The sequence below is a fragment of the Triturus cristatus genome, chromosome 5_2 (genome assembly GCF_964204655.1).
Source record: "Triturus cristatus chromosome 5_2, aTriCri1.1, whole genome shotgun sequence".
NCBI classification, from domain to species: Eukaryota; Metazoa; Chordata; class Amphibia; order Caudata; family Salamandridae; genus Triturus; species Triturus cristatus.
Genome location: NC_140588.1, coordinates 374669657 through 374737033, shown reverse-complemented (window position 1 = coordinate 374737033; position 67377 = coordinate 374669657). Strand labels below are relative to the sequence as shown.

The following is a 67377-nucleotide window of genomic DNA, read 5'->3' as shown; positions in this document are numbered from 1 at the left end:
ACAAGCAAACCCTCAAAACTAGAAAAAATGCTCTAAAGAAAGAAGCATGGGATGCTTTATGTGATGCTTCGCTGACCAAAGACTCTGCTCTATTTTGCTCTATTAAGTTGTCAATGCCCCTTTTTTAAATCATAGTACTATAGACCCATTAGATGTGGCAATAACAGAGAGTGAGTGGGTTGAACACTTTGTAAAATTGTATTCCAATGTACAAGATAAGAGGGAATGTGTTAATGAGAATATTCAAATGGGAGCATGTACTTACTCTAGTAGCACTTTTGTTCCTGAAATTACAGTAACAGAAGTGCACAAATGTATTGATGCCTGCCTGGGGGGGAAAGCACCCGACCCTGATGGGGTCCCGGTTGATTTATTTAAAAATAATAGGGAACTGTGGGCCCTTATTCTCACACGCCTTTTTAATGCCACTTTACACAAAGGTTTTCTCCCTTCGTGGTGTGAATCCCTGATAGTCCCTATTTTTAAAAAGGGTGACCGAGAAAATTGTCAGTGTTACCGCCCAATATCACTCCTGGATTCCACTGTCAAAATCCTAGGAAGAGTAATTTTAAATAGACTTCATGTATGGGCAGAAGAAACTAAAATTTTAATTGATCTGCAGTATGGTTTTAGGAAAGGGCTTGGAACAATTGAACAATGTTTGAACCTGCATATTTTAATTGAAAAATATACTAAAGCCAAAGAAGGTCGAATGTTTTTAACCTTTATTGATCTTACTTCTACATTCGACTCTGTAGTACATAGCAAACTTTGGCAAGTTATGAGAAACATGGGAGTAGACCAACCAGTTATTAATTTTCTCAGAGAGCTCTATGCAGGAGCTTCGGCCAAAGTCAGATATGGAAAAAGTGGTGAATGTACTAAATCTTTTGCAATTAAAAGGGGTGTGCGCCAGGGCTGTGTCCTGGCACCGTTCCTTTTTACACTCTATATTAACAATGTGGAAAAAACTTTGATAGCTGAGTGTATGGACGTGCCGATGGTGGGAGAAAGACCAATCCCAACTTTGCTCTACGCAGACGACGCGGTCCTGATGGCCAGAACACCGCATGCCAGGCAGAGACTAGTTACCTCCTTTTCTGACTTTATGAAACAGCTTGATTTGAGTATAAATTGCTCTAAGACATTTTCCATGCATTGTGGGTCGGGTACACAGAGAAGGAAAAAAGTAATTTATATTGGTTCTACCCCAGTAGAGGCTACCTTAACATTTCCCTATTTAGGGGTTTTAATCGATAGTACAGGCCTATGGAACACTGCAATCAAGACCAGGAAATTGTTTTACTGTAAATCTATTATGGCATTGAAAAACTTTAGCCGTAAAATAGGGAGGAAACCAATTAAAGATATGTTGACTGTATACAAAGCGACTTGTGTAGCTATTGTCACATATGGGGCAGGCCTGTGGGGCTACGCTAATGTAAGTGCTCTGCAAGTGGTTGAAAATAATTTTATGAAATATCTCTTAGCTGTTCCACAAAGTGTTTCGACATATGTCTGCCATGTGGAACTTGGGGAGCCATATTTGGAAGACACAATAAAAACAGCCCCAGTTCTACTTTGGCATAGAATATGGACTGTGGATGAGTCTGGACTAAATCGATTGATTATGGAAAATGCGATGGGATTAGAGAAGTGTGGAAAAATTAGATGGTTGAATTATATTAAGAATTTTCTCACGCTATTAGGCATGGGGAATTATTATCTAGAACCATCCTCCCTATGCAATATCTCTAGAAAATGTTTAAAAGAAAAATGTATGACCTACTTGCATGAGAATAGAACTAGAAATGAAATTAAGAAAACCACGGTGGCAGCTCATGAGCAAATCGTTTTTTGCAAGAATATACAGCCGTATCTTAAGTTATTGATGAGTGATCATGAAAGGTTTCTGTTAACACGTTTTAGATTTAATTTATTATTTAGATCACTCAGCTTTCCAGCCATGAATGACTGGTAAAATTTTTTGATTAAATGCCCCTGTGATGATTTATCAGTTCAAAATGATATGCATATACTTTTCTTTTGCAAATTTTATATTAGACCTAGACGAATGTATGTTGTTCCATTGCTAAAGATCATGGAAATCAATCGTTGTCGCCCTGCCTTTTTAGCTGTACAGAAACTGGATAGTATTTTAACTGTTGTATTTATTTCCTCATTTCTTAAAAATGTTTTTAAATTACGAAAAACAATTGTGATCTGAACCTATGTGGAAATTTCTCTGCGTGGCTTTAATGATAAAAACCCTCTTTTTGTGATTTTTAACTGTATTTTCTTGTACTTTTATGGTTATCTTGTTACAATAACCGAATAAAGTTTATTTGAATTTGAATTTTGAGTCCCATTGTTGCTATTTCATATTTCTAATTTTATTCTGAACTTCACACCATTATATGACAAATCACCAACTGACTCCCAGTAATTTATTTTGCTTTCTGTGATGTCTTTAATTTTCCAATAAACTTTCATGGTTTTCATTATAATACTTGTAAGTCTTAATTGTGAAGCCTAGTGTGCTTTACATTTAATTTTGAAATGTTATTTGGTATTTCAAGTACTTGTTGACCAAGCCCAGTTATTGAACAACAAAATCCTTAGGGGATTAACAGGGCTCCCGGTTTATCAGCAGTGATTTAGTTTAAAAACAGTGAAAAAGCACATCACCACCTATATGCCAATGCTCCCTATAAGTTATTTCAGCCTCTCCCTCTTAAAATTGTCTCCATTCCAGTGCAAGTTAAAGTTTTTTTCCTCTAAATCTGCCCTTAAAATTCTATTTTGTATTGGTAAGGGTGATAATATTAACAAACCAGTATCATAAGAAGCGATGGTAGAAATTGTCTACTGTGGTTAACAAAGATGAATGGCGTCACAATTCCGGGAAACAGCCATTAAAACGCGGTCATAACCATGCGTAACCGTTACCACAAAGCTAATACCAAGTATATTACCATGCATGCATTTAGTAGGCATGCCTTTACCACGCATTCCTTTACAACGATAAAGATATAAGCATGGTAAAGGTTTAGGCATATGCGTAGTAAAGTGTTTACAAATAAGTAGGTAATAATAACATTTAAAAACCTTCAGACACTCAAATGTATGTGGCAGCTTCTGTTTGCTATTAACTTTACCTTAGTCTTGAGCAACAATAAATGGAATTGTTTCCACAGTCTGGCATTTCACACACTACACCTATAACCCTGGGCTGTAGCACAAGGTTGACAATGCTGATATAAGAGAAGAAATCTTAAGATCCTAAGATGTACGCCCGCCAGTAATCTAGTCACTCCCATGTGGCTGCAAGAGAATGCAGAGAGAGGGAAAGGATTTTTATGCACAGGACACAGGCTCTTTACTGCTGCCGCTGCTTGCGTCTAATATGCAAGTTTTACCTGGGCCCAGGGGAGTAACACAGGCCCCCGCAGCCCCCGCGATGCGGGGCGGCCCCTGCGTTCCAGGGGCCCCTCACTTACTTCATCATGAATTGAATGGTGGTGCACGGTGCGCAGTGCACACGGCACCTTTAATAAATGAAATGGTGCGCAAGTGCGGCCTGCACACAATTAAATAAGAAAAGCGCTACTGTGCATCCATCAGTTTGATTTAGCTGCCTTGGAGATCACAGGTGAAGGTGATGGTTTTAGGGGATTTGAAGTGTGTCTTTGACACATTGTGTTAGAAATGGCAACCAGATATAAAAGACCAAACTGCCTTGTTGAGGACCGACCTCAGCCTGTAGGACAAGTGGATCCGGTGCATTCTCACCTGGAGGCGGAGACAGAATCTGCTCTGCGCAGGCCGGGCCCAGCTCACGTGGATTTCGCGCTACTTTCTGTTTTCCTACACCAGGCGCCAACTCCTGTTGATTGAAGCAGGATGATTTCATTACAGATTCCTAGTGCAGCCAGCCTGAGTCACAAGGAATTGCTGCTGCCACCGGAGTAAATAAAGTAGGGAACATCCGTGACCTTCTTGATGTGCTGCCCTCTCCTGCTCTTGAAGGGTTGCTGGGGGCTATGCCAGTCACGGTCAGTGACTCCACAGACTACAGCTACATCGACCATCCCGAGGCAGCAGGCATTATTTACCCACCGCTGTCAGTGACTCCTTGGTAAGTCAAAGATAACGTGGTGATTAATGTTCCTGCTGCAGAGGGATCAGAGTTTTTTTTAGTGCAAGTTTTAACTCACCATTAGCACAGGGGATTAACATGTATGCTGCAAAGAAAGTGTATTTTGCATATGACAAAACTGTATTTTATGTGAATAGTTCAGTGGGTTAGTGCTTTTGACACAGATACCCTTTGGTAACTTGCAATTCATAATTACAATCGTAATCCACACAGTGGTCTAATAACTGTTGTTAGTTAGTTTGGGTAGAAATGCATTCTTATTAGTAAAGACAACCCAAATTACTGTGGCAGATTTTAAATCCTGAGTGCTTTTCCAGACCACTTTTTCAATATAAGGCGTACCAGTATGGATGACGTGATCTACACCTTGTAATACTTATTGTTTATTTAAAATTTCCTAGGGTGATTCATTGTCTCTGTTCAATTTGTCTGTGGTATAAAGTGCTCTGACACCCTGCACTGGTATGAGCAGCACTCTATGAACAAGTGAAATGTTTGTGAGAGAGGAACTATGGAGAGATAAGGGGCACAGTTGGAGAGTGGTAGTAAGGGAATCCATGGAGAAGGAGGTCATTGGAGGGGTGGGGGGGCACCAAATGGTTTGTTGCATTGGGCATCACATGTGCTAATACCAGCTCTGAAAGAGTCCATGATGTCTGTCACTGTGCTGTTCATCAGTTAGTTTTGTCTAGTTGTGAAAGTGTTGTACTTCGTCATTCAGTGGAGAAAGTAGGTAGAGCTGGGGGAAGTGGGTGTCTCCTCCTAAAAATATTTTTGAGCACCTGCACTATTTTACAACTTAAGCACTGGTGCAAGGCATGCATGCCTGGGCCCCCGCCGGGAGGTGGGCCTCAGAAGCTAATCTCTAATTGAATGGTGCATGCGCAGAGGCTTGCCCCGGTCTGCGTGAATTAAATGGTGCGCAACAACAATTGCTGCACACACGCGGCCCCGGCCGGGGCCTCTGAGGCTCTTAATAAATGGTGACCGGCCCCGGCCGGGGCCCCTGAGGCTCTTAATAAATGGTGCCCGGCCAGGGCCTCTGAGGCTCTTTATATTAAATGGTGGGTCAGGGAGGGTGCGCGCCTCGCACAGTTGCTTCCGGGACGTGTATGCGCGTTCTTCAGGGTGGGGCAGAGCTGGTGACCAATGCTCTGATTTGAATTTGTCCTGACATGCGCATTGAGCGCGCGCAATTAAAAGTGCGCGTGAGACTGAGTTGTGGCATCCATTCCCTAGAAGACCCAGCCACGCTCCTACGCAGGACTCACTGTCCGAATTCGGTCACTGGGCCATAATTTAAATTAATGTATTACTAGCCCCCCGGCCCCTGCCTGGCTAGCCTTGCCCTGCCTGCCCCTGCCTTCTGCTGCCTGCCCGTCCCGCTCGCGCCTAACTCTGAAGCTGCAGGCCAGGCCCAGCCCACAGGTCAGGGGAGTCTGCATCTGAGGCCGAGCCTAGTAGCAGCAGGGGCGTGTGGCGAGGACCATTGGAGTCTCAGTGGGTGGCGGGGTGGTAATCAGAATTATCAGATAATTTGGATTGGAATCAGGGAGGGCATCATGGTGGGGCCCAGCCAGCAATAAAAGTAAAACAAACATAGTGTGTCTTATGCTGCTCAGCCTCACCTCCGGGTCTGTTTTTTGGCTTCTTAGCCGCCCTCTATCACCTCATCATTCGACTGCTACCAGAAGGCTCCAGCCTTTGCAGCTATTTGTCTCCGTGTGGGAGAGTGCAGTGTGTGCTGCTGTGCCCGTGACACGCGCACAGTCGAGAAAGGTTCTCAGAAAAGAACCACTTCTCTAAGGTAACTTTCAAAACTGAAATATTGCAGGGCAGTACATGCTGTCCATGGGTTCCACATCGAAAGTAAACTAATTTGGGCCTTAAGTATATTTCACACATTTAATAAGTGAAAGGAGGAGTACTCGTGACAACGACTTCGTCGATGCAGCCAGCGCAACAGGGCACGCTCAACATTTATTCAAAGACCACTTAGGGTAGAGGGGCACAATGTTTAAACTGGCGGGTCCGTCACAGTTAATGATGCTTCTCAAGAGCAGGGTGTACCGTGGGCTCAGCCAGGGCGTGGGGTGAAAGGGTAGACACTGAATCCGCCGCTTCTGGACAGGTGGCATGGATGCCGTGGGGGGTCAGTGGTGATGGTGAAGCTCTTTGCTTCAGAACCGAGGGCCCCTCACACACAGCAGTATGTGGGGATCTGGCCCTGTCTGCTCTGGCTGTAGAGCCAAGGAGAGGTGGGCAGACTCTGGATGGGCTCCATTGCAGCAGGGCAGTGGCTGCGTTCGCTGCAGAGCCAAGGAGAGGTGGGCACACTCTGGGTGGGCTCCATTGCAGCAGGGCAGGTGGGCAGTGGCTGCGTTCGCTGCAGAGCCATGGAGAGGTGGTCAGACTCTGGGTGGGCTCCATTGCAGCAAGGCAGGTGGGCAGTGTCTGTGCTGGGTGCAGAGCCTCAGGGGAGGTGGGCAGTGTCTGTGTTGCCTGCAGAGCCCCAAGGGAGGTGGGCAGTGTCTGTGCTGGGTGCAGAGCCCCAGGGGAGGTCGGCAGTGTCCGTGTTGGGTGCAGAGCCTCAGGGGAGGTGGGCAGTGTCTGTGTTGCCTGCAGAGCCCCAGGGGAGGTGGGCAGTGTCTGTGCTGGGTGCAGAGCCTCAGGCGAGGTGGGCAGTGTCTGCGTTGCCTGCAGAGCCCTATGGGAGTTGGACAGTGACTGTGTTGCCTGCAGAGCCCCAGGGGAGGTGGGCAGTGTCTGTGTTGCCTGCAGAGCCCCAGGGGAGGTGGGCAGTGTTGTGTTGCCTGCAGAGCCTCAGGGGAGGTGGGCAGTGTCTGTGCTGGGTGCAGAGCCCCAGGGGAGGTGGGCAGTGTCTGTGTTGCCTGCAGAGCCCCAGGGAAGGTGGGCAGTGTCTGTGTTGCCTGCAGAGCCCATGGGGAGGGGGGCAGTGTCTGTGTTGCCTGCAGAGCCCCAGGGAAGGTGGGCAGTGTTGTGTTGCCTGCAGAGCCCCAGGGGAGGTGGGCAGTGTCTGTGCTGGGTGCAGAGCCCCAGTGGGCGGTACAATATACTAAGCACAGATTTTTAGCTTAGGCGTTTTTAGCCACGTCCGTAATTACATCGAACACACGCTTTGGAGAGACCCCCAATATTTTTCATCCCACTTAAAGCCCCAGAAACAACACCATGTCACTGTCACTGTCACCTCACGGCCTGGCACTGTTTATCATGCATGACTCATGACAAGTTTCCAGATTGCCTATGTGCAGAGGCATAGTGAACCCTCCCCCACCGAACCCCACCCCTTGCTTTAGGAACTACGGCGAAGTCCTTGATGGGCCTCTTCTGTCTGCAACTCTGCAGACAAAGGCTCTGCTCATAATTAATATGAAAAGGTGGGCAAGTGAGTAGGTGAAGGGATGGGTGGATGGCTGGATGGATAAGTGAAAGGGTGAATGGATGAATGAAAGTTTGAATAGATGGCTAATGAGAGAAGATGGATGGATGAGTGAGTGGAAGGATTTATGAGAGAAAAGGTAAATAGATGGATATATGGGGGAAGGGTAGATTGATGGGTAAAAGGGTGGATGAATGAGTGAAAGGAGGGATGGATGAGTGAAAGGATGGATGGATGAGTGAAAGGATGGATGGATGAGTGAAAGGGTGGATGATGCGTGAGTGACTGGGTGACTGGATGAGTGAAATGATGGATTGATGAATTGATAAGTGAAAGGGTGAATGGATGGATGGATGAGTGAAAGGGTGGATGTAAGGATGGATGAGTGAGTGAAAGGGAGGGTAGATGGACAAAAGGATGGATAGATGAGTGAAGGAGTGAAATGATAGATGGATAAGAGAAAGGATGGATGAGTGATAGGGTCAATGGATGGATTCATGAGTGGATGAGTAGATGGATGGGTGGGTGGATGGGTGGAAGGAAGGATGGCTAAGTGAAAAGGTTGATGGAGAGAGAAAGGGAGGATGGATGGATGACTGAAAGGGTGAATGGGTGGAAGGATGAGGGACTGGGTGGATGTATGAGTAAGTGAAAGGGTGGCTGGATGGGTGAAAGGGTAAATGGCTGGATGGATGAGTGAATGGTGAATGGATGGATGGATGGATGGGTTGTTGGAAGAGTGGATGGATGAGTGTACAGATGGATAAGGTGAAAGGGTGGATGGATGGATAATGGATGGATGAGTGAAAGGGTGGATGGAGAGATGGATGAGTGAAATGATAGATGGAAGGATACATTGATGGATAGGTTTGCAAATAGTTGAATATGTTTGGATATGGACGTGCTTACTTATATACTATCGCATGACCTCCTCTGATGTGCCTGTAAAACTTACCTTTTGTCCCGAAGTTATGTCCTGAATTTTGACCTCCTGTCCTGAATTTTGACTCGTGGTAGGGCAAAGTGGTAGGTGGTGGGCTGGGCCGCTGGGGGAGGGGGGGGGTCCCGTGAGTGCTTTGCAGGGGGGCCCCCTCAAGTTTCGATACGCCCCAGCTACTCCTTATTTAGCTGGAAGTACTCCTCCTTAGGGACGCAGACTGTGCATGAGACGGTGGCTCCTAGTTTGGACTTGATCTTGACGATTGCAGCTGCAATGGGGGATGGAGCAGAGGAGCCCCAAGCACAAAGTTCGATGCCGAGCTCTTCCTGCATTGATGGACAGCAGATACCGAATCAGTGCAGCAGCAGCATCTCAGGTGGACTCTCAGCACCCTTAGCAGAGCCATGATTACACGGCCAAAAAGCGCAGGCTCAGCAGGAGGCTAGACTCTGCCAGCACAAACTGTTCATGTCAGTACATTTCTGTCACCCTGTGGTCTGCATCCCCAGAATCACTCCCTTTAGCCACCACCTTCAAACTGCTTCATTCTGTGCTTTCCCTACTGCACTCTGCAGCCAAATACAGCAATTACCACGCATGCCAAATTAAGAGTATGTATATGCTTTCACCAACCATGCCTTTACAACAAAAGTTTTGTGGTAAAGGCATGCGTGGTAAAGGGATATGCATTGTAAAAAAAAAATCATTGTAAAGGCGTGGGTGGTAATGATGCATGCGTTGTATTGACGGCGGAAAATGCAAGCGTGTTAATTGCTTGTGTGCTTCTGTCATAACACCAGCAACATTATAGACATCAATAGAAAGGCACGTGAGTGCTGTTTTGCTATAGACAAAGTTAAATGCAAGTGGCAGGAGAGGTAGGCCAATCATAACATTTAATAATGTTACAAAATAGTATTGTCTCAATAGGTAATCTTTGAGCTGAGTGTAGGGTTGCCAACTGAGTGTTCTTCTATCGGCATGACCAATATTTTAACGTCCCAGCCAGTATGAAAAATCGCAAAATCAGCTAAAGCAGGTATTCTCCCCTTATCAGTATATACTTAAAATACTAATTATAAGAAGAAATCACTCTAAAATCTGTTCTAGAGCTCTCTTAATACCCCACGACTAAAGTAAACAAAGACAGAAAGGCCATTTTAAAAATGAAAACAGGTGATTTTAAAGTTCTCTTGAAGTATATTGTCTATGTCTTTGTAGGAACAGATATTATTAGTACCAGACAAACAATGACTAGATGATGAAGAGAGGTTATGTTGTCCTTACATCTCCTGCATTGATCTGTACCTGTAGTTTTATGGAATGCCAGAAAGCACAACGAGCAAAGAAGAAAGTCTGCCTTAGGGAAACATTCAGAGTTGCTTTTCCTTATTGTGCAATCCATATCTTCTTAGGTAGTAGATACCTAAACGTTGCACTATGTTCTAAGTTCCATAGTGGGGGTTGGCATTTTTTTACTCAAGGTAAATCAAACAAATTTACAGTATAATTTTTATGGGAGGTGATGTTTCCTAATTCTTTATCCATGGAACCTTTTGTTGTTGCAGTCTTTGAAACATCCTTCTCTAATACTCTTTGAAAAATCCTATACAATATTCTTTAAAGTCTGTAAAAAGAAGAGTAAACTGTGTTTAGAGGTGAAGAAGGGAATCATTTCATCCCATGAAAAAAGATTTGAACAATTCTCACAATTCCTCTCTTAATCCAACCCTTCCAGTTTTTATTGCTCATGTTAATCTTATGTTTTTTGTTAAATCAGATTAGGTGTGTTACCAGTTCTTCCCCAAATATAGATTGCCATTTCTAAAGCAGTGCCCCCGTTTTGGTCATTTGAAATAACTTCCTTGATGATTTTTTGAGAATCCAGTTTTAATTTATGCAAGTGCAGGTAGAGAAAGGGGTTTGATGATAGCTTCTTCTGGATTTACAGAGGTTGGTAATTGAAATTTGTCTTCTATATGCAACTACAAATTATTATTATTATTAAATTTCTATGGCGCACAGCTATCCGGAGGTTTTCCCGGCGCCTGGGGGCAATGCAAGACAAGAGGCATGGGCAAACAGAAGTATTCACAGGTTTTACTGATTAAAAGCCATGTTTTCAGATCTTTGCAAAATTTGAGGTACTGCCTTTCATGACGTAGGTGCATAGGAAGGGAGTTCCAGAGGGAGGGAGCTGAAAAGGCAAAAGAGCGTCCTCCCATTCTGGCTCATTTGATTCTGGGCACCTGAAATTTTAATTTATTCGAGGATCGAAGTGAGCGTGAAGGGCGATAATGTTGGACCAAGGCACTAAGATAGTGGGAAGCTGATCTCATGTTTATTCTATGCATATAGCAGAGGGCTTTGAATTTGGCGCGATTGTCAGTTCTCAGCCAGTGAAGTTCACGGAGTGCACCAGAAGTGGGGGCCGTTCTGGGAAGTTGGCAGAGCAGTCTAGCAGCGGAATTCTGGACCACCTGAAGCCTGCGGAGCACTTCCTTGCCGGCACCCAGATAGAGCACGTTACCGTAGTCCAGTCTGGGTACCACCAAGGCCTGGACGACAGTTTTTTGAGTGGCAGCGGGAAGCATTCACAGGATTTTCCGAAGCCACTTTAGAATAGCAAAGCAAGTTGAAGCAACATTAATCACTTGCTGCTTCATTGTCAGTTGATCGTCAATAATGACGCCAAGGTTGCACGCCGATTGTGATGGGAGGGGAAGATCACCCATCTGTGGAGGCCAATGTTGGGGGCCCCAAAGAGATTTTTTGTTTCCAAAGATTAGGAGTTTGGTTTTTCCTCCATTTAGCTTAAGTTTGTTAGCGTGCATCCAGTCGGCTATCTTGAATAACCCTGGTTAAAGAGAGGGTGACTTTAAAGTTTCCTTGGAGGAAAGCGAGAAGATAAGCTGGGTGTCATCAGCGTAGCAGTAAATAGTTAGGCCTGCTTGCTCTGCTATCATAGTCAACGGGCTGACATATGTTAAAAAGCAATGGGCTGAGAATGGAACCCTGGGGGACTCCATACGAGGACACCTGAGTCCAGGAATGAGCCGTAGAAGAGAAGACCTGAAAGGACCTGTTTGATAGAAAGCTGGACAGCCACATGAGTGCCTTACCGCCGATGCCCTTAGTATTGAGAATCTTTAGGAGTGAGGAGTGGGAAACGGTATCAAATGCTGCACTAAAATCCAGTAGGATAAGTGCTACCGTCTCTCCTTTGTCGACTAATTGACGAATATTTTCGGTAACACCCAGTAATGTTGATTCTGTGGAAAAGCCGGCTCTAAAGCCCGAATGAGAAGGATGTAAGATATTTTGAGCCTCAACAAACTTGGTCAATTGGAGGTTGATGTGCTTTTCCAAGATCTTAGAGAAGACGGGAAGCAGGGAAACAGGGCGGAAATTAGAGATAATCTCAGGGTCGGAATTGGCTTTTTTTAGTAGAGGGAGGACCATTGCATGTTTCCAGGCTGCAGGAACCCTAGCTTCCTGGAGTGATGTGTTAAGGAGCTCCATGATAGAGGAGAGTATGGGGAGGTCTGGTTTTTGAAGCACAGAAGGGGGATCGGGTCCTGAGGGGAGCCAGACTTAATACTCGTAAGAATGTTACGGAAGGAGAGAATGTCCAGGGGAGACCATTCGTTCAGGAAACTGTTGCTACTGACTTGGGCTACTTCCCGAGAGGTACAAGGCGATGTAGAATAATTAGGTTGAAGTTTTAAAGTGGTAGGGGTGTTTTTGTGAAATTCAGAGCAGATTTTATCAATTTTATCCACAAAAAATTTCGCCAAATCATTGCATTGTTTAGAGTTAAGACCTGGAGGCTTGGGTTCACAGGCGTCACCCGAGAGTCCCTTCACCACTCCAAACAGCACCTTGGGGCAATTTTGTGATTGTAAAATAATATGGTTGCCGTGTTCAGCCCGAGCAGCATACACATTGAGTGATAGTTGTTCAAAGCTAGTTTGTACGAGGAGTTTTTTTTCTGGCTCATAGTTGTTCCGCCAACGTCTTTCTAAATTTTTACATTTTGTTTTTTCTGTTTTAAGTTTTTCTGAGAACCATGGAGCTGGAGGGCGATGGTGGCCCCGTTTATTATTTTTATTGGACAGAGGAAGGCATGTATCAATGGCAGAGGTAAGCCAATTGTGGATGACCTTATCGTCATCTAAGTTAGTTATCGGAGTTATAGGCATAGTATTATTCAAAAATAGGTTGAAGCTGTTAATGTCTAGATTTTTCCAGTTTCGGCGAAAGAAGCTAAATGCTTCAGGCACCGTTTATGTGTAATCTTAAATTCAACAAGAAAGTGGTCGGACCAGGAAATGGGGATAGCTTGTTTGCAAGAGATGGTGGTATGGTTAGAGAAAATTGGATCCAAAAGGGTCTTGTAGTTTAAATGAACACAGTACATTTGACAATTTGGAAATTGAACACCTTGGTGATCTTTCAAAGACTGTAATTTCAGTAAAGAGATGCTTGGTTGCTTCATGAACCTTAGGAATTTCTGGGGTTGTGTAATGATTCTGTTTTCTTGGCTGTGCCATCGCAGAAGAGGTTCATGTGTGTCAGAACCCCATTCAGAGGGCCACAGGCCACAGAGGGGTTACTGGACCCAACTGAGGTGGTTGAGGCCTTTTACTCCTGATGTCCCGGGGCCCACCCTACAATGGATCCCGCTCAATTGGATCAAGCAACTCCTTCTGCACCTGACTCTCAGTTAGTAGCGTAGCACAAGCAGTCAAGGCTCCCTTGAAGGGAAGTGTAGATACAGATCATTGAACACGGCTCATAACTCAACGTGCACACAGCGCACACAATAAATCAATGTCCAATTATTTTGTTTAAAAGAAGTATTTTAATTCTAATTCTACACATGCAAAGGTTAATGACAGTCAATAATTATTAACACAGTCCCCTTTGAGGTAGGCATCCTAGTAGTTGTCAGGCCACCCTCTGGCCCATTCCCATGTAAGGGGTGTGTTGTTATTCCCCATTCACATATGGCAACATCTAGGGAATGTAAACTACTAGGCCCTCTTCACGAGCTTTCCCCCTCTTGGACTCAGACAATGAGGCGTAGTCACTTAGAGTTCAAAGGGGGTTGCAAAAACCAAAGGCAGTATATCCCCAAACTTGATAGGCCCAGTTCTCAGCTCAACTGCTCCGGTGGTATGAACGCTGGCAGTGGTGCAGTGGAGTCCTGGCCCAGATCGGCAAAGTCGGGCTGCACCAGTTCACACATGCAGCTCCTGGCAGGCACTGGATCTCTCTCCTGAGCAGCACTTACCAGCGTCCTGACGACCGGAATTGCTCCGGCTCAAGCCACACGCAGTAAGTCATGTTCTTACGTGCCCTAGGATGGAGCGGTGTCCTTGCTCCAGCACGACTCTGATTCAATTATGCCCTCAGGCCTCCTAGGATACAAAGCCACCCTAATCTTGGTTGTAGCAGCAATTTGGTTCATGGGTAGAGACCCGGACCTCCATCCTCAGCACTTCAAGTACCCCTGTTGGAATATGGGGTCACTCCAATGAACCTCACTGTCCTGTCATGCTGGCTTCAGGTTGCCTCCTCTACAGCCCTTCCTGGCACACAGAGTCGCGGCAACATCTCAAACACAGGCGTCGGCCCAATCGATGCGACACAGTGTCTTGGCACACAGTGCCCCCCCCGACATGCGGTGTTGCCAGCTTCCACAACGCTGCACACAGGCAATGGCCCTAACAATGCTGCACTGTCCTGAGTGCACGACAGCCCCTCCTGGCATTTGAGGTCGCCAATCTTCACAACGCAGCATATGTGGAATGACCTGATTGATGCAGCACTGTTCGTGATGCACGGTCGCTGGGCATTGCAGTGCCAGCCCAACAAAGAGCAGCCCGATGATGAAGAATGACACCCATCTGGATGTGTGAGGGCATTCACATCTGATCACTTGGATCCACCCGGATTCCTCTGATCAGGTCCCTGGTACAGACCAACAGCTTTACATCCTTTCTTTCTCCTGGAGGTATAGCATCCCTCTTTCATGTTACTATGATTATTTAGGAGCGTGGGTGCTGGGCCTAATAATCAGCTTCTAGTCCTTCCCTTGATTTCCTACTACTATTGATAATCACACTGGTGGTGGTATGCTGCCACCACTGCGCTTGTGCTGATTAACTCCTGCTAAAGGCAGTGGCCTTCCACCACTATGAGGGTAGCACTTTGGGCACCCCTCCCAGTCCAACAAGACCACAAGACCGCAATCCATGGGACAGGCCTGCACACACATTATCCGTGGTCACCTATGACAGCATTAGGGAACCACAAAATGATACAGTTGGGTACTCAGGGCAAGGGAACCCTTCATTATCCCGCAGAGGACTTTTCCGTCCCAACAATGTGTTTCTATTTGTAGTCTTCAGCATATCCATTAGTTCAGAAAATCTTTGAGTTAGTTCGTAAATGCGGGGTGTAGGATACTAAGACCTAGAATGAATTTTTATTTCTGAAACAATATATAGACACATCTTCATTCAATTATAAAGACGAAAGACACTTGGTGAATTCATTTTCATATGTGAAAAAAGGAGGCAGTAGTACACTCCCCTGCTGTTCAGCAGTAGTACACCCACCTGCTGTTCAGTGCTTGAAGAATCTATAATGCATTATGTTGTTCCGCTCCTTTTCCCTGAAGGCCAGAAGAGACTACTTCTGTCCACTTTTCTGAGCTTATGGTAAAAGGCATTTTAAGGGTGCTTTGGTTTTATGCATGCACACGGATTCTGAACTAATCCTCAAACAGGTTTCTACATATATATATATTCACAGAAAAAACCATAGGTTTCAGGCACGTTATAGTTAGGAATTAGCATTTAAAAAACCTCAGAAATTCACTGAATAAACCATAGGTTTCAGGGGTGTTATAGTTAGCTGGACTTTTCACTTGTACAAAACCATTGAAATTCCCCCGTTATAGTTAGTTCAGCTAACTATAACTCACGCGCCCGCAATGCACTGCTGATGACATCACATATTACATCACTCATGACATGGTCAGTGACATCACTCATGACATCACTGATGACATCTCAAATGACATCACTGATGACATCACTGATGACATCATCCAGTGAATGTGTGTTTTTCTGAAAATTAAATATGTTTTATATAGGTATATCTCAAGGTCGATGGAAGAATAAATGGGTATATAAATGTCTAAATGGATGATTTGTTTTTGAAAAATTGATTGTGTAACTGACTGATTAAGTGTATCATAGTGAATACATGGCTTAGTGAGTAATGTTTAAATATGTAAATATCTGTATCAGTCTCTCACTTTGTGTTTAAGTGGCTGCATGGGTTGGTGAGTAGCTACATGGGTGTCTATATAGGTTATTAGTTGGTTTTTTGAGTATCAGTCTGAGTGTCTGCATGGTTCGGTGGGGGGTATTACGTAGTGCATAGGTGCATGAATGAGTGGCTCACTGTTTGTATGTGTTGAAGACAGCATGTGTGCAGGACTGTATGGGTGGATGAAGTGTGTGTATGGGTGTGTTAGTGAGTGAATGACTGTCTCAATAGTGTCTTTATGAGTAACTACATATGTTTTAAACTAGTATATGTGACTATTGGTGTATATAAGTGAGTATATGTGAGAGTGAGAGATTGAAAGAGTTCCTGTATGAATAAGTATGTGTTTCTATAAGTGATTGTTTAAAAGACTAAGTATGTGTAAGTTTCCGTAGAAGTAAGTGTGGTGGTGTGTGTATAACTGTATATGCAAGTAAATGTATGTTTGATTCTTTATTAGCATGAGTGACTATGTGTGTGAGTAACTCTATGGATGAGTGGCATTGTGTAACAGGATGTATAGGTGTATGAGTACATATGATGAGTGAGTACATGTATGAGTGACTGTATAGGACTGTTGGTGAATGAGTGGATGTGTATGTGGATCTTAGAATTACTGAAGAGGTTGTTGTAACTGGTATTGGTATGTCCATTGTTTTGAAAATTTTAGTCTCTATTTTTGAATGTGTGTATCAAAGGTTATATTAGGGTGAGAGGAGGTCTGCCACTTTATCACAAGGATGATGTCATCAGTGATGTCATCAGTGATGTCATTTGAGATGTCATCAGTGATGTCATGAGTGATGTCACTGACCATGTCATGAGTGATGTAATATGTGACGTCATCAGCAGTGCATTGCGGGCGCGCGAGTTATAGTTAGCTGAACTAACTATAACGGGGGAATTTCAATGGTTTTGTACAAGTGAAAAGTCCAGCTAACTATAACACCCCTGAAACCTATGGTTTTTTCAGTGAATTTCTGAGGTTTTTTAAATGCTAATTCCTAACTATAACGTGCCTGAAACCTATGGTTTTTTCTGTGAATTTCAAAGGTTTTTTAAATGCTAATTTCTAACTATGCCTACAGAGATAGGACATGTGAAGAAAGAAGAAAAAATGCACAGAAAGAAAAAAAAGAAGTGCAGAAAGAAGCAACAGAAGTCCTCAAAGACGAAGAAAAGTGCAGGAAGAAGGATAACGTGCAGAAAGAACAAAAAGAAGAGCAGAAAGAAGCCTTGTTGCAAAATCATCCTGTACCCTTAACTTTTTCAGACGGATACTGGTGGTAACTGAGTCTGACTAACCAGCCCTAGAGCCAGTGCTATTTTAAAAGACACTTAGAATACAGTGAAAACACCTACATACACTAGGGAACATTATGCGTTGGGGTCCCCCTGTGATTAGCATGACCTCCTCTGTAAGCCCCTAGTATATAATAGGGCAGGGGGATTAAAACTACCTCTTAAAACAGGCCACAGGGCGTTTTTGCACACGTTAACTCAGGCCCCGTCCCCTCCCTTCACCACTGTGTAAACACGCCCTGTGTCCGTTTTTAGTTGGGAGATTAAGTTCATTTGAATCCTGAGGGTCCCTAGGGTCCAACTAGCCCACTAGGTACCTCCAGTAAATGCCACAGAGCTGCGTTGCAGAGAGGTGTAAAAAGTGGCACGGCCTGGACCACTTCTCTGCAATGCAGCTCAGTGGCGCTTACTGGAAGCACTTGGTGGGCTAGTTAGCCCCCAGGGGCCCTCAGTATTGAAGGGAAATTATATCCCCAATTTAAAACGTGCCATAGTGCGTGTTTGCACACGTCACCTCAGGCCCCGTCCCCTCCCTTCACCACTGTGTAAACGCGCCCTGTGGCTGTTCTAAGTTGAGAGATTAAGTCCCCTTGAATCCTAAGGGTCCCTAGGGTCAAACTAGACCACTAGGTACCTCCAGTAAGTGCCACAGAGCTGCGTTGCAGAGAGGTGTAAAAAGGGGCTTGGCCTCAGAACACCTGTCTGCAGCGCAGCTCCCTGGCGCATACTGGAGATGCCTATTGGGCTAGTTGGCCCTCAGGGACCCTCAGTATTGAAGAGGAATTAATTCCCCAACTGACAATTCGCCAGGGGGCGCGTTTGCAGAGTGCTGCAAGGAGGGGGCGTGGCCTCCGGCACGATGCCAGTCTTTTATTTATTTTAATATTTTAAGAAGGGGGGCTGTGTGGTTCCCCTTCTTATTCTAATTTATTGGCCTTGATGACCCCATCCCCCAGGTCCTGTCTCCTTATTATCTTTTTTTGACCCCAATCCCCAGGGCCGGCCACTGTTTTTTATTATTTTTAAAAAATATATATTTATAGACACACCTAGGACACGCTGGACAAACCGTACGTACCTATCACCATGACGATTTGCGTGATATTCATTAAAAGGCGACTATGCATACAATGAATCCACGTGGAATGTATTTACACCACTAGTGAAGCTCTGACATGTCTGATGCCCTACCGTGCCTAATCCCGGTAGACACCCTTGTCGTTTATTTATACAAACATGGGTAGCTATTGACGGGCACATTTAATACACATGCACACCAAGCCATTCAAAGGGGATTCGACAAAAATTCGACCAAAACTATGCAAGAAACCCCCCTCACGGTTAATAAAACACACATCCACTGCCGGATGTGTAATACTTTTTATTTTACTCTCTGGAAAGGGGACGAACATCACTTGAGAGTCACAGCGCTCTCCTGGCAGAGCCCAATGCTGTGTTACACCCACCATTGCCTGCTGAGTGCCACACACCTCTGTGTTGTATTCCACTAGCTAGTGCATATGCTATGACACTCTCTAGCCCATGTGCACCACCCCGTGAATATGTCATGCCACACTTGTCTTCTCACGGGTTATATTGCCCCATCTAACGTGCCTTCCTCGATGCCTATGTTATAACGCACAGTGCTATGCCATACATATTACAATCTGGGATCCATATCTTTGTCACAGTGCATATGCAACGTTACACTCCCCAGCACATATTTTATATTATAACTTTAGAGACTAGTTAGGTTACACAACACTGCCCTGTGCATATTACACTCCAAGGCGCATATCGCATAGCACGCGCTAATGCCTGTGCTATCTCGCGCTCTCCAATGAATCTGTAATTGCGCACAATTTATTGCATATTATATTTCACGCCCGGTTCATCTTATATCACACTTTTTGGTGCATAGTTTATACCATACACTATATCTAGTTTTCATTTTCAATCGTGCTCTCAGGACTATGTTCTATATAACACTGTGTTCACCTACCCTTTTCACGGGCATTACATTTTGCGATAGGGGGTGGAGGGTCAGGGGGTGTTTCTGCCAAGTGAGCCCGGAGTCACAGTCACAAACGTCCTCTTCTTCCTGAATAAAAGTGAGATTATGCTGCATACTTGTTCATATTTTAAGTAGTTCGCACAGACACACGTTTTAAAAACAATAAAGTTCCTAATACCCGCCTTCTCTGAACAAGTAGCTTGCTGCCCCATCCCCCTCCTCCCTATCTTCTGTTGTGTGAATCCATGGACTAGCCTCCTCCCTCCTGCCATGCATGGTCTGATGTGCTGCCACTGCCCTCAATTTAGTATGATGTACCAGTCCACTCCTCCTGCCCTCCATTGCCCAATTCTATGCCCCATCATTGACCTCCTGCTTAAACTCTGTGCTTAGCTTGCTGCCCCTATTCTCCTTCCCCCTGCCCTCCGATGTCTTTGTGCATGCCCCTGCTCCATCCTATTTGCCCACCATGTTCCATGGACCTGCCACTCCTATCTACTCTGAGTGCTCTGTTGAGCTGCCACTCCCCTCCCACCTGCCTAGCATTGTCAGATGACTGTAACCTATCCCTGCCACCTCCACCCTGCCTGTCCACATGCCATGCCCCTATCCTCTTCCTCCTGTCCTACATGGTCCATTATACTGCCACACCCTTCTGCCCTCCCTGGTCTGTTGTGCTGCAACTGCTCCTCCTGCCTGCCCCGTGCCGTCTGTTGTGAGGCCCCTTTCCCTGAACTTTCTTGTCTGTGCACAGGTCCTGACCCTCCCTTCTATCCTCCATCGTCCTTTGTGCATGCCCCTGCACCCTCCTTCTTGCCCATCATAGCCATTGTGCTGCCACTAACCCTCCCACTTGCCATGCATGGTCTTCTGTGCTGCCATGGCCCCTCCCACCTTCCCTGTGTGGTCAGTTAGCTGCCCCTGACCCCCTCCCACCTTCCCTCCATGGTCTGTGTGTATGCCATCACAGTCTCAGTGTTGCTCTTCATGGTGTGTCTTGCTTCTATTGCCCATCCTGCCTGACCTTCATGGCTATCTTGCTGCTCCTGCCCTGCCCCCTTGCCCCCAACACTCTGTTTACATGTGCAGCCCCCTACTCCCTCCCTCCTGGCTTGTCTGTTCCATTGTAATGCCCCTGATCCGTCCCTCCTGCCCTTTATGGTCTGTTATGCTGCAGCTTTCTCTCCTGTCTGTCCATTATGGTCAGCTAGCTACCATTGCCTCTTGCCCCTCTGTTCTCTGTTGTCCATGTGCATGGTCCTGTCCCCTCCCTCTTGCTTTCTATGGATTGTTGTGCTGCACTCCCGTCCCGCATGCCCTGTGTGGTGTATTGTGCTGCTGCAAACCCTGATGCCTGCCCTGCAGGGTCAGTTTGGTGCACCTCTCCATGTCCCTCCTGTCCTCTGTTATCCAAGTCCATGTCCCTACCCCATTTCCTTCCATGATCCAATGTACCATACTTGCGAACATTTTGAACTTGGTAAGAGGGAGATTTTGAAAAAAAACTGGGGTATTGATTTTCCCCTTTGAGTTACATTGAAAAAGAGGAGATTGTAGACAGGAGACAGATCAAATAAAGCCCATTTGAGCTTAAAAACATTGGATGTTTCCTGGCTGAATCGGGTCTGTTGGCATGTATGGTTGTACTACCATTGCCTCTTCCTTCTGCCCACAATGGTCTATTACATTGCCACAGCCTCTCTTGCAAGTCCTGTATTGTTGGTTTGTGGCCCCTGCCTCCCTTTCCACTGCCCTCCATAGTCTGTTGTGCTGCCACGGCCCTTCCTGCCTGCTCAGTGTGGTTAAATTGTTGCCTTTGCACCCTCCTACCTGCCTTCAATTTTCAGAGTCCGTGCCCCTGGCCTCTGCCTCTCAACAGTATCCTAATGAACAACTAGATTGCTAACATTCTATATTTATTACAAAAGTGTGGAACGCCTGACGTCATCTTGATGTAATCAAAACTGTAATACCTAGAGCATTTCCTTTAGAAATTACATATATGAGAGGGTCTTATTGGCATCAAAATTATGGTTAGTGCTCTAAAAGACTAGAATAAGGACATATTTTCTGAGTTTTCAAATAGCGACAAAGCACTTTTAAATTATTTGTTATCTTTATGTTTTTTTATCCAGTTGACCACTTGATTAAATGTTGCACTTAGGGGAGAGGATGTGGTGTTACTTCCAGAACTGCAGACTTTGCAACTGGGGAACCAGGTTGGAGTTTCTGCTTCAGCTCGACATTCTGTGATTCTGGTCAAATCACTTAGTCTCCCCATGTCTACAACCAAAATGAATTTGTTCTTGTGTGATGTAACCAATGCTCATGTAAAGCACTCCAATACCTGACAAGTCTGCACTATATAACACTGCAAAAACACAAAATAATAAGTGTTTTGCACACTTCTGTCATTGGGCTATATTTGGGCTACATCTGGGTGATTTTGGGCTACATTTGGGCTCTTTTGTCTCCGGTTGCCATCTTGGGAGATTTATTTGTTATGAAGTTTCCTAATTTCCTCATGTACTTCAGTCTCCTCAGTAGGAAATACTTTCAGTTTTTTACTTTGATTCCATCATGAAGGTATTCAGATATGTCACACATTTGCCATACATTCTGAATGTTAGCACTCTAGTTGCTCATTAGATCACTGTACTAAAACTACTGTTCACCATGGAAGTCTGCTCCTGGTATTAAAAGTGCATGTTTCAGTCTGCATGTCAGAATTTTTTAATGAAATAGAAGAGGATTTGAGAAGTCACTCAAAATGTGCCCTCATTTCCTTTCTTCAGCATTAATCATAATTTCTATGGCAAAATGAACCCCTCATTGTGTTCCTTTTTAAATTAAATTGTTTAAGTGTTACCAGTTTATTCCAATCAAGATGGCTTCAGGTGGGGAGGAGCCTAGCGCGCAACCAAGATGGCCGCGTAGGTGCGAGGCTCCCGAGGACCTCCGCGACCTCCTGAATTAATCCTGGCGATATCCTGTCCTTGTTGAGGGGACTGTGTCGGTGAACCCGAGCTGAGGCGCCACCCGTTTTTTGGGCTCGAATCGGACCCCGAACACCGGTGGGAGCATCGATTGAAGGTTGCGGCCTTCTCCTCGCCGGCCCCCCGGATTGGAGTAGTGGGGCGATCCGGGGACGAAGTGAATAACAGCGGCGAGCGGGGCTGGGCGACTCGCGTACCCCGCACTTTCACTTTCGCTTTTGCGCCCTCCTTGCCTCAGGCGGGGTCGGGCTGCGGAGCGGGGTGCGGTGGTGTTGCCTTGTCCAGGTGCCCGGCTGACCCGCCGGCGGTGGGTTGACCCGCGGCCCGGTGGTCGCCCCCGCCCCCCCCCCTGACACCCGTGATTTGGTGTGGCGGCCCGTTTGGAGATCTTGGCACGACGGTGGAAGGGCCAGCATGTCCACCAAACAAGATGGCGACCGGGCGAAGATGAAGACAACCCGCCGTGGCACGGCGCACCAGGCCAATAGTATGGATCGCTATACGCTCCAGAAGGGTTCTCCGGAGACATCGCGGTCATCCCTGGTGGGCCCGACGGAGGCGCCTGCCCAACCGGTGGATCTGACCCTCCGGGACGTCATGGGCGCCATCGCAGAGATGAAGGCCTCAGTGGACCAGCGTTTCGATACCTTGGCGCAAAAAATTGACTCGGTCCTGGTGGATGTGGGCCTTGTGAGGGCAGACTTGTCAAAAACGAACGACCGAGTTGACTCCCTGGCCCACACCACAACGAGCCTCACTACGGACGTGGTGGCCCTCCAGAAGGAGGTGCGCCGGCTTGGCCAGGCGAGCGCCCTGATGGACCGGCGACTGGAGGATTCCGAGGGTCGGGCCCGGAGGAACAATGTTCGCATTATTGGTGTGCCGGAGGGCCGAGAGGCGGAGGCGGCAGATCTCTTCGTGGAAGAACTGATCCTGACCCATCTCCAGCCCCGGGGGCTGAGTAAGCTTTTTGCGGTGGAGCGTGCCCACCGGGTCCCTGGGGGCCGCCCTAAGACCGGTGCACCGCCGCGGCCTATTATTGCCCGGATTTTTAATTTCCGGGACAGGGACGCCATCCTCCAGACCTCCAGGCAACAGGGACCGGTCAGGCTGGACAACATGGATGTACACTTCTACCCAGACTTTACTCCGGCGGTCCAGAAGCAGCGACAGAGCTTTCTTGGTATTAAACGTCGCCTAAGGGACCTAAACCTCAAGTACTCAATGCTCTTTCCGGCTAAGCTGAGGGTGGAGGTGGATGGCCGTACGCACTTCTTCGACCGGCCCGAGGTGGCTGGGGACTGGTTAGATACTTTGCCTGTGGATCGGGGTGGGGGGGGCGCGGCTGGCGGGGAGGGCCCGCCGGATCAGAATTGAGGGGTGACTGTATAGGCCTTGCTCTGGATATTGTTCCTTTACCATATATTGCTTTCGTATGTTCCCCTCCCAGGGAGGTCGGGTGGGGTCTGCTGGGGGCTTCCCTCCTCTTCGGGGGGACTAGTTAGTACTTAGCTATGGGGCGACAGGCACACTGCACTTTGGGGGGGCTGTCTGGGCTCATGCAGGGGTGCAGGGAGGGGGGAGTTCTGTTGGGACCGGGGGGTGGGGGGGGTGTGTTGTTTGTTAGCACCGCAAGGCAAACCCGCAACTGTTTTGTTGTTTTTAAGATGCTCGGTGGGGGGCGACCGATTGTTTTGACGTATGATGGGGGGTAGGGATTTGATTGTGTTGTCATGGAATGTTAACGGCCTGGGGGATAGGATTAAGCGTGGTGTGGTCCTGCAGTATTTAAAACGTATTTCTCCAGATGTTGTCTTCCTGCAGGAGACACACCTTATAGGTAACACCTTTCATGCAATGAATCGGCGGGGATATCGTTTGGCGGCCCACTCCGGCTTCACTTCGGGCTCGCGGGGGGTGGGTATTATGGTCAAGAACTCGCTCCCGTTGGAGATTGACGAGGTGCGCCATGATGAGAGGGGACGTTACACTGTTCTGGTGGGACGAATGGAGGGTAGAGTGTTTATCTTTATATCAGTGTACGTCCCGCCTGGGTTACAAGCCACTACATTTGCGGACCTGGGGCGCCTCCTTCTGGACCTTCCGGGTGGCCTGTTGGTGGTTGGAGGGGACTTTAACGCGGTTGCCTCTGGGTCTATGGATCGCCATCCCCCTAGGGACCTCCCCCGGGCACAGGCGTGGCTGCCCGGCCTTTTAGACACGCTGGGCCTGGTGGATTGCTGGCGCTTAAAGCATCCCGTATTGCAACAGTACACCTTCCACTCGGGGGCCCATGGTAGCCTCTCGCGGCTTGATTACATCCTTGTCCCGGCGGCCCAGGCAGGGAGGGTGGGGGAGGTGCGCCATTTGGCACGGGGTATCTCAGACCACTCCCCATTGTTGTTGCATTTCGATGTCTTCCCGAGGGGGGATGGCAGAGTGGCCCCGATCAATGCATGGTATTTGCGCGACCCCACCATTCGTGCCGACTTGATCAAATCCTTACAGCGCTATTTCGATGAGAATGTGGGGTCGGTCCCGTCTGCCATCTCCCTGTGGGAGGCTTTCAAGGTGGTTCTTAGAGGGGAGGCCCTCTCCTTTATTTCCAATGCCCGGCGGCGCGAGCGGGAGGAGGTGACCCGGGTTGAGGCCGAGATTGCAGAACTGGAGGGTGACCTGGGGAGCGGGGTAACAGACGCCAAGTTGCATGTTTTGCACTTAAAGCAGGCGGCCTATCGGGCCCTCGTCACGGAGGCGGCCAGGGGCCTCAGTAGAGAGCAGCAGGGGCGATTGTATGATGTGGGTGACAAGGCTGGCAAATTGATTGCGTGGTTGGACAAGAGGGAAAGAGCGAGCCGCGTGGTGCCTTTGATTGAGAGCGTGGATGGTGTGTGCGTCACTGAGCCGGAAGCCATTGTCTCCTGCTTCGCGGATTATTTCCGCGAAGTCTACTCCCCGGTTTCTCCCTGCTCGGAGGAAGATTCCCATGCCTTGCTTCGGGACATCGCACTGCCCTCCCTTACGGTGGAGGACAGGGATTCGCTGGATGCCCCGCCCACCTCGGACGAAATTGCCTCGGCTATTCGCTCGGTTGCATCCGGCAAGGCCATGGGCCCCAATGGTATTCCCATTGAGCTATACAAGCTACGCCCGGATGTGTTGGCGCCCCACCTGCGCGCGATGTTCCTTGCGGCCCACTCGCAGGGCTCCCTCCCGCCGGACCAGCGTCTGGCTACAATTGTGGTGATCCATAAGGAGGGGAAGCCCCGTGAGCGGGTCACATCCTATAGGCCGATTTCGCTTCTGAACGCGGAGCCCAAAATCCTCGCCAAGGTGTTGGCCAACCGGTTGGTTGGCGTGGTGGGCGATTTGGTCCACCAAGACCAATCGGGCTTTATACCACACCGCAACACGGCGCTTAATCTGCGGCGCTTACACGGGGTGCTCGCGCGTGTCCCATTTGTGCGGGAGCCGGCCATCTTGGCGTCCTTGGACGCCACCATGGCGTTTGATACGCTCGAATGGCCATATATTTGGCGATGCTGGCGAAGTTTGGGTTCGGCCCGGGTTTCGTCAGCTGGGTCAAATTGCTATATTCGGGCCCGTTGGCGCAGGTGGTGGTGAACGGGCGAGTATCTGCCCCATTCGCGCTGGGGCGGGGCACGCGACAGGGTTGTCCCCTGTCGCCTCTCCTGTTCGCCCTGGCCATGGAGCCCCTGGCGGAGTGGTTGCGGTGGCACCCTTCTATCCGTGGTCTCCGCTGGACCCCCGAGCATGAGGACCGCGTGTCCCTCTATGCTGACGATATCCTTTTGTATCTCGCCTCCCCGCGCAAGTCACTGATCGTCCTGGTTGATGTTTTGCGCTCCTTCGGTCGCAACTCAGGCCTGGTCATCAACTGGGCGAAATCCTGTGTCTATGTGCTCTCCGGGGAGGCCCCGGTCTTGCCACGGGACTGTCCGATCCAGATTGCCTCCCAGGGTTTCCGGTACCTGGGTATATATATCACTCTTGACCCGGAGGCCCGCTATGAGCGGAACTTGCTGCCCCCCCTCCAGCGTCTGAGGGAGGACGTGGTGCGCTGGCGGCGTCTGCCGCTCTCGCCGCTCGGCCGAGCGGCCTTATTTAAAATGATGTCCCTGCCGCGCTTCCTCTACGCCCTCCAGAATACCATGGACCTGGTCCCGGCACGCTACTTTCGCGAGGTGGAGGGCCTCCAGCGGCGCCTGTTCTGGGACGGGAGGCCGCGTATTGCTCTGGCTAAATTGACGCTCCCGTGGTACGATGGAGGGGTTGCCCTCCCGGACATCAAACGGTACTACTGGGCCTCCCAACTAGCTGCAATTAATCATGGCCTTTACGGGCCCGCCTTGAACCCGGCATTTGAGATGGACAGGACGCTTCTGCCCGGTGGCGATTATAATCGAGCGCTCTACTCTGGCGCGCCCGACTCCCGTTTGACGGGACCGACGCGTGTCATGGTGCGTGTCTGGCACGCGGCTAATGCAGCTATGGGGTGGAAGGACCGTTTGACCCGAGCGTCTCCGCTGTATGCATCTGAGAGGTTGGGCTCCCTGTGGACGTCGAAGGGCTTCGAGAAGTGGGACACGATCGGAATCAGCACGGTGGGAGATCTCTGGACGAGGGGGGGATTCAAAACTTTTGAGACGCTGCAGGCGGAGTTTCAGCTGCAGGGCAGTGAGTACTTTCGGTACCTACAGGTCCGCCATGCGCTGGGCTCCGTCTTCCCGGATGTTGCATCCATTCCGGAGTCTTCCCCCCTGGAGGACAGAGTGCTAGATGGCCATGTCCCGGACAGCACGATCTCCCTCATATACAAAAAATTGATTAACGATAGATCGTGTCTGCTGACTAGTCTCCGCGAGGCTTGGGTTGCCGACGGGCTGGAGCTGGACGACGAGGATTGGATCTCCGTGGTGGCCTCTCCGAAAGAGGTGGCCATCCCGGCTCGCCTTCGTTTCGTCCAGCTCAAGATCCTTCACCGGGTCTACGTGACGGGGCCAAGGCTTTTACGTATGGGTTTTGCCGGTGATGGAATGTGTAAGCGTGGCTGTGGTGCGTTGGCGACTTTCATGCATATACTGTGGGAGTGCCCGAAGGTGGAGCGATTCTGGCGTGGTGTGCATGAGGTTCTACGAATGGTTACGCGTGTCGCGCTGCTGCCTGAAGCGAGGAGATGCTTGCTGAATGTCTGGGAACCAAATGACTACTCGGTCCCGCAGGCGCGGTGGGTGACTCTGGGATACATGATAGCCAAGCGTGATATTGCCCAATTGTGGGGATCCCAGAGGCCCCCTGCGGTGTCGGCCTGGAAAGAGCATATGGATTGGTGTATGTTTCGTGAAAAGGTGGTGTATGTGGCGAGGGGTAAGCCTGGGGCGTGGATGAAACTCTGGGGCCCCTGGAACGCCTACCGCGGGGGTATTTGTGAGCCGCCGCTGCTACCGGCGGCCTCGCCGGCTCCGTCTCCCTAGATGGCGCCCCTCCCTTGGCCGCGGGCGCGCGGTCCCCCAGTCCCTGATCTACTCCCGTCCCCCTCTTCAGAATTTTGCTGCTGGTTTGGATCCCCCACTTATGGAGCACGTGTTGTCACTTTGGATCGAGGGTTGCCTTGCGGTTGTGGTTTGTTTATGTTGTTTTGCGTTAAGAAAATGGAACCGTACTGTGGGCATGGAGCTGTGAGGCCTGCACCATTGATCACTCCTGTCTTCCTACTGTGCACCGCTGAGAAAGCTTTTTGCTGTATGTATGTAATATGCTTTTGATGCTCTAGCGGCCGGCCGTGTGGTTGTAGGCCCATACCTGTAACTTCTATAAACTGCAATAAACGGTTTCAAAAAAAAAAAAAAAGATGGCTTCAGGTGTGCCATACTTTTGTCATAATGAAGACAGTAAGCGCTCTAGTTGTTTTTAAGAACACTCTGGGACATTCTGTCATTGGGCTATACTTGGGCTACATCTGGGTGATATTTGGGCTACATTTGGTCTCTTTTGTCTCTGGTGGCCATCTTGGGAGACTTATTTGTTATGAAGTTTCCTAATTTCCTCATTTACTGCAGTCTCCTCAGTAGGAAATACTTTCAGTTTTTTACTTTGATTCCATCAAGAAGGCATTCAGATGTGTCACACATTTGCCATAAATTCAGAATGTTAGCACCCTTTTTGCTCATTAGATCACTGTAGTAAAGCTACTGCTCACCAGGGAAAACTGCTGCTGGTATTGAAAGTGCATGTTTCAGTCTGCATGTCAGAATTTTTTCATGAAATAGAAGAGGATTTGAGAAGTCACTCAAAATGTGCCCTAATTTTTCTTTCTGTAGCACTAATCATACTTTTTAAGGTAAAATGAACCCCCTCATTTTGTTCCTTTTTAAATTAAATGTTTTAAGAGTTACCACTTTAATCCAAGCAAGATGGCTTCAGGTGTGCCATATGTTTATCATAAGTAGGACTGTTAGCGCTCTAGTTGTTCTTTGGAACACTCTGGGAAGATGCAGTAGAACACAAAGGAATCAACTGACAGTCTCTGCCCTTGTTGGATGTACATGTTTTACTGAGAATGTCAGACTTCATTCTCACATGACTAAGAAAGATAATGTGAATTTACAGAAAATAAGCTTTCAGTTTAGCTTATAGATCACCTTCCATACCTCTGTGGGAAAAGCATGAGAAAATATTTTTCTCTCAATCATGATATCCCAGCAGAAGGCTTTTTCACATGGTGAAATCACCTTAGAACATACCACAATTCCTAAAATGAGTATGATACCATCAACAAATGATTTATAATGTAACTAAAGTCTTAAAACCTTCTATTAACTGCAATGCTTTTTAGTGAGGTGCTATCATGTATATTGGTCCCAAGATGGCTGCCAACACTTCTTGGATGAAGTGCTGACAGCCAATCAGATCTCAGGATGAGATGTGTGGTTAGGCTCCGCCCACATATGTATATGATTTTACTTTTGATTTTCTCAGGAACTACTGAACAGATTGACACCAGACCTGCAAAAGGCACTTCCCTGACCTGAGGACTACCTCTCTGCCAAATTTCAAGTAATTCTGTTCAGCCGATCGGGCTGTACCTTGGACTAAAGGTCCCTATGGAAAATTGCATGGGGAAAACGTGTTTTGGGACGTCTCTTTTTTCTCAGCCCCCGCTTGACGAATCCCCCCGAGACTTTCAGGGTAGGAGCGGAGCAGAGCGCCTCACCTATTTTGAAAATTTCGCGAGGATTCGTCAACCGGCGCCAAAGTTATTCCAAATAGAATGTTGCGGATTTCCTATGGAAACACGGTCCTAACTATAACTATCTACTGGCGACTGCCAGTAGATAATATATATCTATATATATATATTACCTACTGGCGGTCGCCAGTAGGTAGTTATAGTTAGGACCACGTTTCCATAGGAAATCCGCAACATTCTATTTTGAATAACTTTGGCGCCGGTCGACGAATCCTCGCGAATTTTTCAAAATAGGTGGGGCGCTACGCTCCGCTCCTACCCTGAAAGTCTCGGGGGGATTCGTCAAGCGGGGGCTGAGATAAAAGGGGGGTCCCAAAACGCGTTTTTCCCATGCATTTTTCCATAGGACCTTTAGACAGAGCTACAGCCCGAACGACTGAACAGAATTTAATGAAATTTGGCAGAGAGGTAGTCCCCAGGTCAAGAAAGTGCCTTTTGTAGGTTTGGTGTAAATCTGTTCAGTAGATTCTGAGAAAATAGCCTTTAAATCAATATATATATCTGAGCCAGCTTACGGTGCGCTTACGGTGCGCTTACCGTACGCGTACGGTGACGTGCGCGAGCGCGATTCTGATTGGCCGTTAGATCTTAGTAAACATTTGAATCGGTCGAAACCAGGAAGCGGCGGCCGCCATTTTCTCTCTCGCACTCTGACAGGGGGTTGAAAAACAAAGTGCAAAAACATGTAAAGGGGCTGTTTAGACAGCTCCCAAGCACCTAGCCATGTCGAGGGAGTCCCCAACGATCCCCCAAGTGAAAAAAGGCAATTTTAATTTTTTCAAAAATTTCGCCGATTACGCTTACCGTACGCGTACGGTAGCAAATAATAATAAAAAAAAAAATATCCACATTCTCCACACCCCGTGTGCAAATGGTGCCTGATGGGCATCATTTCTGCATGGTCTATCAGAGCAAACCAAAACATATATTTTACCTATCACAACGATGCTCATCATATGTTTCCTCCATGTGCGCACGGTGCGCGAAGCGCATCGTGCGTTCATGGCCCATCTAGCGTAACGTGGACACGCGGTGCGCGAAGCGCACCGCATGCTAACTGTGCGCGCACGGTGCGCGAAGCGCACCGTGCGCGCACGGAACGAACTGCGTTAAGTGGGCGCGCACGCCACAAATGGCGTAAAGTAACTTAGCATTTAAAAAAACGTACAAATTCACTGAAAAAACCATAGGTTTCACACACGTTATAGTTGGGAATTAGCATTTAAAAAACCTTGCAAATTCACTGAAAAAACCATAGGTTTCACACATGTTATAGTTAGCTGGACATTTTACTGATAATAAACCAATGAAATTCCCCCGTTATAGTTACTGTAGGCAACTATAACTCACGCGACCGTAATCCTCTGCTGATGACATATGTGTCTTTATGAAAAAAAAATATTTGTAATATATGTATAGCTAAAATTTAATGGAAGAAGACATGGGCAAATAAGTGTCTAAATACAGTATTAGCATCAGCAGAGGATTACGGTCGCGTGAGTTATAGTTGCCTACAGTAACTATAACGGGGGAATTTCATTGGTTTTTTATCAGTAAAATGTCCAGCTAACTATAACATGTGTGAAACCTATGGTTTTTTCAGTGAATATATATATATATATATATATATATATATATGTATTATCTACTGGCGGTCGCCAGTAGATAGTTATAGTTAGGACCTATATTCCATAGGAAATCCGCAACATTCTATTGGGAATATCTTTGGCACCGATTAACGAATCTTTGCGAAATTCTCCAAACTTTTGGCCAGCTCCGCTCCGCTCCTACCCTGAAAGTTTTGCGGTGATCCGTGAAGCGGGGGCTGAGAAAAAAGGGGGGTCCCAAAACATGTTTTCCCCATGCAATTTCCCATAGGATCTGTTGTCGCAGCTACAGCCCGAACCGCTGAACGGAATGACACCAAATTTGGCAAAGAGGTAGTCCTCAGTTCGGACTCGTGCCTTTTGCATATTTGGTGTGAATCTGTTCAGTAGTTCCTGAGAAAATTAGGGTAAAAAAGTTAGTGATATCTATGGGCGCGGAGGATCCTGGACCGTACCCGCACCGTAAGCGCACCCTCCCCGAACGGAGCGCGCACACTCCCGATCGCGCGCTGAATGCTAATTGGCTGTCGAGCGTCTCTCTACATTCGAAACCAGGAACTGTTGGCGGCCATTTTCTGCCTCGGTAGAAGCGAGGCTGAAGATGGAAGGGGAATAAGTGTGTAAAAGATATAAAGGGGGCAGAGTGGAAATACTCTGACCCTCTAGATCTGCTTAGGGGGTCCCAGAAGGACCCCCTGTGACCCCCTTTAAAAAATAAAAAAAAAGCAGCGAAATGCGCGCACGGTGAGAGCATCCTATCGCGTTGGATGCACGGATTCTCTCGCGGTGGGTGCGCGGATCCATAGCAACGTTTTTTGAAAAACGACAAGAAATCATTGGTTGTATAACAACTTTCTACACTGAAAGGTAGGGTGTATATTTTTGTTTTTTAAAGGTATGAATGTTATTGGTTAACAAAAACAGATTGTAAGGAACATTATATATGATAAGCTGATATGTTGAAAAGTCAAGCACACTTCCTGTCTTGTGTAGGAACATTGTGGGCTGAACTTGTGACCTGTGAGCTCAGTGCAGTGTTCCATGACCTGTTTCTATGGTAACAGGCAGAAGGCAGATTGGCGGAAGGGTTGAAATGTATTTCAGTTCGAAAGGGTTGAAATGTTTAACCAATAGAAATGTGTGTTTGCTTTTGAGTTTATGTGCGAAGGATTGTGATTTGATGTTTACATGTATATGTGTGGAAAATGAAAGGGAAACTTTTCCATTCGCTGAGAGGTGCACAGTGCAGAGATTCTGTAAAAGAAAATATGGTGAGTGATTGATATACTCCTTAATCTACAAAAGAACTTTAAAGATGAGTTATTTAATTGTGAGGGGATGTATGTAGACTATTTTGATTTTAATCAGACTAATGTATTTTTCCTGCTAATGTGTGTGCATGTAGAAACCATTCTGTGATACGCATTTGTGTTTTTCATGTGTTTGTAGACAGATAACTGTGCAGTTTTTATATTTTGGTAGAATTAGAAACCAGTCATTGTTTATGAATTTGTGAAATGAGTTATGTTATGTTTCTATACTAAAATGTAGTACTACTTCTAGATGAAGAAATGTGTTTTGGTATAGTGCAAGGGATAGTGTTGTTTGTCTAGAATCACACAGTGAGTCTGTGTGCATTTGGGAACCACTGTGAGAGAAGCATTTGGTAATATCGTGTATTTGCTGACAGATATCTGTTTTAAAACCAGTCAGGTTGTTAAGTTTTAGTAGCATTAGAAGACAGTTATGGCTTATGCTTTCATTAAATGAGTGAGGCATTGACAGTAAATTGCAGTCGTGAAATATGTAGATTGTGTGCAGTCCCCTTACCACTTGCACTGTAGTGAATGAGTGGTAAGCTCACAGGGATAGTGGTGCTTGTCTAGAATCACACTGTGAGTTAGTGTGTATTTGGGATCAGTGTGAGAGAATCATTTGGTAACATCATGTATTTGCTGACAGATAACTGTTTTAAAATCTGTCATGTTGTGAAGTTTTAGTAGCATTAGAATCCAGTCTTTGCTTATATGTTGATTACATGAGTCATGCTTTGACACTGATGTGCTGTACTTCAATATGTAGATTGTGTGCAGTACCATTAACTCTTCCAGACTAGTGAATGAGTTTTGGTAAACTCCTAGGATAGTGTTGCTTGTCTAAAATCACACTGTGAGTCTGTGTGCATTTGGGTAAGGATTGTGAGAGAAGCATTTGGTAACATCGTGTATTTGCTGACAGATAACTGTTTTAAAACCTGTCATGTTGTCAAGTTTTAGTAGCATTAGAAGACAGTTATGGCTTATACTTTCATTATATGAGTCAGGCATTGACAGTAAATTGCAGTCGTGAAATATGTAGATTGTGTGCAGTTCCCTTATCACTTCCAGAGTAGTGAATGAGTTTTGGTAAACTCCTAGGGATACTGGTGCTTGTCTAGAATCACACTGTGAGTCTTTGTGCATTTGGGAACCACTGTGAAAGAAGCGTTTGGTAACATCGTGTATTTGCTGACAGAAAACTGTTTTAAAACTTGTCATGTTGTCAAGTTTTAGTAGCATTAGAAGCCAGTCATTGCTTATGCGTTGATTAAATGAGTCAGGCATTGACACTAAAGTGCAGTCGTGAAATATGTAGATTGTGTGCAGTTCCCTTACCACTTCCACTGTAGTGAATGAGTTTTGGTAAGCTGCTAGGGATAGTGTTGTTTGTCTAGAATCACACTGTGAGTCTGTGTGTATTTGGGAACCACTGTGAGAGAAGTGTTTGGTAACATTGTGTATTTGCTGACAGAAAACTGTTTTAAAACTTGTCATGTTGTCAAGTTTTAGTAGCATTAGAAGCCAGTATTTGCTTATGTGGTGATTAAATGAGTCAGGCATTGACACTAAAGTGCATTCGTGAAATATGTAGCTTGTGTGCAGTTCCCTTATCACTTCCAGTGTAGTGAATGAGTTTTGGTAAACTCCTAGGAATACTGGTGCTTGTCTAGAATCACACTGTGAGTCTTGTGCATTTGGGAACCACTGTGAAAGAAGCGTTTGGTAACATTGTGTATTTGCTGACAGAAAACTGTTTTAAAACCTGTCATGTTGTCACGTTTTAGTAGCATTCGAAGCCAGTCTTTGCTTATGCTTTGATTACATTTGTCAGGCATTGACACTAAAGTTCATTCGTGAAATATGCAGATTGTGTGCAGTTCCCTTACCACTTCCACTGTAGTGAATGAGTTTTGGTATGCTGGTAGGGATAGTGTTGTTTGTCTAGAATCACACTGTGAGTCTGTGTATATTTGAAAACCACTGTGAGAGAAGTGTTTGGTAACATCGTGTATTTGCTGACAGATAAGTGTTGTAAAACATATCATGTTGTCAAGTTTTAGTAGCATTAGAAGACAGTTATGGCTTATGCTTTCATTATATGAGTCAGGCATTGACAGTAAATTGCAGTTGTGAAATATGTAGATTGTATGCAGTTCCCTTACCACTTGCACTGTAGTGAATGAGTTTTGGTAAACTCATAGGGATAGTGGTGCTTGTCTAGAATCACACTGTGAGTTAGTGTGTATTTGGGATCACTGTGAGAGAAGCATTTGGTAACATCATGTATTTGCTGACAGATAACTGGCTTAAAACCTGTCATGTTGTGAAGTTTTAGTAGCATTAGAAGCCAGTCTTTGCTTATGCTTTGATTATATGAGTCAGGCTTTGACATAAAAGTGCAGTCCTGAAATATGAAGATTGTGTGCAGTTCGCTTACCACTTCCACAGTAGTGAATGATTTTTGGTAAACTCCTAGGTATAGTGGTTGTTGTCTAGAATCACACTGTGAGTCTGTGTGAATTTGAGAACCACTGTGAGAGAAGCATTTGGTAACATCGTGTATTTGCTGACAGATAACTAATTTAAAACCTCTCATGTTGTCAAGTTTTAGTAGCATTAGAAGCTAGTCTTTGCTTATGCATTGATAAGATGAGTCAGGGTTTGACACTAAGCTGCAGTACCATGTAATATTCTGTTCACTGTGGCAGAACTGAAAATTTAAAAGTTTTACCTAAGCACCTTCCTAGAAGTAGTCTGATTATTTAGTCAGTTTCTAAAGTACCGAATAGATTGCTTCAAATAAAAGTGTTCTGACATACTATACACTTGTCTTTTACACCTTCAATTCCCTAGTCAGTATCCATACACTTCCACGAAACATCCTGTCACTTCCTTTTCAGTCCTCTAGAGACCCATTCAACAGCATGTACTAATCCATTGACTGTGCCAATACTCAAACACCTCTACATTCACCTAGACACTCTCTTTCCAGTACTCTAATGATTCAGTCACTGCCTAAGTATTCATGCACTGAGCCAGGTCTTAGCACATGGACTACGTCAAACTCATATCCACTATGCATGCAGTCCTCTAACCACCTACACACTTGTCTTTCACACCTTCAATTCCCCAGTCAGTATCCGTTCACTTCCAGCAAACACCCTGTCACTGCCGTTGCACTCCTCTAGTGACCCATTCAGCATCATGTACTAATCCATTCACAGCGCCAAATCCTAATAAATTCACCCAGGCACTCTCCTTGCAGTACTCTAATCATTCAGTCAGTACCCAAGTACTCATCCAGTGACCCAGGCCTTAGTATATGGACTGCTTCAAACCCTTATCCACTCTGCATGCAGTCCTCTAACCACCTACACAATTGTCTTTCTCACATTCAATTCCCTAATCAGTATCCATACACTTCCAGGAAATACCCTGTCACTCCCTTTGCAGTTCTCTAGTGACCCATTCAGCACCATGTACTAATCCATTCACTGTGCTAAAACCCAAACACTTATAAATTCACCGAGATGCTATCTTTGCAGTACTCTAATCATTCAGTCAGTGCCTAAGTATTCATACACTGAGCCAGGCCTTAGCACATGGACTGCTTCAAACCCCTATGCACTATGCATGCAGTCTTCTAACCACCTAGACACTTGTCTTTCACACTTTCAATTTCCTAGTCAGTATCCATACAGTCCAGCACTTGTTACTGCCTTTGCACTCCTCTAGTGACCCATTCAGTACCAAGTACTAATCCATTCCCTGTACGAAAAAAGCCTAGCACTTATAAATTCACCTAGGCACTCTCCTTGCTGTACTCTAACCATTCAGTCAGTACCCAAGTAGTCATGCAGTGAGCCAGGCCTTAGCACATGGACTGCTTTAAATGCCTATGCAGTATGGATGCAGTCCTCTAATCACCTACACAGTTGTGTTTCACACCTTCAATTCCCTAGCTAGTATTCATACTCTTCTAGCAAACACCCTGTCACTCACCCAGTGTGTCTCCTTATAGTACTGTAATCATTTAGTCAGTTAGCATGTAGTCTTTTAGTGAGGTAGGCTTTAGGGCATGAACTGCTTCAAAGTAGTATGCACTATGCATGTAGTGTTTTAACGATCGTCACACTTGTGGTTCAGGGCTATAGTTTCTTAGTCAGTTTTTATATAAAATGTGTTTGTACAGTAATGGAATAGTATAAATTTGAAAGTTATTAATATACATTTATTTGTCATTCTTTTTTACAGATACAGAACAGGAGTGTTTCTCATCTGTTTGCACTCTTCTCGTGCAAGATTGTTTGGATGAAGGGTCCTTAGGTGTTTCATCATACTTGCTGTGCCGCACGAGTATTTTTTGTTAGGATCCCCTCGTAACAGAACTCTTTGGCAAATCTTGCGAGTAAAGAAGGTGGCATTGGTCTTTGTTTGCTCCTTGGAAAAAGTAAAACATTTCCTCACCACTGAAGAAAAACGTTGTTGGTGTGGTGCCTTCTGCAAAACATTTTCTTCAGATTCGGTAAATATTTTAAAGCGGCAACATTTACAGTTTTTGTAAGTTAAACTTATAAAATTTTGTTAGCTGTATGCATTTTATATATCTGTGATTTGTTTCTTGTGGTATTTTGTTGAGAATAACATGTTGTTGTTTTTTTAACAATCTTTCTTATTTTCCAGGTCTGTCGTCGACATCCATTGTCCACACAGTAGTGTTCCGACCTTGTTGTTTTTTGTTATTGTTGTTACATTTTGTTTATTAGTTTATTGTTCATATATATGTTAATAAAAAAATAAAGTTTGAAAATAGTTTTTAGTTTATATATTTATTATTATAAAAAATAAAGTTTGAAAAAAAATTAACAACGTTTTTGGTTGTTCTCTTAACTGCTTTGTGACTCTTTCTTCTTCTTATTATTGTTATTTGATGGAGTCCACCATGGTGTTAAATTTTTGGGCACTTATCGCTGGAATACTGGTGATATCTGCAGTTTGCACCAACTTCTGACTAGTGTGTTAGATTTAACTCAACTTTACTTCTGTTAAAGTGCTGATAATGAAATGGAGAGTAGCCGTTCCCGTGCAAAAAGACACGAGGTGCACCTTTGCGATTTATTCTAAATACTAAAAACCTGTATTGCATTGCACTGAGGTATTGGCTGCACTTACAGTGTACACACAAAATCTATTAAGAAACTCATTGTATTTATATTGATTGGGAATAGTGCGTCAGGTGCTGGATCTTGACGAGATACACTGCTCAGTTCGTATATTGTTTTGCACACGAAAAAAATCACATCACAACTTTCACACCAATTGCAATGCGAAACAAATTCCGGCGATAAGACACGTTAGCACCAGGGATTTTACACCTGCTTTCTGCTGGTGTTAAGCAGGACAACTACCTGCACCATGAAAGGGAACACAGCCAAGAGCCACACCAGAACACCCACAGGTGGCATAAAGTCAATGAACATGATACAGAGATACCCATGAGGGCCAGAAGACTCATCTCAACAACTCCAGGACCGCCAATGCCCCTCAAACCCACATCTTAGTAAGTGTGTCCCTGTGGTCATTGTCTTAGCATGATAGGCACGAGCCCTGCAACATCACAGTGTGCTGTCACCTCAGCGTTGGCAGTGAGCCTGGATGTGTAGCTACGTACGCATCCTCCTGCATGCACAACTGGCGTGTGCTGGTCTGTTGTTCACAGGTCAGTGCAGGGGTGTGCCTATCTGGCAAGGGGATCGGGGTGTCTCGGACATGTCCGTGTACAGGAAGTGCGGTAAGTGTGTCTCTGTGTTCTGGTGTGGCCTGTTACAGGAGCCACAGCAGTCGATGTTGTAAAGTGGCATGCACCATCTCCAAACGGCACTGTGATGTTGTAGTTGGAATGTAGCAGGACATGCGCAAATAGGCATTACAATAGCGTGCCGTACGAGTGCACGAGATACAACAGGTTACCGTACAAATGTGTGGGGGCTCGTGGGAGGGAGGAGCAGCCGTTTGGCAACATAACACACAGTGAACTCGACCATGTGCCACATGCTGGGCATCTCATCCATGATGACCACGGTCGCAGACATCCCACAACACCAACGACTGGCCTTTGTACAAATCCTGTATGAATGCAGCGTGGTTTTCACTTCTATGCTCGTTCAGTGGTGTGATGTTGGCAGGTTGTGTGACTTGTGCTCCTTGTTGGTGTGTTTCATTTTGGCCATTGTTAGTCTATATGTGTGTTGTACTTAATTGTGCATGTGTGCCATTCTGCCCATCTCCCCCTCTCCCCCACCCCCTGCTTCTTCCTCTTCCTAGTGCTGTTGTGTCTATAATTTTGTTGCTGCACACATAAATACATGTAAAGAATAAATTAGAATAGTTCCTTGATTCTTTTAGGTTTCAAAACTTCTCTATTGGTTTCTTTTTAATTTTCCATATGAACCGTTTTTTTAAATATTCAACAACACATAGAAGTCAGAAGTGCAACGTATTCTATCAACACACTTTCTAGAACATTCTACAATACATGCAGGTTAAAAGTTCATCAATTTTTTAAAACTTTACGATATTTTTTTGTAACATTTTCTTGAACATTTAACGACACGTGCAGGTTAAAAGTTGACGATTGTTTTAAGTTCGAACAGTGCCTTCCAAATGCAAATAGCAGGTGTGGTTGAGCTGAGCAAAATTTATTCTATGATATATACTCCACGTTGAAACTGCTTTTTCTTAACCAATCACAAATATGCTTTTCCACAAAACTAATGTGCACCCTACTTTTAAAAAAGAATGCTTTTCATGATAACTTCAGAGATAAGTTATAGATAGGAATTAGCATTTAGAAAACCTTTGAAATTCACTGAAAAAACCATAGGTTTCATGCACGTTATAGTTAGGAATTAGCATTTAAAAAACCTTTGAAATTCACTGAAAAAACGAAAGGTTTCAGGGGCGTTATAGTTAGGAATTGGCATTTAAAAAACCTTAGAAATTCACTGAAAAAACCATAGGTTTCTGAGGCGTTATAGTTAGCTGGACATTTCCCTCGTACAAAACCCTAGAAATTCCCCTGTTATAGTTAGTTCAGCTAACTATAACTCACGCCCCCGCAATGCACTGCTGATGACGTCACATATTAGATCACTCATGACATGGTCAGTGACATCACTGATGACATCATTGATGACTTCACTGATGACATCACTGATGACGTCATCCATGTGATAAATTAGTGCATCTTCTCACACCCTAATATAACCTTTGATACACCGACTCAAAATTTCAGACGGCCATTTTGACAACCATAGATACTCCAATACCAATAACTACTCACCCACTCATTGACTTTTAGGTCTACATACATGTCCACTCACTCACCTCTACAGTCACTCATACTTACAGTCACTCTGTGCATTTATACACCTATATAGACACTCACACACCGCCAATCATCCATTGAGGTACTGACACATCTAGTCAGTCATGCAAATAATTAATCACAGTCCAATTTACTCACCTATACAGTTAAACACACTCAAGTTCACTTACTCATAAAAATACTAACAAATTCTGTGTCTTCCTGCAGAAAAAACAAACAGCACATGACACAGATATCCTTGCACTATGGCGTATACAGCCACTCCCAAAATCTCACACACTCAGATGTAGATAGTTATATACTCTTACACACATATACACTGCGTTTCACATATGTAGTTACTGACACATGTACAACTGAGATATACATTCAATCACTAACACACCCATACATACACTCACCCAACCATACAGTCCATCACAGATGCACTCTTAAAACCATGCACCCAGTGAATCACCCACTCACACATCTAGTCACAGAGTCACACACACCCTACCCACACAAACACTCAGGCACCCATACAGATAATCAGACAACTAATCAATAACCCATATAGACACTCATATAGCTATTTACAAAACCATGCAGCCACTTATACACCAAGACACAGACACATACAGACATTCACACAATTTAGTCACTAGTCTGCAGTAAGATACATTTAATGACTCACTTATAGAGTCAGTTACACACCTAGAAAATCATCCATTCACACACTTGTACACCCACTTATTCTTCAACAGGCCTTTCCCTATATATATTAAACATAATAAAACTGTTCAGAAACACATACTCAATGGATGATGTCATCAGTGATGTCATCAGTGATGTCATTTGAGATGTCATCAGTGATGTCATCAGTGATGTCACTGACCATGTCATGAGTGATGTAATATGTGACATCATCAGCGGTGCATTGCGGGGGCGCGAGTTATAGTTAGCTGAACTAACTATAACAGGGGGATTTCTAGGGTTTTGTACGAGGGAAATGTCCAGCTAACTATAACGCCTCTGAAACCTATGTTTTTTTCAGTGAATATATATATATATATGTTGGGTGGTGGGAGGAGCATGTCCTCAGAGGAACCCATAAACTAATCTTTGACTCCAATATAATTAGATTTTGGAGGTTCATAGACGACATGTTTGATTTGGAAAGGTACCCCTGAATCGGCTAAATCTTTTCTCAACATGATTAACATCAATAGTTTGAATTTACAATTCACTGCCGATATTAGTAAATCCTCTGTCCAATTTCTAGATGTTGAAATTTACATTGACAATAAAGTTATTCAAACTAAATTGCATAGAAAGAAAACAGCGGGAAATGCGATTTTACACGCTAGCAGTGCCCACCCTGGCCATCTTATTAAAAGCATCCCATACGGTGAATTTTTACGTATGCGCAGAATTTGCAGTTCAAACTCTGACCTAGAAAAATGCCAACTTGAGTCCCTCAATAGATTTCTTGCCCGTGGATATAATATGAAAGAGCTAGAATTGGCCAGAACTAAAGCCAATAACCATACCAGAGAGGATTGTCTTAATACTGTTGCTCAATCCAAAAGAAAAAACCCAGATGATGTGCTTAGAGATGATCAAGATGGAACTAGGCTAATAACTACGTTCAATGTAGAAGAGAGGAAAATAAGAGGTATTTTAACTAAACATTGGCCTTTGTTAAAAACAGACATTACTTTGGCCCCTCTTTTGCCTGATAAACCTCTGATCACCTTTAGAAGAGCTCCCTCGATGAGGGATGCTCTGTTTAGGTCTAGCCCTGAGGTAATTATCCCTAGCAACTGGTTATCCACGAAAACAGGTTTCCGTAAATGTATTTCTTGCAGGGCCTGCAAATTTGGCAAGAATACTACAGAATATTGCAGTGTATTTGACAACAACCCTATCAAAATTCAGAAGCCTCTGACATGCCGTACAGACTATGCAGTGTATGTATTGGAATGCACTTGTAAAATGAAGTACGTGGGAAACACTAAAATACAAGTTTTTAATCGCATCCTTCAACACCTTAGAGCAATAGTCAATGCAGACGATAGTTACCCAGTAGCACGACATTTTAAATTGGTGCACAATAAAAACCTAAATGATCTATGTTACTTTGTCATTGACTCTGTACAAAGGAACTTGAGGGGCGGAAACAGAGAAAAACAGTTAAGGCAATTGGAGTCCAAATACATTCTGCTATTAGATACAAGAATCCCTAAAGGACTGAATACAGGGGAAGATCTCCATAACTTTTTATAGTTCTTTGATGGGTTAAATATGGATTATGTGTTTTGATTTTATCAGATGCATTTAGGCATGTTTTACACTGCATTGTTAATTGATTACCAAATATTTTCTGAAGGGGGCTCAGGTCAGTCATGTTTTACACGATTTTTGATGATTTTATTTATCGTATGAATCTTTATGTGATGATTTTTATCATAATCGTTATGATCGTATTTTTTGATCTTAATGGGTAATACATTTGCTCTGAATCGAGGAAATTGGTGATTTAAGCATTTAGATATATAATTTGCACAATCATGCATTATATGAATTTTATTTGCCACTATTTTTCTTCCTTTTATTCAAGGGACAAATTGGATATGATATGAATTTTAATATCATTATTGATTTTTCAATTTAATAGTTTGTTTAAATAATTTTGGATTTTAGCACTAGCACTTTATTTATATGCGTGACTGGGACAGTGCAATAGGACAATCCATATGTAGGAGCATTAATTCAGGTCACTTGACCACAATTAGACTCCAGATTTAGGCTGTCTACTAAAACTGCTTATGCAAAAAAGATTAGTCTTTTTTTACTTAATGGGTTTTTATACATTTTGTATTTTTTCACTTTTTATATATTTAACAGTGATAATGTATTTATTATGTTATTTATATATTTATGAATTTTAAACATTTACTTGTCTAATTGTAAGTATTTTGTTTAGCTCCTTGCACTAACCGTCACGCAGCTCTGATTATCCAATCTGTCACAGTATATAAATCATGTGCTTCACCGGGGGGTCATGTGATCAAGGCTGTGTGTTCACAGCCGAAACGCGTCATGCTGACAAATGGAAGAATAAATTAAGCACGTTTAAACTTTCTACGGCGCACTTTTGTGGTCTGTACCTGTGTGACTTGTGGAGTATGCTTCAAGGGATCCAGGATCATTGAATTTCTATATATATATATATATATACACACACACACACATACACACATATGTGTCTTGGAGAATAACTAGTTCATTGGCTACTGTCAGCTATGAGACCCAGGGTTCCTGAACAAAGTGCTGTTTCAACCATCTATGCTACTGTACTGTCTAAAGCTTTGTCATGTAGTTGTTAGCTGTTTGCTTGCAATAGGAAATTAGGATTTTTGTACATTAAGAGTATTTTACCTAAAATTTTGAAACCAGACCTGACCTCTGCAACTAGAAGTATCTGCACTTTAGCAGCATTGAGCAGCTAAACATTAGTTTAAGGATACAATTTAAGAAGATTTTTAATTGTGGTTCTTCAATTACCCTGACGGCACTTTGCCTGAGTAGCCATCCATGCATCCACTATAAATATTAGCACTTTACTAGACAGCAGCATGGTCATGCGCCAGTACTTTACTGTTTGGCTGTATTATTAATCATGAGTTGACTTGTCTGGCAGTGGGATTTCTTTGAAATTTTTTATATATGAAATTATTAGCAGTTTTGGGCCCCTAAACATCAGTTTAAGGATACATTTTACAAAGTGTTTTTATTGTGGTTCTTAAATCACCCTGACAGCACTTTGGCCGGATAGCCGTCCTCGAACCTACAATAAATAGTAGCACTTTATTAGACGGCTGCACAGTCAATCACCAGCACCACTTGGCTGTATTTTTAACCATGAGTAGACCTGTCCGGAAGTGGGATTTCATAAACAAGTTTGTGAATGAAATTATTATGCTGTCAAATTCTTAATGTTTACTTGATTTTTATATCACAATTTGTATAGCCTGTTCTGTGAGGCTGACACAATAAAATTGCCCCTACTAAATTGTGTAACAGGATGTATAGGTGTATGAGTACATATGATGAGTGGGTACATGTATGAGTGACTGTATAGGACTGTTGGTGAATGAGTGGATGTGTATGTGGATCTTAGAATTACTGAAGAGGTTGTTGTAACTGGTATTGGTATGTCCATTGCTTTGAAAATTTTAGTCTCTATTTTTTAATGTGTGTATCAAAGGTTATATTAGGGTGAGAGGAGGTCTGCCACTTTATCACAAGGATGACGTCATCAGTGATGTCATCAGTGATGTCATTTGAGATGTCATCAGTGATGTCATGAGTGATGTCACTGACCATGTCATGAGTGATGTAATATGTGACGTCATCAGCAGTGCAGTGCGGGCGCGCGAGTTATAGTTAGCTGAACTAACTATAACGGGGGAATTTCAATGGTTTTGTACAAGTGAAAAGTCCAGCTAACTATAACACCCCTGAAACCTATGGTTTTTTCAGTGAATTTCTGAGGTTTTTTAAATGCTAATTCCTAACTATAACGTGCCTGAAACCTATGGTTTTTTCTGTGAATTTCAAAGGTTTTTTAAATGCTAATTTCTAACTATGCCTACAGAGATAGGACATGTGAAGAAAGAAGAAAAAATGCACAGAAAGAAAAAAAAGAAGTGCAGAAAGAAGCAACAGAAGTCCTCAAAGACGAAGAAAAGTGCAGGAAGAAGGATAACGTGCAGAAAGAACAAAAAGAAGAGCAGAAAGAAGCCTTGTTGCAAAATCATCCTGTACCCTCAACTTTTTCAGACGGATACTGGTGGTAACTGAGTCTGACTAACCAGTCCTAGAGCCAGTGCTATTTTAAAAGACACTTAGAATACAGTGAAAACACCTACATACACTAGGGAACATTATGCGTTGGGGTCCCCCTGTGATTAGCATGACCTCCTCTGTAAGCCCCTAGTATATAATATGGCAGGGGGATTAAAACTACCTCTTAAAACAGGCCACAGGGCGTTTTTGCACACGTTAACTCAAGCCCCGTCCCCTCCCTTCACCACTGTGTAAACACGCCCTGTGTCCGTTTTTAGTTGGGAGATTAAGTTCATTTGAATCCTGAGGGTCCCTAGGGTCCAACTAGCCCACTAGGTACCTCCAGTAAATGCCACAGAGCTGCGTTGCAGAGAGGTGTAAAAAGTGGCACGGCCTGGACCACTTCTCTGCAATGCAGCTCAGTGGCGCTTACTGGAAGCACTTGGTGGGCTAGTTAGCCCCCAGGGACCCTCAGTATTGAAGGGAAATTATATCCCCAATTTAAAACGTGCCATAGTGCGTGTTTGCACACGTACCCTCAGGCCCCGTCCCCTCCCTTCACCACTGTGTAAATGCGCCCTGTGGCTGTTCTAAGTTGAGAGATTAAGTCCCCTTGAATCCTAAGGGTCCCTAGGGTCAAACTAGACCACTAGGTACCTCCAGTAAGCGCCACAGAGCTGCGTTGCAGAGAGGTGTAAAAAGGGGCTTGGCCTCAGAACACCTGTCTGCAGCGCAGCTCCCTGGCGCATACTGGAGATGCCTATTGGGCTAGTTGGCCCTCAGGGACCCTCAGTATTGAAGAGGAATTAATTCCCCAACTTACAATTCGCCAGGGGGCGCGTTTGCAGAGTGCTGCAAGGAGGGGGCGTGGCCTCCGGCACGATGCCAGTCTTTTATTTATTTTAATTTTGTAAGAAGGGGGGCTGTGTGGTTCCCCTTCTTATTCTAATTTATTGGCCCTGATGACCCCATTCCCCTGGGCCTGTCTCCTAATTATCTTTTTTTGACCCCAATCCTCAGGGCCGGCCACTGTTTTTTATTATTTTTAAAAAATATATATTTATAGACACACCTAGGACATGCTGGACAAACCGTACGTACCTATCACCATGACGATTTGCGTGATATTCATTAAAAGGCGACTATGCATACAATGAATCCACGTGGAATGTATTTACACCACTAGTGAAGCTCTGACATGTCTGATGCCCTACCGTGCCTAATCCCGGTAGACACCCTTGTCGTTTATTTATACAAACATGGGTAGCTATTGACGGGCACATTTACTACACATGCACACCAAGCCATTCAAAGGGGATTCGACAAAAATTCGACCAAAACTATGCAAGAAACCCCCCTCACGGTTAATAAAACACACATCCACTGCCGGATGTGTAATACTTTTTATTTTACTCTCTGGAAAGGGGACGAACATCACTTGAGAGTCACAGCGCGCTCCTGGCAGAGCCCAATGCTGTGTTACACCCACCATTGCCTGCTGAGTGCCACACACCTCTGTGTTGTATTCCACTAGCTAGTGCATATGCTATGACACCCTCTAGCCCATGTGCACCACCCCGTGAATATGTCATGCCACACTTGTCTTCGCACGGGTTATATTGCCCCATCTAACGTGCCTTCCTCAATGCCTATGTTACAATCTGGGATCCATATCTTTGTCACAGTGCATATGCAACGTTACACTCCCCAGCACATATTTTATATTATAACTTTAGAGACTAGTTAGGTTACACAACACTGCCCTGTGCATATTACACTCCAAGGCGCATATCGCATAGCACGCTCTAGTGCCTGTGCTATCTCGCGCTCTCCAATGAATCTGTAATTGCGCACAATTTATTGCATATTATATTTCACGCCCGGTTCATCTTATATCACACTTTTTAGTGCATAGTTTATACCATACACTATATCTAGTTTTCATTTTCAATCGTGCTCTCAGGACTATGTTCTATATAACACTGTGTTCACCTACCCTTTTCACGGGCATTACATTTTGCGATAGGGGGTGGAGGGTCAGGGGGTGTTTCTGCCAAGTGAGCCCGGAGTCACAGTCACAAACGTCCTCTTCTTCCTGAATAAAATTGAGATTATGCTGCATACTTGTTCATATTTTAAGTAGTTCGCACAGACACACGTAAAAACACTAAAGTTCCTAATACCCGCCTTCTCTGAACAAGTAGCTTGCTGCCCCGTCCCCCTCCTCCCTATCCTCTGTTGTGTGAATCCATGGACTAGCCTCCTCCCTCCTGCCATGCATGGTCTGATGTGCTGCCACTGCCCTCAATTTAGTATGATGTACCAGTCCACTCCTCCTGCCCTCCATTGCCCAATTCTATGCCCCATCATTGACCTCCTGCTTAAACTCTGTGCTTAGCTTGCTGCCCCTATTCTCCTTCCCCCTGCCCTCCGATGTCTTTGTGCATGCCCCTGCTCCATCCTATTTGCCCACCATGTTCCATGGACCTGTCACTCCTATCTACTCTGAGTGCTCTGTTGAGCTGCCACTCCCCTCCCACCTGCCTAGCATTGTCAGATGACCGTAACCTGTCCCTGCCACCTCCACCCTGCCTGTCCACATGCCATGCCCCTATCATCTTCCTCCTGTCCTACATGGTCCATTATACTGCCACACCCTTCTGCCCTCCCTGGTCTGTTGTGCTGCAACTGCTCCTCCTGCCTGCCCCGTGCCGTCTGTTGTGAGGCCCCTTCCCCTGAACTTTCTTGTCTGTGCACAGGTCCTGACCCTCCCTTCTATCCTCCATCGTCCTTTGTGCATGCCCCTGCACCCTCCTTCTTGCCCATCATAGCCATTGTGCTGCCACTAACCCTCCCACTTGCCATGCATGGGCTTCTGTGCTGCCATGGCCCCTCCCACCTTCCCTGTGTGGTCAGTTAGCTGCCCCTGACCCCCTCCCACCTTCCCTCCATGGTCTGTGTGTATGCCATCACAGTCTCAGTGTTGCTCTTCATGGTGTGTCTTGCTTCTAGTGCCCATCCTGCCTGACCTCCATGGCTATCTTGCTGCTCCTGCCCTGCCCCCTTGCCCCCAGCCCTCTGTTTACATGTGCAGACCCCTACTCCCTCCCTCCTGGCTTGTCTGTTCCATTGTAATGCCCCTGATCCGTCCCTCCTGCCCTTTATGGTCTGTTATGCTGCAGCTTTCTCTCCTGTCTGTCCATTATGGTCAGCTAGCTACCATTGCCTCTTGCCCCACTGTTCTCTGTTGTCCATGTGCATGGTCCTGTCCCCTCCCTCTTGCTTTCTATGGATTGTTGTGCTGCACTCCCGTCCCGCATGCCCTGTGTGGTGTATTGTGCTGCTGCAAACCCTGATGCCTGCCCTGCAGGGCCAATTTGGTGCACCTCTCCATGTCCCTCCTGTCCTCTGTTATCCAAGTCCATGTCCCTACCCCATTTCCTTCCATGATCCAATGTACCATACTTGCGAACATTTTGAACTTGGTATGAGGGAGATTTTGAAAAAAAACTGGGGTATTGATTTTCCCCTTTGAGTTACATTGAAAAAGAGGAGATTGTAGACAGGAGACAGATCAAATAAAGCCCATTTGAGCTTAAAAACATTGGACGTTTCCTGGCTGAATCGGGTCTGTTGGCATGTATGGTTGTACTACCATTGCCTCTTCCTTCTGCCCACAATGGTCTATTACATTGCCACAGCCTCTCTTGCAAGTCCTGTATTGTTGGTTTGTTGCCCCTGCCTCCCTTTCCACTGCCCTCCATAGTCTGTTGTGCTGCCACGGCCCTTCCTGCCTGCTCAGTGTGGTTAAATTGTTGCCTTTGCACCCTCCTACCTGCCTTCAATTTTCAGAGTCCGTGCCCCTGGCCTCTGCCTCTCAACAGTATCCTAATGAACAACTAGATTGCTAACATTCTATATTTATTACAAAAGTGTGGAACGCCTGACGTCATCTTGATGTAATCAAAACTGTAATACCTAGAGCATTTCCTTTAGAAATTACATATATGAGAGGGTCTTATTGGCATCAAAATTATGGTTAGTGCTCTAAAAGACTAAAATAAGGACATATTTTCTGAGTTTTCAAATAGCGACAAAGCACTTTTAAATTATTTGTTATCTTTATGTTTTTTTATCCAGTTGACCACTTGATTAAATGTTGCACTTAGGGGAGAGGATGTGGTGTTACTTCCAGAACTGCAGACTTTGCAACTGGGGAACCAGGTTGGAGTTTCTGCTTCAGCTCGACATTCTGTGATTCTGATCAAATCACTTAGTCTCCCCATGTCTACAACCAAAATGAATTTGTTCTTGTGTGATGTAACCAATGCTCATGTAAAGCACTCCAATACCTGACAAGTCTGCACTATATAACACTGCAAAAACACAAAATAATAAGTGTTTTGCACACTTCTGTCATTGGGCTATATTTGGGCTACATCTGGGTGATTTTGGGCTACATTTGGGCTCTTTTGTCTCCGGTGGCCATCTTGGGAGATGTATTTGTTATGAAGTTTCCTAATTTCCTCATGTACTGCAGTCTCCTCAGTAGGAAATGCTTTCAGTTTTGTACTTTGATTCCATCATGAAGGTATTCAGATATGTCACACATTTGCCATACATTCTGAATGTTAGCACTCTAGTTGCTCATTAGATCACTGTACTAAAACTACTGTTCACCATGGAAGTCTGCTCCTGGTATTAAAAGTGCATGTTTCAGTCTGCATGTCAGAATTTTTTAATGAAATAGAAGAGGATTTGAGAAGTCACTCAAAATGTGCCCTCATTTCCTTTCTTCAGCATTAATCATAATTTCTATGGCAAAATGAACCCCCTCATTGTGTTCCTTTTTAAATTAAATTGTTTAAGTGTTACCAGTTTATTCCAATCAAGATGGCTTCAGGTGTGCCATACTTTTGTCATAATGAAGACAGTAAGCGCTCTAGTTGTTTTTAAGAACACTCTGGGACATTCTGTCATTGGGCTATACTTGGGCTACATCTGGGTGATATTTGGGCTACATTTGGTCTCTTTTGTCTCTGGTGGCCATCTTGGGAGACTTATTTGTTATGAAGTTTCCTAATTTCCTCATTTACTGCAGTCTCCTCAGTAGGAAATACTTTCAGTTTTTTACTTTGATTCCATCAAGAAGGCATTCAGATGTGTCACACATTTGCCATAAATTCAGAATGTTAGCACCCTTTTTGCTCATTAGATCACTGTAGTAAAGCTACTGCTCACCAGGGAAAACTGCTGCTGGTATTGAAAGTGCATGTTTCAGTCTGCATGTCAGAATTTTTTCATGAAATAGAAGAGGATTTGAGAAGTCACTCAAAATGTGCCCTAATTTTTCTTTCTGCAGCAGTAATGTAGATTTTCCTAATATATTATGACGGAAAGTCTTAATTTTATTAAAGACACGGAGGCGAGTATTATGCTTTCTTTTCTTGCTTTATTCCAACAGCAGCAAGATAAACTAACATACCCAGAAGGCTTGGTGGAAAAACTACCAGCCAATGGAAAACGAAGAAACAAAATATTGTCCAATCATAGCTCAGCTCGTAATATAAGGTCTATCCTGACTGCGAACAGCCCTCTTTCTTGTGCGAGCAATTACAGAGAATACAAAAATAAAGGAGTAACGGATAACAAAATGCATAAAGATAGAGTCCACGTGAAGACTTCCTTTCCAAAGAGCAGTAGAGGAGACTCGGAGAGGAGTTCGGATCCAAGCATGGTAGGCGATGGAACCAAAGAAGCGATCTTGGCAGGATCCGGGAAAACCTCAGGATGACGCTGGTGGAAGCGCTGGAGTGCCTGTGGGGAGGGAGAACAATTGTTAGAAGTGTTGCGGCGGGATAATACTCGCCTCCGTGTCTTTAATAAAATTAAGACTTTCCGTCATAATATATTAGGAAAATCTACATTTTATGGCAAGACCGGAGGCTCCTATTATGCTTGTTTAAAGCATATCTACCACTAAAGAAGATGCAGTGACAACAGGTTTACAATAAAATGTACGAAACACTGTATCATTAGACCAATCTGCTGATTTTAGGATGTCCTCCAGACGGGAGCCAGCCCAAAAGGCTTTAGAAGCCATGGCTCCCCTAGTGGAATGAGCTCCAAAAACGGAGACGTCAATACCGGCCAGGGACATGACCCAACGAACCCAGCGGGCCAGAGTGGCAGAAGAAACAGGGTGAAAGGGTTTACGGAAGGAAATCAGAAGTTGGGAGCTGGAGGAAGTCCTGAGATCAGAGGTTTTACTCTCATAAACTTTTAGGCATTGACCTACACACAACTTGGGATTAGAGGGAAAATAAGGATAGAACACAGTATTTAAATTAGTCTTTGTGCGTTTGTGAATATGGAACAGCACACCAGTAGGAGTGAATTGGCGAGAAGAGACATCCATGGCCCTCACATCAGATACTCTTTTAATGGAAAGTAAACATAACAACATAGTGAGTTTGGCAGAAATCATTTTCAGAGAAAGAGCAGAGTTATCAGGCCAATTAGAAAACAACTGTAAAACCAGATTAACATCCCATAAAGTAGAATACTTAGCCAACGGAGGTTTTGAAAAACGAACTCCTCTCAGCAATCTGCAGATCAAGGGATGAGCTCCCGCAGGTTTTCCATCGATATGGGCATGATTGAGAGAAATGGCGGATCTGTACAGATTAATAGTACGATAAGATTTGCCAGAACTGGCCTCAGAAGCCAGGAAGTTAACAATAAAATTTAAAGAGGCTGAAAAGGGATCGACTGATTTTTGAAGACACCAGCTTGACCAAAGAGACCAGGCGGATTTGTAAGCCTTGGAGGTGCCTGGGGCCCATGCACGACTAATGAAGACTGAAGCTTCCTGCGAAATGACGAGATCAGAAGAGGAAGGCTGGAAATTTTCCATGCGGACAGCACCAGTGATTGGTCGACAATTAGAGGGTGAGGATTGCCCAGGGGGTCCGAGAGAAGATCGGGAAGTGGGGGAAGAAGGACGGGAAAGTCCACCGCCAACTCTAGGAGAGACGGAAACCAAATCTGGGACTGCCAGAAGGGAGTTACCACTACCAGAGACGTCATCTGGCGACGTACCTGCGAGAGGACTCTGTTGATTAACAGGAAAGGAGGAAACGCATAATTGAGGTGGAGGGACCAATCTTGAAGGAAGGCATCGGTCGCCAGAGCCAGAGGGTCCGGACGCCAGCTGTAAAAGCGGGGCAACTGAGAATTCAGTCGAGAAGCAAAGAGATCTATTGAGAAAGGACCCCACAACCGAGAGAGGGAGAGAAACACGGAGGGAAGAAGCTTCCAATCGCTGGAATCCCGGAGATAGCGAGAATGCCAATCGGCGACGGCGTTGAGATCCCCTGGAAGATACTCCGCAGAGAGCGAGAGATTGTTGGATAGGCAGAATTCCCAAAGGCTCTTTGCTAGGTCTGCCAGGACCTTTGACTTGGTGCCACCGAGATGGTTTATATAGCGAACCGCAGAAACATTGTCCATGCGAAGGAGGATGGTACAACTTACTTTGTCCTTTGCCAGACTCTGAATTGCAAAGGAGCCTGCAAGCATCTCTAAACAGTTGATGTGCAATTTGGACTCCTCTTTTGACCATGTACCTCCAGTCGATATTGGTCCACAACGGGCGCCCCAACCCGACAGGCTTGCATCGGATTCTAATACAAGATCTGGGGCGGAAGCGAAAATGGTTCGACCGTTCCAAGCATCTAAATGGTTCATCCACCAATGAAGTTCTTGACGAGATTCGAGATCTAATTTTACTTGATCGGAATATGCAAGGCCTTGCCGAATATGTCTGATCTTTAGGCGTTGAAGAGCCCGATAATGAAGGGGACCCGGGAAGATTGCCTGAATGGAGGCCGAGAGAAGGCCGACAATCCTTGCTAGGGATCTGAGAGATATTAATGGACGGCGGAGCGCCTGAGAAATTTCCGCATGAATATTGGAGATCTTGGACTGAGGAAGAAGAAGGGAAGCAGATGGGGAGTCTATGCAAAACCCCAGAAACTCCATACTCTGAGCCGGAATAAGAGAGGACTTCTCCAAATTGAGGAGGAAGCCTAGATCGAGTAATAGAGAACGAGTGATGTTGAGATCGTTCAATAAGGCCTGTTTGTCCAGATTCATGATAAGGATATCGTCGAGATAAATGATGAGCCGGATCCCAAGAGATCTGAGATAAGCCACTACAGGTCGCATCACTTTTGTGAAGCACCAAGGTGCTGAAGAAAGACCGAAAGGCAGGGATCGAAAACGATAGGTGACGTCTTGCCACTGAAACTGGAGGAATTTCGTGTGGGAATCGTGAATGGGAACAGCTAGATAAGCGTCTTGGAGATCGATACGAATCATCCAATCGTGTTGACGCAAAGTGTCTCGTAAATGTAGAATTGTCTCCATTTTGAAGTGGCGATAAACCACGAACTGATTGAAATATTTGAGATTGATCACAGGTCTCATCTTTTTGTTCTTCTTTTGAACGAGAAACAGAGTACTGAGAAACCCTGAGGGATCGAAGGGGGAAGCTAGAATAGCTTTTTTGGAAAGAAGGACTTGTATTTCGGAGGACACCAGAAGGGACATTTCTGTGGAGAACACTAACGGCGGGGGAAGAGTTTCTTGAAAAGGTGGAGCGTAAAATTCTATACGATAACCTTGGACAGTGTTGAGAACCCAAGGATCTGCAGTGAGGGACTGCCATCTGTGAAGGAAAAGAGATAAACGTCCCCCATTGGGGGTTGTTGCACCTACCTTGCTGGGACGAGTTGTGGCGGAAGCCACGTTGGCCCCTGCCTCTGTATCCCCGACCTCTTTGGGGGTAGAACTGGGGCTTGTAGTCCTGTTGATTCGAGTTGAAGGAGCCACGGGAGCCTTGGGAGTGGAAACCACGGCCGGTAGAGCGGCTCCTGCCTCTTCCGGCCCTGCCAAAAACCCGAGATGGGAAGACTTTCTTGATGGATTGCTGTGCTTTATCCAGGGAGGCAAAGGTGGTGACGAACCTGCTCAAGTCTCTCACCAACGAATCTCCGAACAGAAGACCATCGGCCTTGACACCAGGATCAAGAGGGGCAAGATTGGCCAATTTGGGATCCAATTTAATTAAGAGGCCCTTGCGGCGCTCATGAGTCATGGCTGCGTTGGTATTGCCCAGAAGGCAAAAGGCTCGCTGGACCCACAAAGATACTTCTTCCGGATTGAGCTCGGAGCCGTCAAGGCGAGCTGCCTCTGCCATATCAAAAATACGTGCAAGGGGACCCACTAGATCGAGCAATTTGTCTTGGCAGGAAGACCATGCTTTATCCACTCCTTTACGTGGATCTTTGCCAAATTTTGAGAAAAAAGTAATGAGAGGTTGATCTACAGCGGGAGTAGAAGTGATATGGGAAGGGAGAGAAGGCTTCGGGCACTCAGACTTCAGTTTAGCCCTAACCGTCTTGTCTAGTGGAAGACGAAGTATTGCGGTGATATACTCCCCCACGTGTTCAATGGGAAACCATTCGGTTGAATTAGGGTGTCTAATAGAAGCAGGATCGAAGAGAGGAGTACCCTCGGGGTCAAGCACTGGTTCAGATGCAAAAGCATCTAACTTCAATTTTTTAGGAGGGGAAGACGAAGGGTCCACAATTTCAAAAAGATCAGTAAGGTCAGTGGCGTCACCCATATCGTCATCTGTATCATAAATTGTTGAAATGACCAATTTCTGTGGTACCTCTGGATTATTTAGTTTGGCTTTACGTTTGCCACCTGAACTTTTTAACCCCTCCTTGGAAGGAGGCCTGGGAGGAACCACGTCCTCTGTCGTATGTGAGGAAGACTCACCAACCACTTGAGACGCCAAAGGAACCTTAGAGAGTACCATCTTATGTTTTCTGCTATCCCCCGCAGAATGGGCCATTGTTTTGGTCATTAAACTTAAAATAGAATTCTCCATAGTTTTGGAAAAACGTTTCATGGAGGTCTCAACAGCATGCTCCACAGAGGTATTAATAAAGGTATTCAAATCCTCTTTAAATGCTTCCCCGTCATTGTCATTATTTTCCTCAGAAACATACATAATGAAATACTAGAGAGAACTGGACACAAAACTGGAAAGGAAAGGGTTAAAACTGAAGGAAATGAAGTGGGCGTGTGACAAGAGGACAAACCCCCTCCCACAAGGGGCGTGTGAATAGTGGGCGTTGAACCGGAAAGTAGCGTGGTGACAACGATTCTGAGAAGCAGTCGGGTCGTGAGGAGAAACGAAGCGCTGCGCCACCGGCTTGAGGAAAAATGAAGGCCGGTAAGCGAGGCGCGCGCGGAGCAGATGAAGCGTCGTTAGAAACGAGGGGGGGCTAAAAGGAATAAATAATGAGCATACGCGCGTGCGAGCGCGAAGGCAAGCAGCAATGAAACGTCGCTGCGCACAAAAGAACATTCAAACAAGGTACACCATAACCATAGCATAAGACATAACTTTCGTTGAAATGAATTAAAAGGTACTTATCTTGACTGCGAGCAGCAAGAAAAGAGGACTGTTCGCAGTCAGGATAGACCTTATATTACGAGCTGAGCTATGATTGGACAATATTTTGTTTCTTCGTTTTCCATTGGCTGGTAGTTTTTCCACCAAGCCTTCTGGGTATGTTAGTTTATCTTGCTGCTGTTGGAATAAAGCAAGAAAAGAAAGCATAATAGGAGCCTCCGGTCTTGCCATAAAATCATACTTTTTATGGAAAAATGAACCCCCTCATTTTGTTCCTTTTTAAATTAAATGTTTTAAGAGTTACCACTTTAATCCAAGCAAGATGGCTTCAGGTGTGCCATATGTTTATCATAAGTAGGACTGTTAGCGCTCTAGTTGTTCTTTGGAACACTCTGGGAAGATGCAGTAGAACACAAAGGAATCAACTGACAGTCTCTGCCCTTGTTGGATGTCCATGTTTTACTGAGAATGTCAGACTTCATTCTCACATGACTGAGAAAGATAATGTGAATTTACAGAAAATAAGCTCTCAGTTAACTTATAGATCACCTTCCAAACCTCTGTGGGAAAAGCATGAGAAAATATTTTTCTCTCAATCATGATATCCCAGCAGAAGGCTTTTTCACATGGTGAAATCACCTTAGAACATACCACAATTCCTAAAATGAGTATGGTACCATCAACAAATGATTTATAATGTAACTAAAGTCTTAAAACCTTCTATTAACTGCAATGCTTTTTAGTGAGGTGCTATCATGTATATTGGTCCCAAGATGGCTGCCAACACTTCTTGGATGAAGTGCTGACAGCCAATCAGATCTCAGGATGAGATGTGTGGTTAGGCTCCGCCCACATATGTATATGATTTTACTTTTGATTTTCTCAGGAACTACTGAACAGATTGACACCAGACCTGCAAAAGGCACTTCCCTGACCTGAGGACTACCTCTCTGCCAAATTTCAAGTAATTCTGTTCTGCCGATCGGGCTGTACCTTGGACTAAAGGTCCCTATGGAAAATTGCATGGGGAAAACGTGTTTTGGGACGCCTCTTTTTTCTCAGCCCCCGCTTGACGAATCCCCCCGAGACTTTCAGGGTAGGAGCGGAGCAGAGCGCCCCACCTATTTTGAAAATTTCGCGAGGATTCGTCAACCGGCGCCAAAGTTATTCCAAATAGAATGTTGCGGATTTCCTATGGAAACACGGTCCTAACTATAACTATCTACTGGCGACCGCCAGTAGATAATATATATATATATATATATATATATATATATATATATATATATATATATATATATATATATATATATATATATATATATATATATATATATATATATATATGACAGGATTCCGCCTGGAGCACACCTGCACGCCAACAATCCAAGAGGAGAGCGGGAACAAACGGAGACCGACCCTGTTAGCGAGTGAGTTGGTTTTCTTTATTTAGTTCACAGCACCGCCTGCATGACGCGTTTCAGCCTTCCCAGAGGCCTTGATCACATGACGCCATGGGAGTTGTGATCCCGCATTTTAAAGTGCACAATGCTAATTGGTAAGATGACACCATTGGCTAATTCAAACATTGCATCAATAGACATAGAAAGGTTATATACACACATTGGAGCATGGATAAGAGCGGGGAGCTGGCATCAAAGGCAACTGCGTTAAATAATTTAAAAAATGCTAAAGTGCAAATTTCATTAAATAACACAATGTATAAAAATATGCTAAAAATCATTTCCACAGGACTGGCAAGTAATTACAATTAAAAACCAAGTTGTTTCAAATCAACATGTTTTTGTGAAAACTTGTATTTGGTTTTTCATTATGTGCACGAAAAGCTGAAAGCAATGAAGTTATGTGTAACAAACTCTAATACCTATGCTTTCCTGCAAATATCCAGCATGCATCTGTTGTAGACTGTTGGGAAAAGGACCCAAGTGGGTATACTCCAATTGTTTGCAATTATGGTGCCCCCGGCAGTTCAAAACATTAGTCCATCGACCAGGGTAAATTGCACTGTTACTTCTGCCTGTCCCACTAACGCAGTGCCACCTAAAAATCACAATCCAATGTAAAGAAGCCTTAGTTCCCTTCACGATCCAAGCTTTAACCCAAAATTTTCGGCAAGTGCCAAAATATGTCTAGATGCCGAAAAAATATATATATATAATACTCCGTGTATATCTAAAAATGTGTCATCTATACTGTGTTTAAAACCTACAATGGGTAGAGGAGGTGTGACCAACACGCAAAGCAGCCTAACACATAGGGGATGGAAATTAATGTAACCAAGTTCACAGACAAGTGAAGAAATCTTCACTGGCATTAAGACCCTGCGGTGCCTTTGTGTCCAACTCGAGGATGTATCTCGTTTCTAGGGCACGGAGTAATGCTTCTCTGTTTCCACCACGTCTTAATGGGAGCACTGCATCAATAACAAAGAACTTTAATAGTTCACTTTTGTTTTTGTGTAGTTCTTTAAAATGGCGTGCCACCGGGTAAGACGCATCACTGCCACTGATTGCCCGCAGATGCTGGAGTATCCGTTTGTGAACCTGCAACTTGGTGCTACCCACATATTGCAGGCCACATGGACACTCCAGCACGTAAACCGCGTACTCGGTTTTGCATGTGAGTGGTTTAGTGATGGAGCGAGGCATGTCGCAGAACGGAGTTGTGTACTGCGTCTTATTGACTCCCTGTCTACACGCTTTGCAGTTCGGGCATCTTTTGAAACCTTTGCAAAATTGCATCCAGGTTGTGTTAGAAGGTAATTCAGGACTAGATTTAACTAAAGCATCGCTCATAGAGCGAGCTTTCCTGAAAGTGATATTTGGACTGGCTGCCATTAGGTCCCCAATGACAGGGTCATTACAAACCAAGCTCCAATTTTTCCTCAGAATTTTTCTGAGTGCTTGGTGTTGACGATTGTATGTCCAAATCAGTCTAACTGGTTCCCTGGTGCAAGCTGGTGTGACAGTTGATCCCTTACTGATTAGAGTCTCCTCTCTAGTTAAACAGTTAGCTTTACGAATGGCATTATCAATCGTTGAAGCAGAGTAGCCCCTAGCTAGGAAACGAGCTTTGCTAGAGTTTTGTGCCTCCAGGCAATCAGACTCCGTGCTGCAGATGCGTCTGATGCGCAGCATCTCCCCGTAGGGAATGCTGCGAATGAGATGCACAGTATGGTGACTTGCAGCATGGAGAACCGTATTACCGGCAGTCGGTTTCCTAAAGAGGCGAGTATGGAGTTTGCCAAAATCAATAAAGATTTCAACATCCAAAAAGAACACCCTGTCTTGACTGATGTCTGAGGTGAAGCTGAGATTGAGGGAGTTGGAATTGATAACCTTGATAAAATCAAGGATCTGCTGTTTAGTGCCTCGCCAAACCATGAAGATATCATCTATAAAACGATACCAATGGATTACATGGTCAGACAGAATATCCAGATGTTGGCCATAGAGGACCAGCTCCTCCCAGTAGCCCATATGGAGACAGGCATAGCTGGGAGAAAAGCTGGCCCCCATGGCCACACCTCTAACTTGCTGATAGAATTGGTTGCCAAACATAAAGAAATTATTGTGCAGGCAATAGGAAAGCATAGCTAGCAACATCTTGTTGTGGTTGACCATATGAAGAGGTCGGGTTCCCAAATAGTGCTGGACTGCTCTTACACCGTCAGAATGATAGATACTGGTATAGAGGGAGGTTACATCTAATGTAACCAACCAGAAAGACGGATCCCAATCAATCCCTGCTATTTTCCTTAAGAAATCACTTGTATCCTGCACATAGGATGGCAACGTCTTAACATGATCCTGCAAAAAGGCATCAATATATACAGATGTATTTTCACACAGTCCACCTCGCGCCGAGATGATTGGCCTGCCTGGAGGCTTCTCAGAGTTCTTATGTATCTTCGGAATAAAATACATAACAGGAGTTACTGGAAAGTCATTTTTCAAATACTTCAGCTCGTCTTGACTGAGTAATCCTGTGCTCCGCCAGGCAACAAGGTGGGAATAAAATTCAGTTCTAGCAGCCTTAACTGAAATTGCATCACAACGTTTGTAACAAAGTGGGTGATTGAGTTGACTGTGGGCTTCCTCCAGATATAGTTCTTTAGGCCAGAGCACCACATTGCCCCCCTTGTCAGATTGACGAACAATGATATTGTTGTCAGCTTGTAATTTGCTGACCAGTTGGAAATAACAATTGTTGCGTGCTGTGTATTTGAATTTTTCACGAAGGGTAGATGAGTAAAGTTTTTTAATCCCTGTAATTGATAGTTCATGAAAAATATCGATGTTGTCATGCAACATCAAAGGCGTGTAGGTAGATTTGGGTTTGAATTTTGTGTGACCCGGCACATTCAAGCTTAAATGTTCTTCCATTGTATCCACATTGGAACCCTCATATCTCAATTCCTGGAGGTCTTGCATTAAGGCCAGGTCGTTGGCCACCAATCCTTGTTGAGAGTCTGATATAGGTGTAAGGCTCGGTCTCCGTGTGTTAGGGTTGAGACGAAAATGTTTTTGCAGCTTCAGCTTGCGGATAAATTTATATAAATCGATCCTGGTTTTAGAGTAGTTGAAATTACTCCCTGGGCTGAAAGAGAGACCAAGATGTAAAGTATTGATCTCAGCCGGACTTAATTGCATGCTAGTAAGGTTAACAACAGATGGAGAATCCGTAGACTCAGTAATTTGATGTGGCACTAACATTACTTGTTCCACCTCTTGTTGTATTTCCTTTTCGGCTTGGTGTTTGCGATGGGCTTGTCGTCGCCATCTGCGCTTTTGGTTGCGCCTTTGGCGCTGTTGGGATTTAGCCTTCTGGGTCTCAGAGTTTCGCGGCGATATTGTCGCAAACAGTCCACCTCTTGTGCCAAGGAGAACCGGGTAAACCCCAATTGTGCCGCATTCCTGCTGCGCTCGGTGTCGGAATCGCTGTCAGGTATTGAGCTGAGGTCAGAAGCTGACAATGCCAGGTGGGAAGTAGGCATGGCAGCCTGGGCTTGACCAGAGGAGGGTTGTGAGATTGACACTTGAGACGCTTTAATGGCATCAAACTTTCTCGCAAAGGTAAATATGCGACCTTGCTGATAGTCAATTTTGTCGCGCTGAAACTTGAATGCCTTGCGCTTTTTTATTACCTCTTCCTCTTTACGAAGACGCAGAGTCATTTCCTCTCTTAGTTTGGTACAGTCTATCGTACTGGTTAATGCCTGAATTTCCTTGTTGACATCATCGATTCTGACTTGTAGCGCAGCGCGATCGCTTTCGGCATATTTAACCAAAATAGTAACTAGCTTGCGTGACGAATCCAAATTGCATTCAGCCCACTCTCTGAGCATGTTGGGATCTGGTTGCTCATAGCTTGGGGCAAGCATTATCCTGAGCCCACGTGGAATACGACCCACCTCCAGGTAACGACTTAAGGAGCGATGCTCCCACCATTTGGATTGTTCTGCTTTCATAAGCTTCTCCAAACATTTGAAAAGCTCACGATGGTTAGGTGTCCCCATAGCTGTGTTGGCTGCTTGCGCGGTCGACACGGATTCACCGGCCGGTGAATCGTCGAACAGGTCAATAGCCGCCTCCTCCCTACTCCTCATGGCGTCAGCAGACATGGCACTGTTAATGTTGAAACCACTAATGTGGACTCACTGAGTTAAAGGGCAAACAAGGGATTAATCCCGCTGTCCTACAACTTTGCAACTCCTCTTCCGTACAGTGTATTACACTCCCCCACAACAGCGCGTACCTTGGAGCTTCCCGAGTCGTCCGACTCTCAGCGCCGGTCCTCGCTGCCGTTCTTAGGGGTGGTGAACAAAGTCCGGGGGCTGGCGCGGTCAATCCTGACGAGGATAGAGGAACTTCCGGATCACCGAAAGGGCTGCTTCCTTCCGCAAAGCCCTACTTGAGAGGAGGGGTCGGTTTGAGGTACCGGAGAAGCAATCCCGGTTACGTAAATGACAGGATTCCGCCTGGAGCACACCTGCACGCCAACAATCCAAGAGGAGAGCGGGAACAAACAGAGACCGACCCTGTTAGCGAGTGAGTTGGTTTTCTTTATTTAGTTCACAGCACCGAATGCATGACGCGTTTCAGCCTTCCCAGAGGCCTTGATCACATGACGCCATGGGAGTTGTGATCCCGCATTTTAAAGTGCACAATGCTAATTGGTAAGATGACACCATTGGCTAATTCAAACATTGCATCAATAGACATAGAAAGGTTATATACACACATTGGAGCATGGATAAGAGCGGGGAGCTGGCATCAAAGGCAACTGCGTTAAATAATTTAAAAAATGCTAAAGTGCAAATTTCATTAAATAACACAATGTATAAAAATATGCTAAAAATCATTTCCACAGGACTGGCAAGTAATTACAATTAAAAACCAAGTTGTTTCAAATCAACATGTTTTTGTGAAAACTTGTATTTGGTTTTTCATTATGTGCACGAAAAGCTGAAAGCAATGAAGTTATGTGTAACAAACTCTAATACCTATGCTTTCCTGCAAATATCCAGCATGCATCTGTTGTAGACTGTTGGGAAAAGGACCCAAGTGGGTATACTCCAATTGTTTGCAATTATGGTGCCCCCGGCAGTTCAAAACATTAGTCCATCGACCAGGGTAAATTGCACTGTTACTTCTGCCTGTCCCACTAACGCAGTGCCACCTAAAAATCACAATCCAATGTAAAGAAGCCTTAGTTCCCTTCACGATCCAAGCTTTAACCCAAAATTTTCGGCAAGTGCCAAAATATGTCTAGATGCCGAAAAAATATATATATATAATACTCCGTGTATATCTAAAAATGTGTCATCTATACTGTGTTCTACAATGGGTAGAGGAGGTGTGACCAACACGCAAAGCAGCCTAACACATAGGGGATGGAAATTAATGTAACCAAGTTCACAGACAAGTGAAGAAATCTTCACTGGCATTAAGACCCTGCGGTGCCTTTGTGTCCAACTCGAGGATGTATCTCGTTTCTAGGGCACGGAGTAATGCTTCTCTGTTTCCACCACGTCTTAATGGGAGCACTGCATCAATAACAAAGAACTTTAATAGTTCACTTTTGTTATTGTGTAGTTCTTTAAAATGGCGTGCCACCGGGTAAGACGCATCACTGCCACTGATTGCCCGCAGATGCTGGAGTATCCGTTTGTGAACCTGCAACTTGGTGCTACCCACATATTGCAGGCCACATGGACACTCCAGCACGTAAACCGCGTACTCGGTTTTGCATGTGAGTGGTTTAGTGATGGAGCGAGGCATGTCGCAGAACGGAGTTGTGTACTGCGTCTTATTGACTCCCTGTCTACACGCTTTGCAGTTCTGGCATCTTTTGAAACCTTTGCAAAATTGCATCCAGGTTGTGTTAGAAGTTAATTCAGGACTAGATTTAACTAAAGCATCGCTCATAGAGCGAGCTTTCCTGAAAGTGATATTTGGACTGGCTGCCATTAGGTCCCCAATGACAGGGTCATTACAAACCAAGCTCCAATTTTTCCTCAGAATTTTTCTGAGTGCTTGGTGTTGACGATTGTATGTCCAAATCAGTCTAACTGGTTCCCTGGTGCAAGCTGGTGTGACAGTTGATCCCTTACTGATTAGAGTCTCCTCTCTAGTTAAACAGTTAGCTTTACGAATGGCATTATCAATCGTTGAAGCAGAGTAGCCCCTAGCTAGGAAACGAGCTTTGCTAGAGTTTTGTGCCTCCAGGCTATCAGACTCCGTGCTGCAGATGCGTCTGATGCGCAGCATCTCCCCGTAGGGAATGCTGCGAATGAGATGCACAGGATGGTGACTTGCAGCATGGAGAACCGTATTACCGGCAGTCGGTTTCCTAAAGAGGCGAGTATGGAGTTTGCCAAAATCAATAAAGATTTCAACATCCAAAAAGAACACCCTGTCTTGACTGATGTCTGAGGTGAAGCTGAGATTGAGGGAGTTGGAATTGATAACCTTGATAAAATCAAGGATCTGCTGTTTAGTGCCTCGCCAAACCATGAAGATATCATCTATAAAACGATACCAATGGATTACATGGTCAGACAGAATATCCAGATGTTGGCCATAGAGGACCAGCTCCTCCCAGTAGCCCATATGGAGACAGGCATAGCTGGGAGAAAAGCTGGCCCCCATGGCCACACCTCTAACTTGCTGATAGAATTGGTTGCCAAACATAAAGAAATTATTGTGCAGGCAATAGGAAAGCATAGCTAGCAACATCTTGTTGTGGTTGACCATATGAAGAGGTCGGGTTCCCAAATAGTGCTGGACTGCTCTTACACCGTCAGAATGATAGATACTGGTATAGAGGGAGGTTACATCTAATGTAACCAACCAGAAAGACGGATCCCAATCAATCCCTGCTATTTTCCTTAAGAAATCACTTGTATCCTGCACATAGGATGGCAACGTCTTAACATGATCCTTCAAAAAGGCATCAATATATACAGATATATATATATATATATATATATATATATATATATATATATATATATATATATATATATATATATATATATATATATATATATATATATATATATATATATATATATATATATGTATTATCTACTGGCGGTCGCCAGTAGATAGTTATAGTTAGGACCTATTTTCCATAGGAAATCCGCAACATTCTATTGGGAATATCTTTGGCACCGATTAACGAATCTTTGCGAAATTCTCCAAACTTTTGGCCAGCTCCGCTCCGCTCCTACCCTGAAAGTTTTGCGGTGATCCGTGAAGCGGGGGCTGAGAAAAAAGGGGGGTCCCAAAACATGTTTTCCCCATGCAATTTCCCATAGGATCTGTTGTCGCAGCTACAGCCCGAACCACTGAACGGAATGACACCAAATTTGGCAAAGAGGTAGTCCTCAGTTCGGACTCGTGCCTTTTGCATATTTGGTGTGAATCTGTTCAGTAGTTCCTGAGAAAATTAGGGTAAAAAAATTAGTGATATCTATGGGCGCGGAGTATTCAACGGACCGTACCCGCACCGTAAGCGCACCCTCCCCGAACGGAGCGCGCACCCTCCCGATCACGCGCTGAATGCTAATTGGCTGTCGAGCGTCTCTCTACATTCGAAACCAGGAACTGTTGGCGGCCATTTTCTCCCTCGGTAGAAGCGAGGCTGAAGATGGAAGGGGAATAAGTGTGTAAAAGATATAAAGGGGGCAGAGTGGAAATACTCTGACCCTCTAGATCTGCTTAGGGGGTCCCAGAAGGACCCCCTGTGGCCCCCCTTTAAAAAATAAAAAAAAAGCAGCGAAATGCGCGCACGGTGAGAGCATCCTATCGCGTTGGATGCACGGATTCTCTCGCGGTGGGTGCGCGGATCCACAGCAACGTTTTTTGAAAAACGACAAGAAATCATTGGTTGTATAACAACTTTCTACACTGAAAGGTAGGGTGTATATTTTTGTTTTTTAAAGGTATGAATGTTATTGGTTAACAAAAACAGATTGTAAGGAACATTATATATGATAAGCTGATATGTTGAAAAGTCAAGCACACTTCCTGTCTTGTGTAGGAACATTGTGGGCTGAACTTGTGACCTGTGAGCTCAGTGCAGTGTTCCATGACCTGTTTCCATGGTAACAGGCAGAAGGCAGATTGGGGGAAGGGTTGAAATGTATTTCAGTTCGAAAGGGTTGAAATGTTTAACCAATAGAAATGTGTGTTTGCTTTTGAGTTTATGTGCGAAGGATTGTGATTTGATGTTTACATGTATATGTGTGGAAAATGAAAGGGAAACTTTTCCATTCGCTGAGAGGTGCACAGTGCAGAGATTCTGTAAAAGAAAATATGGTGAGTGATTGATATACTCCTTAATCTACAAAAGAACTTTAAAGATGAGTTATTTAATTGTGAGGGGATGTATGTAGACTATTTTGATTTTAATCAGACTAATGTATTTTTCCTGCTAATGTGTGTGCATGTAGAAACCATTCTGTGATACGCATTTGTGTTTTTCATGTGTTTGTAGACAGATAACTGTGCAGTTTTTATATTTTGGTAGAATTAGAAACCAGTCATTGTTTATGAATTTGTGAAATGAGTTATGTTATGTTTCTATACTAAAATGTAGTACTACTTCTAGATGAAGAAATGTGTTTTGGTATAGTGCAAGGGATAGTGTTGTTTGTCTAGAATCACACAGTGAGTCTGTGTGCATTTGGGAACCACTGTGAGAGAAGCATTTGGTAATATTGTGTATTTGCTGACAGATATCTGTTTTAAAACCAGTCAGGTTGTTAAGTTTTAGTAGCATTAGAAGACAGTTATGGCTTATGCTTTCATTAAATGAGTGAGGCATTGACAGTAAATTGAAGTCGTGAAATATGTAGATTGTGTGCAGTCCCCTTACCACTTGCACTGTAGTGAATGAGTGGTAAGCTCACAGGGATAGTGGTGCTTGTCTAGAATCACACTGTGAGTTAGTGTGTATTTGGGATCAGTGTGAGAGAATCATTTGGTAACATCATGTATTTGCTGACAGATAACTGTTTTAAAATCTGTCATGTTGTGAAGTTTTAGTAGCATTATAATCCAGTCTTTGCTTATATGTTGATTACATGAGTCATGCTTTGACACTGATGTGCTGTACTTAAATATGTAGATTGTGTGCAGTACCATTAACTCTTCCAGACTAGTGAATGAGTTTTGGTAAACTCCTAGGATAGTGTTGCTTGTCTAAAATCACACTGTGAGTCTGTGTGCATTTGGGTAAGGATTGTGAGAGAAGCATTTGGTAACATCGTGTATTTGCTGACAGATAACTGTTTTAAAACCTGTCATGTTGTCAAGTTTTAGTAGCATTAGAAGACAGTTATGGCTTATGCTTTCATTATATGAGTCAGGCCTTGACAGTAAATTGCAGTCGTGAAATATGTAGATTGTGTGCAGTTCCCTTATCACTTCCAGAGTAGTGAATGAGTTTTGGTAAACTCCTAGGGATACTGGTGCTTGTCTAAAATCACACTGTGAGTCTTTGTGCATTTGGGAACCACTGTGAAAGAAGCGTTTGGTAACATCGTGTATTTGCTGACAGAAAACTGTTTTAAAACTTGTCATGTTGTCAAGTTTTAGTAGCATTAGAAGCCAGTCATTGCTTATGCGTTGATTAAATGAGTCAGGCATTGACACTAAAGTGCAGTCGTGAAATATGTAGATTGTGTGCAGTTCCCTTACCACTTCCACTGTAGTGAATGAGTTTTGGTAAGCTGCTAGGGATAGTGTTGTTTGTCTAGAATCACACTGTGAGTCTGTGTGTATTTGGGAACCACTGTGAGAGAAGTGTTTGGTAACATCGTGTATTTGCTGACAGAAAACTGTTTTAAAACTTGTCATGTTGTCAAGTTTTAGTAGCATTAGAAGCCAGTATTTGCTTATGTGGTGATTAAATGAGTCAGGCATTGACACTAAAGTGCAGTCGTGAAATATGTAGATTGTGTGCAGTTCCCTTATCACTTCCAGTGTAGTGAATGAGTTTTGGTAAACTCCTAGGAATACTGTTGCTTGTCTAGAATCACACTCTGAGTCTTTGTGCATTTGGGAACCACTGTGAAAGAAGCGTTTGGTAACATTGTGCATTTGCTGACAGAAAACTGTTTTAAAACCTGTCATGTTGTCAAGTTTTAGTAGCATTAGAAGCCAGTCTTTGCTTATGCGTTGATTAAATTTGTCAGGCATTGACACTAAAGTGCAGTCGTGAAATATGTAGATTGTGTGCAGTTCTCTTACCACTTCCACTGTAGTGAATGAGTTTTGGTAAGCTGGTAGGGATAGTGTTGTTTGTCTAGAATCACACTGTGAGTCTGTGTATATTTGGAAACCACTGTGAGAGAAGTGTTTGGTAACATCGTGTATTTGCTGACAGATAAGTGTTGTAAAACATATCATGTTGTCAAGTTTTAGTAGCATTAGAAGACAGTTATGGCTTATGCTTTCATTATATGAGTCAGGCATTGACCGTAAATTGCAGTTGTGAAATATGTAGATTGTATGCAGTTCCCTTACCACTTGCACTGTAGTGAATGAGTTTTGGTAAACTCATAGGGATAGTGGTGCTTGTCTAGAATCACACTGTGAGTTAGTGTGCATTTGGGATCACTGTGAGAGAAGCATTTGGTAACATCATGTATTTGCTGACAGATAACTGGTTTAAAACCTGTCGTGTTGTGAAGTTTTAGTAACATTAGAAGCCAGTCTTTGCTTATGATTTGATTATATGAGTCAGGCTTTGACATAAAAGTGCAGTCCTGAAATATGAAG

The 67377-nt window shown here is 44.6% G+C and overlaps 1 protein-coding gene across 1 annotated transcript; it reads right to left on the bottom strand.

Annotated features, from left to right (window-relative positions):
- Positions 1-8675: 8675 nt before the first annotated feature.
- Positions 8676-55042, bottom strand: LOC146823028 (uncharacterized). The gene is made up of 2 exons (XM_085606354.1): positions 53353-55042; positions 8676-8770 (listed from the first exon to the last, which is right to left on the bottom strand). The coding sequence occupies exons 1-2, from the start codon at positions 54653-54655 to the stop codon at positions 8676-8678; spliced, it is 1398 nt and encodes a 465-aa protein (XP_085462480.1). The 5' UTR covers positions 54656-55042.
- Between the last annotated feature and the right edge of the window lie 12335 nt (positions 55043-67377).

What these genes read in the sequence shown, in the direction of transcription:
- LOC146823028 (XM_085606354.1), bottom strand. Translation starts at nt 54,655, where the DNA reads ATGTATGTTTCTGAGGAAAATAATGACAATGACGGGGAAGCATTTAAA. An exon ending in CCACAACTCGTCCCAGCAAG is followed by an intron (nt 8,771 to 53,352) that starts GTAGGTGCAACA and finishes CCCCCATTGCAG; the next exon opens with CTGCAATCGTCAAGATCAAG.